This window comes from Hyla sarda, chromosome 12 (assembly GCF_029499605.1).
Source record: "Hyla sarda isolate aHylSar1 chromosome 12, aHylSar1.hap1, whole genome shotgun sequence".
Classification (NCBI taxonomy): domain Eukaryota; kingdom Metazoa; phylum Chordata; class Amphibia; order Anura; family Hylidae; genus Hyla; species Hyla sarda.
Genome location: NC_079200.1, coordinates 58,592,097 through 58,664,185, shown reverse-complemented (window position 1 = coordinate 58,664,185; position 72,089 = coordinate 58,592,097).

Below are 72,089 nucleotides of genomic sequence, written 5' to 3'. Positions count from 1 at the left end.
CCACTTGCCCATTGGATTGGGGATGATAAGAAGACGAGGAGTTTAATTTAATTTTAAGTTGATTACAGAGAGCCCTCCAGAATTTCGACACAAATTGAATGCCTCTATCCGAGACGATATGCGTAGGAAGCCCGTGAAGGCGAAAAATGTGTACAAAAAATTGTTTTGCCAACTGAGGCGCAGAAGGAAGACCTGGAAGAGGGATAAAATGTGCCATCTTGGAGAACCGGTCAACGACCACCCAAATAACTGTGTTTCCATGGGATAAAGGTAAATCAGTAATAAAGTCCATACCAATCTGAGACCATGGTCGCTAAGGAACAGGCAGAGGATGGAGGAGACCGGCAGGCTTCTGGCGAGGGGTCTTGTCCCGGGCACAGACTGTACAAGCCCGAACAAAATCAGCAACATCAGCTTCCAGGGTAGGCCACCAATAAAAACGAGAGATGAGCTGGACGGATTTTTTGATGCCAGCATGGCCTGCGAGGTGTGAGGAGTGTCCCCACCTGAGAATCTTGAGGCGCTGGCGTGGAGAGACGAAGGTCTTCCCTGGAGGAGTTTGTCTGATGGAAGCTGGAGAAGTGGAGATCAGACAGTCCGGAGGAATAATGTGTTGCGGGGAAGCTTCCATTTCAGAGGCATCCGATGAACGAGAGAGAGCGTCAGCCCTAATGTTCTTGTCAGCGGGGCGAAAATTAATTTCAAAGTTAAAACGGGCAAAGAACAAAGACCACCTAGCCTGGCGGAGCTCCTGACGCCGTTTGGAAAAACGCATGTCAATGCGGGTGGCCAGATGAATAAGTTCATGGAGGTTAGCAGGGATTTCTCGTGTGGCCAACACATCTTTGATGTTACTGGATAGGCCTTTTTTGAAGGTCGTGCAGAGGGCCTCGTTATTCCAGGACAATTCGGAGGCGAGAATACGGAATTGGATGGCGTACTCGCTAACAGAAGAATTATCCTGGACCAGGTTTAGCAGGGCAGTCTCGGCAGAAGAGGCTCGGGCTGGTTCCTCAAAGACACTTCCAATTTCCGTGAAGAAAGAGTGTACAGAGGCAGTGACAGGATCATTGCGGTCCCAGAGCGGTGTGGCCCATGACAGGACTTTCCCAGACAGAAGGCTGACCACGAAAGCCACCTTTGACCTTTCAGTAGGAAATTGGTCCGACATCATCTCCAAGTGCAGGGAACATTGTGAGAGAAAACCACGGCAAAATTTAGAGTCCCTATCAAATTTGTCCGGCAATGACAAACGGAAGTTGGATGCGGCCACTCGCTGCGGAAGAGGTGCAGGAGCTGGCGGAGGAGATGGTTGCTGAAGCTGTGGCAGAAGCTGCTGTAGCATCACGGTCAGTTGATACAGCTGGTGGCCTTGTTGCGCTATCTGTTGCGACTGCTGGGCGACCACCGTGGTGAGGTCAGCGATAACTGGCAGCGGGACCTCAGTGGGATCCATGGCCGGATCTACTGTCACGATTTGGCTGGCAGGAGGTGGATCCTCTGTGCCAGAGAGGGATTGGCGTGGACCGTGTCGGTGGACCGGTTCTAAGTTGCTACTGGTATTCACCAGAGCCCACCGCAAAGCGGGATGGTCTTGCAGCGGCGGTAGCAACCAGGTCGTATCCACCGGCAACGGCTCAACCTCTCTGACTGCTGAGATATGCGCGGTACAAGGGAGTAGACAAGAGCAAGGTCGGACGTAGCAGAAGGTCAGGGCAGGCAGCAAGGATCGCAGTCAGGGGCAACGGCAGGAGGTCTGGAACACAGGCTAGAAACGCACAAGGAAACGCTTTCACTGGCACAATGGCAACAAGATCCGGCAAGGAAGTGCAGGGGAAGTGAGGTATAAATAGGGAAGTGCACAGGTGAAGATACTGATAAAAACCCATGCGCCAATCAGTGGCGCACCGGCCCTTTAAATCGCAAAGACCCGGCGCGCGCAAGCCCTAGGGAGCGGGGCCGCGCGCGCCGGGACAGCACAGACGGGGAACGAGTCTGGTAAGCGGGTCGGGATGCGCATCTCAAGCGGGCGCGTCCCGCATCGCGAATCGCATCCCGGCTGGGGACATTATCGCAGCGCATCCGGTCAGCAGGTCTGACTGGGGCGCTGCGAACAGGAGAACGCTGCGAGCGCTCCAGGGAGGAGCGGGGACCCGGAGCGCTCGGCGTAACAGGAACTCTATGGTTTTGCTACAGGACCTTTGGAGGTTCCCGTGACGTGTTCACCCACAATGCACAGTAACGGTGAGTGACAATTGTTACGAACCAATCCAAAACAGCCAGCCCCTGCCCATATAAGGGACCTGCGCCATCTTGATCGTTCTCTTCTCTCTTGGGTTGCTGACTCTGGAAGAGGTAGGACCTCTGCAGCTTACAAGACGATTTACTAGGCCAAAGCCTTGCGGCCTCTAGCATAGCGGATAGGCTAAACAATTCCCCGCTACTCACCGCAAAATCACTGGACCTAAACGCACCCTTAAATCCAGTGGATCTCTACTATACAATCCCTAAGAAGCTAAATTGAGCTATCCTGATCCCAACCGTCAATCACTGCTCAAGCTATATGCATAGAGACTCTGTTATCTGGACTGTTACTATTGCTACATGTACAGAAATTCTTCAGTAAAAGTTCCTGCAAGTTTTCAGTTAACAGTGGTTGTGGACAATCCTTTATTTCTGCATCACCTATTGCTCTTGGGAAGGGTGGCAATAGGCCTATCAAGAATTACAGAATTTAACCCTCACCCTGGCGTCACAAGTGACAAGGGTTAACAGTGCCCTTAACTATCCCGAACAGCAACACCCTAACTACCCTATACCCCCACAAGGCTTGATCCCACTTCCGCCACCACAAGCCTATTTGGCGTTGCACGAACAGGGTTTGTGGTTAGTGCTGTTGCCACTAGTGAAGTTGTACTCTCCCCCCCCCCCCCCCCAGAAAGTAACGGACTTTATTCATGTATTGTGATTTATACTCCGGAGTAAGGGGTTGCGCGCACGGTGCTGTGTGGAGGAAGTGCGCATGTAAAGTAAGGGGGAGGTGAAGAGTACAGCGGAGTTACAAGTTGCAAGAGAAAGATTTGAAGTCAGCATGGGGCCTTCCTGCCTGTGTGATCCAGAGACCTCGCCCACTGAAGCCCTCGGTGCCGCGGCGGCCATTTTGTTGTAGTCTAGGGCAGGAGACCAAAAAAGAGAGATAGTTCAGCGCAGGAAAAGGCGCAGAGTGCGACAGCGGCTTGGAAGTTGTAAGGAGCCGGAACAGTACGGGACTCTGAGACACCAGATTGCCAAATTGAAATCCTGTATAGAGTCACTTCAGCTGCCGATCAACACACTCAAATTTCAGCTGAAGGCAATTGAGTTTCAAGTCACCAAAATCCTGACATGGCCTTCCCAGCTTTTAAGAGACTAGCGGTTAAAGTGATCGAATCAGGGCCCCAGACAGAAGAGGCTAGTGCCCCCGCTACAGAATCCCCGGGGCCCTCGCCCCAGTCACCTGTCCCTTCTCAGCCTGCTCTTACCACACCTACCGCTAGCCCTTGGACAGCTGACTTGCAAGACATTAAGCAGGACATTGAACAGTTATCCAAGGCCTTTAAAGAGATGGCCGTCTGTCCCAATACCCCTAGATCTGCAACACTCCCACCTAAGAAACCTGACCCCCGTCCTGTTGATCCACCTGATACCCCTCCTGTGAGACCACCTGGAAGTCAGAGACCTGTTTGTAGTTATTGTAACAAGACTGGACACTGGAAGAGCCAATGCTGGGCTTTAAATGGGCGTCCCCTGGGGTCGAGGACCGCACCCCAGGAATAGCTGCTGAAGGTCCAGAACCAATCGGCGACAAGAAAGGACTGTTTATGTATGTTGCTCCTTGCCCTTATGTACAGGTGATAGTCAAAGGTATCCGGTTGCAAGCTCTGATAGATACGGGGTCTTAGGTTTCCACTATTCTGCAGGGAGATTTCTATAAGTTTTGGGGTCCAGAAAGGTTGTGTGAGCCTAAGGAAGCGGAGTTTAGAGTAATTGCTGGGAACGGGAAACCAGTACCCAGGCATGGATATTGAGAGCCCAAGGTGAAGGTGGGAGAGCATGTGTTAGAAAGGCAGGGTGTGATTGTCACCAGTGTTAGGGATGAAGGAGCAGCTTACTTCATCTTAGGGATGAACATAATGAGGCACAGTTTTGATGATATTGTCTGTTCACTGCATGCATCTCTCCTTCACTTGTCACCTACAGGCCAGCGAGCTGCGCAACACCACCTCAGAATACTCCAAGCAGAACAGAAGTTTGTGAACCATCAAGGAGAAATCTGTTGAGTCAGGATTCAAGACATATGGGCTGTTACTCTGCAGCCACAAACGGAGACAGTTATTTGGTGTCGTGCCCGACCTGGGGTGAAAAATCAAGATTACCAAGAGCTCTTGGAGAACATCATGCTGGAAGATTGTCCCTTGGTGCGAGCAGCTAGAAGCCTGGTAACAGTAAGTAATGGGAAAGTTCCAGTAAGACTCATTAATCTCTCTGAAGTTGCCGTCCGGCTACCCAAATACACCCCTGTGGCTAAATTGCACCATTTAGATGCCAGAGATGTGGTCTCGAAGTCACAAGTGGCCCAACGAGGACCTGATCAGAATCCAGCGGAACTTTGGTGGGCCCAACTACAAATAGGGGAGGTCAAGCTAAGCAGACTGATTGGGCCAGGCACCAATCACTGGTGCACTGGCCCTTTAAATCTTAGAGAGCTGGCGCGCGCGCGCCCTAACGAGTGGAGCCGCGCGCGCCAGGACGTGACAGCCGGGGACCGGAACAGGCGAGTGACTTGGGATGCGATTCGCGAGCAGGCACGTCCCGCTATGCGAATCGTATCCCCGCCGGCAGTGTCAGTGCAGCGTTGCAGAGAGAGGAACGCCGCAAGCGCTCCGGGGAGGAGCAGGGACCTGGAGCGCTCGGCGTAACATCAAGAAGCTTTCAGCAAGTTCCCCACAGACCTTGGCAGGACCACGATGATCAAACATCGGATTCTCACCGGGGACAGTCCACTCATTGAGGAGAGGCACCACCCCGTGGCTTCTGGAATGTATCAGACCATAGAGAAGATGCTGATCGGCATAACTCACAAGGATGCCTATCCTCTCCCCCGTATTGAAGAATCCTTGACTGCACTGGGGTCCGCCGCCTATTTTTCCACACTGGACCTGACAAGTGGTTACTACCAATGGCGGAGGAGGATAGAGAGAAGACAGCATTTGTGACCCCTATGGGACTCTTCGAGTTCAAAAGCATGCCCTTTGGACTGTGCAATGCACCAGCTACTTTCCAACGCTTGATGGAGCGATGTATAGGACATCTCAACTTCCAGAATGTTCTGTTGTATTTAGATTACATCATTGTCTATTCCCGGACGTATCAAGAACATCTGGACCACCTGAAAGAAGTTTTCCAAGTCCTTATCCAACATGGACTCAAGGTTAAACCCTCCAAGTGTCGTCTGCTGAAACCGCAAGTACACTACCTGGGACATGTCGTCAGTGCTCAAGGAGTCCAGCCTGATCCGGATAAAGTGAGTGCTGTGAGAGAGTGGCCTACACCCAATACAGTGCGAGACGTCTGAAGTTTCCTGGGATTTGCTGGTTATTACCGACGCTTCATCCCCCACTTTGCCCAAATTGCTGGACCCTTGACCGAGTTATTGAGAGGCACTGCTCGGGAGAATTATAATGGGAGGTTACCCATACAGTGGGCCGCAGATCAAGAAAATGCCTTCCGAGCCCTGAAATACCTCCTCACGGAACCCCCTATTCTGGCGTAAACTGAATACAGCCTGCTGTTCCGTTTATATACAGACACTAGCTTCGAAGGTCTGGGAGCAGTCTTATCTCAGGTACAAGATGGCGGGTAATTGCCTACGCCAGCCGACACCTCCGAGGCGCCGAAAGGAATGACGCCAACTACAGCTCCTTTAAACTGGAGCTCCTGGCCTTGGTGTGGGCCATTACCAAGAAGTTTAAAGACTATCTGGCTGCTACTCCCTTCACAGTCTACACTGACAACAACCCCTTGGCCCATTTGAACACTGCTAAATTGGGGGCTCTTGAACAACGCTGAGCTTAGGCTGGGTTCACATCACGTTTTTACCAATACGGGACTGCATACGGCTTGGGGGAGGTAAAACCTTGCACTCCCGTATCCCTGCCGTATGCCGCCCGTATGTAATTAATTTCATTGAGCCGACCGGAGTGAAACGCTGACTCCTGTCGGCTCATTTTTGCCCCGTATGCGGTTTTCCACCGCACCTCAAACCTTGGTCAACTTGTTGAGTGGATTAGGCAATAGCTGAGTTACAGACAACAGAGGGTTGTAGTCATGGGAGAATATTCAGAGCAAGGTCTTTTTACCAGTGGGGTACCTCAGGGATCGTACTGAGACCCATTTTGTTTAATAACTTTATTAGTGATATTGTAGAAGGTCTTAATGGTAAGGTGTGTCTTTTTTTTTACCAAGATTTTCAACAGGGTTGATATTCCTCGAGGGAATAGACCAAAAGTGAAAATTGTCAGAACTTATGGCAACTGACATTTAATGTGAATAAGTACAAGATAATGCACCTCGGACGTAAAAACCCAAGGGCAGAATAGAGAATATGTGATACAGTCCTGACCTCAGTATCTGAGGAAAGGGATTTAGGGGTCATTAATTCAGGAGACTTAACACCTTAAGGATGCTTCTGCTCCCCTTTTACGACGCATGCTCAGAAGCTGAGTGAGTGTCATATTGGGATGGACCCAGCTGCTATCAGCTGCAGGGACCAGTGGCTAATGCCATGCATCAGGGTGATGCCCTATATTAACTCTTTAGACATCTCCATCGAAGTTGATCCAGCGTACAAAAACAAACAAATCCCGGCTGCTCAGTCAGGCTTACCCTATAAGCTGAGAGGATGGCGGAGGGGCCCTTACCTGTCTCCTCGCTGTCCGATCGGTGCTCCAAAGCTCTAGTAAGCTCTAGAAGGCAATGGCGAACAAATAACACTATTCAATGCTTTTCTATGGAGCAGCATTGGTCAGTATATGCAATCTGAAGATTGCAAGTGATAGTCCCCTGTGGAGACTAACAAAATAGTGAAAAAGTTAAAAAAAAAAAGTTACATAGTTACATAGTTAGTACGGTCGAAAAAAGACATATGTCCATCAAGTTCAACCAGGGAATTAAGGGGTAGGGGTGTGGCGCGATATTGGGGAAGGGATGAGATTTTATATTTCTTCATAAGCATTAATCTTATTTTGTTCCAGGAATGTATCTAATCCTGTTTTAAAGCTGTTAATTGTTCCTGCTGTGACCAGTTCCTGAGGTAGACTGTTCCATAAGTTCACAGTTCTCATGGTAAAGAAGGCGTGTCGCCCCTTGAGACTAAACTTTTTCTTCTCCAGACGGAGGGAGTGCCCCCTCGTCCTTTGGGGGGGTTTAACCTGGAACAGTTTTTCTCCATATTTTTTGTATGGGCCATTAATATACTTATATACGTTTATCATATCCCCCCTTAAACGTCTCTTCTCAAGACTAAACAATTGTAACTCCTTTAATCGCTCCTCATAGCTAAGATGTTCCATTCCCCATATTAGTTTAGTCGCGCGTCTCTGCACCCTTTCCAACTCCGCAGTGTCCCTTTTATGGACAGGTGCCTAAAACTGAACAGCATATTCCAGGTAAGGCCGTACCAATGATTTATAAAGGGGGAGTATTATGTCCCTGTCCCTTGAGTCCATGCCTCTTTTGATACATGACAATATCCTGCCGGCTTTGGAAGCAGCAGCCTGACATTGCATGCTATTCTGTAGTCTGTGATCTACAAGTACACCCAGATCCTTCTCTACCAGTGACTCTGCCAGTTTAATCCCCCTAAGACATACGATGCATGCAGGTTATTAGTACCCAGATGCATAACTTTACATTTATCCACATTGAACCTCATTTGCCAAGTGGATGCCCAGACACTTAGTCTATCCAAGTCATCTTGTAACTTATGCACATCCTCTATAGACTGTACCATGCTACAAAGCTTGGTGTCATCTGCAAAGATAGAAACAGAGCTGTTAATACCATCCTCTATATCATTAATAAATAAATTAAACAACAGCGGGCCCAGTACTGAACCTTGGGGTACACCACTAATAACCGGGGACCAATCAGAGTACGAATCATTGACCACCACTCTCTGGGTACGATCCATGAGCCAGTGTTCAATCCAGTAACAAACTAAAATTTCCAAACCCAAAGACCTTAACTTACCTGTCAGACGTCTATGAGGGACAGTATCAAATGCTTTAGCAAAATCCAGAAACACTATATCCACAGCCATTCCTCTGTCAAGGCTTCTACTCACCTCTTCATAAAAGCAAATTAGATTGGTTTGACAACTTCTATCCTTAGTAAACCCATGCTGGCTATCACTTATAATACAATTATCCCCTATGTATTCCTGTATGTAATCCCTTATAAGTCCTTCAAACAATTTACCCACAATGCACGTTAAACTTACCGGTCTATAGTTTCCTGGGGAAGACCTAGAGCCCTTTTTGAAGATTGGCACCACATTCGCCTTGCGCCAGTCCCTTGGCACAATACCAGACACCAGAGAATCTCTAAATATCATGAACAGGGGTACAGATATTACTGAACTTACCTCTCTAAGAACTCTTGGGTGTAGTCCATCCGGTCCTGGGGATTTGCTTACATTTATATCACTTAACTTACCTTGTACCATCTCTACATTAAGCCAGTTTAGTACATTACATGATGTGTTACCAGCACCGACCTGGCCAATGTCAGCTCCTTCTTCCATAGTGTATACAGAACTAAAGAACCCATTCAGTAGCTCCGCCTTCTCTTGATCGCCTGTGACAACCTCCCCATTATCATTATTAAGGGGTCCTACATGCTCTGTCCTTGTTTTTTTTGCATTTATATATCTAAAAAAATATTTAGGATTAGTTTTGCTTTCTTTGGCCACCTGTCTCTCATTTTGAATTTTTGCTGTTTTTATAAAATTTTTACAGATTTTATTAAGCTCCTTGTACTGTTTAAATGTTATAGCTGACCCATCAGATTTGTATTTTTTGAAGGCTATTTTTTTGTTGTTTATTGCTCTTTTAACATCATGTGTCAGCCATGTAGGATTTAGTTTTAATCGTTTATATTTGTTCCCCTTTGGTATATATTTAGCTGTATAGTTATTTAGAGTTGATTTAAAGATGTCCCATTTACCTTCTGTATCAGTTTTTGAGAACACCTCCCCCCAGTCTATGTCCTGTAGTGCAGATCTCAGCCCAGGGAAATTTGCCTTTTTAAAGTTATATGTTTTTGCCTTCCCCGCCTGTCTTTGTTTTCTACATTTTAAGTCAAAAGTAACTATATTGTGGTCGCTATTCCCAAGGTTTTCCCGCACAGTTACATTCCCAACCAGCTCTGCGTTGTTGGAAATGATCAGATCCAACAAGGCATCACTTCTTGTTGGGTCCTCCACAAACTGGCCCATAAAATTATCCTGCAATAAATTTAGGAATTGTCGCCCCTTTGTAGTTTTAGCCAACCCCGGACCCCAATCTATATCTGGATAGTTAAAATCTCCCATTATTACCACTGTACCTGCCCGGGCGGCCCTCTCTATTTGTTTATGAAGCTGAACTTCTATCTCTTCAGTGATATTAGGGGGTCTGTAGATTACACCAAATACTATTTTTTCAGTATTTCCCTCCTTTTGTAATTCTACCCACAATGATTCCACATCCTCAGAATCATCACACACTATGGCATCGTTCACACTGACTTTCATACCACTTCTTACATACAGACAGACTCCACCACCTTTTCTGTTCATTCTATCCTTGCGAAACAATGTAAACCCCTGCAGATTGACAGCCCAGTCATGTGAGGAGTCCAGCCATGTCTCAGTGACCCCAACTATATCAATATGTTCCTCCAGTATCAAGGCCTCAAGCTCCCCCATTTTATTTGCTAGGCTTCTGGCATTTGTGAACATACACTTTACATTTCCATCCTTTATGTTATTGGGGTTAATGGGATTCAAGGGTGTAAGTTTTATTTTCCTATGAAGCTTGTTCCTATTAACTATTCTAACCCCTCCCTCCGCTCCACCCCCAGGTACATTTATAATTCCCACCTCTCTATCTACACTATCTTCCCCCTCTTTGCTGTAGGTTCCCTCCCCCCAAGTCCCTAGTTTAAACACTCCTCCACCCTTCTAGCCATCTTCTCCCCAAGCAAAGCTGCACCCTCCCCATTGAGGTGCAGCCCGTCCCTACGGTAGAGCCGGTAACCGACAGCGAAGTCAGCCCAGTTCTCCATGAACCCAAACCCTTCCTTCCTACACCAGCTTCTGAGCCACTTGTTTACCTCCCTGATCTCCCGCTGCCTCTCTGGTGCGGCTCGTGGTACTGATAGTATTTCAGAAAAGACTACCTTGGAGGTCCTTGCCTTAAGCTTGCGGCCTAAGTCCCTGAAATCATTTTTAAGGACACTCCACCTACCTCTTACTTTGTCATTGGTGCCAATATGTACCATGACTGCTGGGTTCTCCCCAGCCCCGCCCAACAACCTGTCAACCCGATCCACTAGTACCCCACCACTAGTACCTGTCTGGCCTGCCCTGTACTCCTCCCTCCCTCTTTACTGGAGCAGACACCCCCCTGGCGGTCAGAGGTGGTATCCTGCTGCAGTTCTCCTAGCTCTGTTAATAAATATGAATTAACCCCATTCCTAATAAAAGTTTGAATCACCCCCTTTTCCCATAAAAAAAAGACCTCACTTGGAGTAGTGTGCACAGTACTGGAGAATGTATATTTAGAAGACTATATGGGGGCATTTAGCATTGTAGGTGTAAGTGATGCATTTTTGTACACTTTTTTTATGTGCTGGTAATGTGTAGGAGCACCAAATTTATTAAATGGTCACAGAGCATTGGATATATTTTGTGCAGGTCACATTTTCTGAAATTTCACTCTTCACAAACACCAAAAAGCCAAGCTAAGTCTGAGCTGGTGTATTTTTGCGACTTTTAGGTGATTTTTGTGCGACTAGAGGGGCCAAATGGTTCTTATCTGCCAACACATTTTATATTTCTATGTTCCACTGACAATCATGGGAAGCAAGGATTTCTATGATTCTAATTAGAGAAGAGCAAATCGAATCTGACAAATCCGAATTCCATGAAAAATTTGATTTGCAACTAATGCGAATATCGCCAAGATTCTATCGCACAAATCGCTTCATTAAACTCCATTTAGTGTGGTCTGGGCTCCAGGTCATCTAAAATGGCGGATCCACATGTGAGGACATGGGGCAAGGTACTCTGGGAAGGCGGGAACAAGGGTAGGCGGGATGACCCTGAATCACATGCAGGATGCAGCCTATCAGCAGCCAGTTACCCCTGTGATGTCACAGCCCTATATAATCGTCAACCATATTCCGGCTAGTGACTTCATCTTTTCACTGCAGAGAGATAGGACAGCGCTGTGTGTTACACAGACAAGCTTTTTCCAGCATTGTTTCACCTCATAGTCACGTGAGCATTCTGGTGGACAGAGAGCAGTGCATTTTTCACAGAAAATAATTTTTACTGCAGCCATTAACCACCCAGTCACTTTCTACAGCAGTGTATCACAGAAAGGGGCAGAGAGCTGTGTGTTGCCTCATACATTTGAACAAGTTGGCTCAGCTTGAGAAACAGCAGAGGATGGAGGAATAAGTTTTCAGCGCTACTCTGTGTCTTTGATCCACAACAAATGGTCTGCTGGTTATACTAGTCTGTAGAAGGTATAATACCCACCATTCCTAATAGTCTTTGAGAGAGTGAAATTTTGGGTTTAGTACACAACGTCTGTGTGCTGCAACACTGTTGTGTACTGTTGGTATTGTGCAAAATTATGTTTTTTAAGCGTACTGTAGCACATTTTTCTGCCCTAATCTAAGTAGTGTACTATTTTGTACCTGTTAATCTGTCAATGGCCTAGATACTGTGAAAGGCCAGACAAAAGTAATCACCAGCTGGTGTTTTACTCCAATATGTTTTTTAAGCATACTGTAGCACATTTTCTGCCCTCATAAGTGCATACCACATACGTACATCTAAGTAGTGTACTATTTTGTACCTGTTAATCTGTCAGGGCCCTACTGTGAAAGGCTAGGCAAAAGTAATCACTGGCTGGTGGTTTACTTCAATACTTTTTTAAGCGTACTGTAGCTCATTTTTCTGTCCTCTTTGTTCCACATTAAATGGCCTGCTGATTATACTAGTCTGTAGACGGTACAATACACACCCAGTCCATTCCTAATAGTCTGTGGGAGAGTGCAATTTTGGGTTTAGTACACAGTGGCTGTGTACTGCTGGTGTTGTGAAAAAATAAGTTTTTTAAGTGTACTGTAGCACATTTTTCTGCCCTCATAAGTGCATACCACATACGTATATCTAAGTAGTGTACTATTTTGTACTTGTTAATCTGTCAAGGGCCTGGATACTGTGAAACACCAGGCAAAATAAATCACCGGCCAATGTTTTTCTCCAATGCATTTTTTAATCGTACTGTAGTGGATTTTTCTACCCTCATAAGTGCATACCACACACCTACATCTAAATAGTGTACTATTTTGTACCTGTTTAATCTGTCAAGGGTCTAGATACTGTAAAAAGGCCAGGCAAAAGTAATTACAGGCTGGTGTTGTACTCAAATACTTTTTTAAGCGTACTGTAGCGCATTTTTCTGCCCTCATAAGTGCATACCACATACCTACATCTAAATAGTGTACTCTTTTGTACCTGCTAATCTGTCAAGGGCCTAGATACTGTGAAAATCCAGGCAGAAGTAATCACCGGCTGGTGTTTTACTCCAATACGTTTTTTAAGCGTACTGTAGCGCATTATTGTGCCCACATAAGTGCATACCATATACCTACATCTAAATAGTGTACTATTTTGTACCTGCTAATCTGTCAAGGACCTAGATACTGTGAAAGTCCAGGCAGAAGTAATCACCGGCTGGTGTTTTACTCCAATAAGTTTTTTAAGCGTACTGTAGCGCATTTTTGTGCCCTCATAAGTGCATACCATATACCTACATCTAAATATTTTATTATTTTGTACCTGTTAAACTGTCAAGGGCCTAGATACTGTGAAAGTCCAGGCAAAAGTACTCACCAGCTGGTGTTGTACTCAAATACTCTTTTAAGTGTACTGTAGCACATTTTTCTGCCCTCATAAGTGCATACCACATACGTGCATCTAAGTAGTGTACTATTTTGTACCTGTTAATCTGTCAGGGCCCTAGGTACTGTGAAAGGCTAGGCAAAAGTAATCACTGGCTGGTGTTTTACTTCAATACTTTTTTAAGCGTACTGTAGCTAATTTTTCTGTCCTCTTTGTTCCACAACAAATGGCCTGCTGATTATACTAGTCTGTAGACGGTACAATACACACCCAGTCAAGGGCCTAGATACTGTGAAAGTCCAGGCAAAAGTACTCACCAGCTGGTGTTGTACTCAAATACTCTTTTAAGTGTACTGTAGCACATTTTTCTGCCCTCATAAGTGCATACCACATACCTACATCTAAGTAGCGTACTATTTTGTACCTGTCAAGGGCCTAGATACTGTTATAGGACAGCGACTCCGCCTCCTCATCCTCCACCGTGTCCTCAGCCTCCACTGCACAGACAAGTTGTTACATCTTGCGCTCCGGCCACTTCCCCTCTCCGTGAGCACACTGTCCCCCTCTCTCCTGCTGCCGGCGGGGCTGGCTGGAATTCACATCGCGGGACGTGCCCGCATGCAAATCCCAGCCTGTCACTTACCCCGCTCCTCTGCTGCTTCTGCCTCGCAGCTCCAGCACGCAATTCCCCGTATCCTAGGGCGAGCGCGAGCACCGGAGCTCTAAAATTTAAAGGGCCAGTACGCCCATAATTATGTGAAACACCTGACACTATTCTATAAGTCCCTGCACCTCCCACTCATCCCTGCCGGATCTTCAGTGCCATTTGCTTGAGAGAAAGCGTTCCCATTGCCTGTTTCACCATTCCTGTGTATCCAGACCTTCCTGCTACATTTTTGACTACGAACCTTTGCCGCCTGCCTAGACCATCTGCTACGTTGAATACACTACAGCCTTATCCTTCGGTACCTTGCCTTGCCCAGTTACCTGTGTGGTTGAGTCGTGTAGGGGGTAGCGACCTGGTTGTCACCTACAGCAGCAAGCCCATCCTGCCTTGCGGGGGGCTCTGGTGAAGACCAGCGGCACCTTAGACTCTGCTCCCCCATACGGTCCGAGTCATCTGCCACACAAGCGGAGGATCCACTTCCAGCTTCATGACAGCCTACATCCAGGTGTGTGACACAAGTCTCAGTGCCTCTTCTGCATACCATGTGAGCAGGGCACGGGGGTGTCACGCTGTTCTTCACATGGTTGGCCTTGGTGAACGGAGTCACACAGGGGATAAACTGCTAAAAGTAATTCATAAAGAAATCGGAGCATGGCCTACTCCGCGAAAAATGGAAATGGGAGCAATGGTGACTGACAACAGGAAGAACATCTTGTCTGTGCTGCGACAAGAAAGCCTGAGCCATGGAGGCAGGGAGTTCCTCCAAGTCACTTGCACAAATGGCATGATGCATGCTCACTTGCTTGCGTAGAGACGGCCGAATTGTCACCATTCGGCAGCTGGATGACTTCTGGCTCTCAACCTTATTGGACCCTTGCTACTGCCACAAAATGGGGTCCTTTTTTTACACACACTGATAGGGAGGACAAACTCACCTACTACAGAGACATCCTACGTAGTCAGTTGGCCGATGCCTATCGGTGCCATCGTCCATCCTTTTGCAGGTCCGACTTGGGGGGGGCACTCTGCGCTCACCTTCCACTGCCATGGCTGCTGGGGAGGGGTGGGGTGGCAGTAGCAGTACCAGCTCCATCAGCAGCAGCCTGAGTCTACAGTCACTCATCAGCAGCAGGTAGACCTGGAGCAGAACCTGAACCAGCGGGTGGTGGAATACCTTGACATGCCCATGCCAACACACCTTGAGAAGATCCGCTGGAGTTCAAAGCAGCCAAACTTGATTTGTGGCCCCAACTAGAAGAGTTTGCCGTGGAAAAACTGTCCTGCCCGGCCAGTAGTGTGCCATCAGAACGGGTGTTTATTGTGGCTGGGGCCATAGTCACCCCAAGAAGAACTCGTCTGTCCACAAAAAATGTGGACAGACCGACCTTTTGTGAAGATGAATCAGGCATGGATCTGCCAGGATTTCAACCCATCAATGCCTGATGCATCAGAGTAGATTGACCATGGTGCCACACCAACACTTCACAAATAAGTAGAGTGTCAAACAGATTTAAGGCGCTACTCCCCAGTTACAAACATTCCTCCACATCAGACCTTTTTTCACCCACCTTTGTCACTGGGTACTGGTATTGCCACCCACCGCACCACTCTGTCACCGGATCTCTTTCAGGACTCCTGATGCTGCTGTTGCTGCCACCTCCAGGCTGTCTCATTCTGCCACCATGTGGTCTCCACATCCTTCCGCCAACTCCAGCCTGTGCCATTCAGCCACTATATTGTCTCCTCATCTGCTGCTAACTCCAGGCTGTGCCATTCAGCCAATATAGGTTCTACTCATGCTGCCGCCAACTCCAGGCTGTGCCGTTCAGCCAATGTATGTTCTACTCATGCTGCCGCCAACTCCAGGCTGTGCCATTCAGCCACTATATGTTCTACTCATGCTGCCACCAACTCCAGGCTGTGCCATTCAGCCACTATATGTTCTACTCATGCTGCCGCCAACTCCAGGCTGTGCCATTCAGTCACTATATGTTCTACTCATGCTGCCACCAACTCCAGGCTGTGCCATTCAGCCACTACAATGTTCTACTCATGCTACTGCCCAGTGGCGTTGCTAGGGTTGGTGTCACCCGGTGCGGTAGAAAATGGTGTCACCCCCATACCTCCCCCCTCCCCCTCCCCCCAGTAAGTTTTTAGCCTGTTGTGACAGACACCACTGTTGTAGCGCATTGTGAGAAATTCCAGTATAATAATCAGATATACCAGTTGCCACAGAATGGGAAAGTGTTAAAGAAGTTTTCACCATTTAAATATACAGCTCCCAGAATTACTTAAAGGGGTACTCCACTGGAAAACATTTACTTTTATATCAACTGGTGCCAGAAAGTTAAACAGATTTTTAAATTACTTCTATTTAAAATCTTAATACTTACAGTACTTATAAGCTGGTGTATGCTCCACAGGAAGTTGCGTAGTTCTTTCCAATCTGACCACAGTGCTATTTGCTGACACCTCTGTCCATGTCAGGAACTGTCCAGAGCAGGATAGGTTTGCTATGGGGATTTGCTCCTACTATGGACAGTTCTTGACATGGACAGAGGTGTCAGCACAGAGCACTGTGGTCAGACAGAAAAGAAATTAAAAAAGAAAATAACTTCCTGTGAATCGCTTATACAGCAGCTAATAAGTACTGGAAGGATTAAGATTTTTAAATAGAAGTAATTTACAAATCTGTTTAACTTTGTAGCACCAGTTGATTTAAAAAAAATGTTTTCCAGTAGAGTACCCCTTTATGCAGTGGTGAGGTTATGCTGGGAGTTGTAGTTTCCCTGACCATAACTGTAGAACTGACAAGCGACTACAGCTCTGATAGGACATAGAGAGGAGAATGTACAATGGTATCAGTGACGTCTTCTCTATAGTCTTCCCTTATCTAATTCAGATGGTACATACCGCCTGGTCCAGCTAAAACTTCTGTCTGTAGAATGTGACGCCCAGACGTCTCCTCACTATGTCAGCGCATTCTCATCCTCTATATGAAAACAATTATTATTATATACCTGCCAGACACTGTATCCTCTAAATATAATACTACTATACACTATACTCTTTGATTATAAACCTTCCATACACCATATACACAGAATATAATACTACCACACACTGTACATTCTGAATATAATACCATCACATACTGTACCCTCTGAATATAAATCTGCCACATACTGTACCCCTGAATATAATACTATCACATACTGTACCCTCTGAATATAATACTACCATATACTGTACCCTCTGAATATAAATCTGCCACATACTGTACCCCTGAATATAATACTATCACATACTGTACCCCTGAATATAATACTATCACATACTGTACCCTCTGAATATAATACCAACACATACTGTACACTCTAAATATATTACTACCACCCACTGCGCCCTCTGAATATAATACTTAGAGATGAGCAAACTACAGTAAATTCAACTCGTCACAAACTTCTCGGCTCAGCAGTTGATGAATTTTCCTGCATAAATTAGTTCAGCTTTCAGGTGCTCCCGTGGGCTGGAAAAGGTGGATATTGTCCTAGGAGAATCTTTCCTATGAATGTATCCACCTTTTCCAGCCCACCGGAGCACCTGAAGGCTGAACTAATTTACGCAGGATAAGTCATCAACTGCTGAGCTGACAAGTTCGTGACAAATCGAATTTACTGTAAGTTCGCTCATCTCTAATAATACTACCACAAACTGCGCCCTCTGAATATAATACTACCACCCACTGTGCCCTCTGAATATAATACTACCACAAACTGCGCCCTCTGAATATAACGTTGCCATACAGTGCACCCTCTGAATATAATACCACAAACGCAGATACACCCCTCAACATCCGTTAGCTGATGCTATTACCACGGGAGGGGGGTATTGGTGGTGTTGCTAGTGGATGATCGGGGTGCTACTACTGGGGGGGGTGTTGCTGAAGGATGATGAGGGTGCTACTGGCCATCCCCCCTGGCAGTATCACCCCCATCATCCATCGGCAGGATCATCCTCCTGGCAGGAGCACCGCCATCATCCACCATCAGGATCTGCTGATGGAGGTGCTGCTGGGGGGGGGGTGTAGTTGCTGGCGGATGATGAGGGTGCTACTGCCAGGGGGGGTGCGCATAAGGTAGGCAGCAGTTCCCCCACATTAGGTAGGTAGCAGTTTCCCCACATTAGGTAGCATCTTTTCCCCACATTAGGTAGCATCTTTTCCCCACATTAGGCAGCATAGATTCCCCACATTTGGTACCAGTTTCCCCACATTAGGTAGGTACCAGTTACCCCACATTAGGTAGCAATTTCCCCATATTAGGTAGCACAGATTCCCCACATTAGGTAGCAGTTTCCCCACATTCGGTAGCACAGATTCCCCACATTAGCTAGCATAGACTCCCCACATTAGCTAGCATAGACTCCCCACATTAGGTAGCATAGACTCCGCACATTAGGTATCATAGACTCCGCACATTAGGTAGCATATACTCCGCACATTAGGTAGCATAGACTCCGCACATTAGGTAGCATATACTCCCCACATTAGGTAGCATAGACTCCCCACATTAGGTAGCATAGACTCCCCACATTAGGCCGCAGGTTCCCTTGCAGGTTCCCCACAATGCGTCAAAGTCTCCCCACACACACACACACACACATGCACACACACAAAAAAAAAAACACATACAACACAGAGTGACACACACACAAACACACACAGTCAGAGAGACACACTCACAGACAGACACACAGAGTCACACAGTCACACACACACAGAGTCACACACACACACAGAGTCACACAAACACACAGTCACACAGAGTCACACAAATACACAGAGTCACACACACACACAGTCACACACACACACACACAGAGTCACACACACAAACATAGATAGAGACAGACATACACACTCACCCATCCAGCGCAGCGATCCTTCTCACCGGGAGCAATGCGAGTGACGTAACTGACGTCTCCCTGCGCGGCCATGCGGTGTGACGTCAGGCCGGCGCAGACGTGGGAGCGGAGGCCGGGCACAGTACTGGTGAAGGTGAGAGGGGGGGGGGGGGTGTGATGACAGACGGGCGCACTGAAAGGGGGGGGGGGTCGCTAACGGACGGGCGCACCGCACACACAGCACAGGGGGGTGTGCTGACGGATGGGAGGCCGGTCGGGCACATAGGGGGGTGTCAGTGTAGCTGGGGACGGGGTGTGGGTGCTGCGGAGCGTCTTGGTGTCACCCCATTAGGTTGGTGTCACCCGGTGCGGGCCGCACCCCCCGCACCCGGGTCGCAACGCCACTGCTACTGCCAACTCCAGGCTGTGCCATTCAGACACTATATGTTCTACTCATGCTGCCGCCAACTCCAGGCTGTGCCATTTAGCCACTATATGTTCTACTCATGCTGCCGCCAACTCCAGGCTGTGCCATTCAGCCACTACAATGTTCTACTCATGCTGCTGCCAACTCCAGGCTGTGCCATTCAGCCACTATATGTTCTACTCATGCTGCCGCCAACTCCAGGCTGTGCCATTCAGCCACTATATGTTCTACTCTTGCTGGCGCCAACTCCAGGCTGTGCAATTCAGCCATTATATGGTTTACTGATGCTGCTGGGCCTGGGGCATTACCTACAAATTTTTATGGGAGCACTAGCTACCATAAATCTTCAATTTAAAAGTTAAAATTCATCTTTTAGTCTAAGGGATTGTGGGGCCCCATGGTCTCCTCATGCTGCTGCGGGCTGCAGGCTGTGTCATTCAGCCACTATATGGTCTCCTCTTGCTGCTGCCAATTCCAGGCTGTGTCATTTTGCCAGATTATGGTCTCCTCATGCTGCTGCCACATCTAGGCTCTGTCAATGTGCCACCCTGTGACTCCTTGTTAGTTTGGGTTTTGTGTTCATACAGTATTAGTTCAAAGTAAACACCGGGACATTAAAGTTTGGAATCTGATATAAATCTTAAATTTACATTTAAAAAATTGATGTAATCTTTTCAAGAATGAGGCCATATGGCCGACATCATGTTACCTGTAGAATTATCACAAGAATCCAATGAAACAGCTTGGAGTGATAACAATGAACCACAACTGATTAAATGAAACATTTGCACTTTCACAGTAAGAGGGGGCTGGAACGGCTGGGATCTCGCCTGGCTGAGGACCACCAGCTCGATTTTAAGATACAAGTACAAGCTTTTTCACTGCAGCCACTTCTAGCTTTATGTGCCTTCTTATCCAATGGCACAAAAGCTGAATGTGCTCCTGTCCAAGTTGCTGGTACTGCAGTCCCTCCCTTTTCAATGGGGGTTTACTGACAGGCAGGGACTGGAACAGGTAGTAGCTCTCCTCACGGCCACCGCCAGTTCGATGCTCACCAGAATGAGCAATCAAAAAATCAAAATAAATTAAGTAAAAATTACATAAAAAATCTGCCACATCCAGAAGCTCTGCGGCAGTGTTTCCAATAGCGATGCTTGTAATCTGCATGTCATACTGAATAACAGTATTATTTCACTAACACAACACACCCTTTAACAAGGCTAAAGTGTTCTACACCCCTATTGAGCCTTTCTGTAGTCCAGAAATAGCAGTTTTTAATAGTGATTCGCCGCAAGTAAATTCGGACAGAACCAAATTTTTCCAGAAAAAAAATCAGCCGAATGGAATTTTTCAAAAATTCGCTCATCTCTAATTCTAATGACTGCTGTTTCGTTTGTGATCAAATAGGACAATTGATCAGTATGAATTTACTTAAAGCCTATGAAAGAAAAATCCTGCACCTTTAAAGGGTACTGCACTGCCCCAGTGTTCTGAACATTTTGTTCCTAACATTGGGTGAGGGCTGCAGGATTCGTAACGTCACGGACACGACCCTTGTGATGTCACTTCCCCCTCAATGCAAGTCTATGGGATTGGGAGTGACATCACACCCCCTCCCATTGACTTGCATTAAGGGTGCTTGGCATGATGTCACAAGGGGTGTGACCGTGAGATCACGACCCCTGCAGCCTGCACCCAGCATTCGGAACAAAATGTTCCAAATGCTGGGGTAGCAGAGTACCCCTTTACTGTATAGAAGCTAGTATTGTACAATTTAACTCTACAGAATCACAGAAATGCTATAGCATAAGCCACATAACCCCACCTATATCCAAACAGCACCAGTCTATCTGGCTTCATTATTTATGATTTCTTGCCGTGGCATCCCTTGCAGACTCCCTACCAATGTTTTAGCTATTATGTATATTCATCTTCTTTTATTTCATTCATAAAATGATATGTGTTGATTTGTCTTATTATTCCCCATGCTGTAATGTATGATGTTATTTTTTTAAGTGGCATTACATTTGTGAAAAATATGGTCCTGTATTATAAAATAACAGCAATTACCTGCCAGTGCTGGTCATTGTTCACACTGATATTTTGTTCGATTGCATGCTTGTCCTGTAATTGCTCTATATTTTCTCTGGCAGCATAATACAGACTGGAAGATTTTTTTTCAATAAGAGAAATTGCAGGTAAACTGTTTGTTTTGGCCATGGTTTCTATAGTAATATGAATAATTTTTAACAAATTGCGCACTTTGTTCTGCTAATTGTCTGTAATAGTGAGGCAGGTCAAAATACAATATTGAGCAAAACAGTAACAAGGAACGAAAAGAGAGGAAACTGTCATTTTTTTCTCCCATCTGTTGTACATGAGGTCGGGCAGTGATAAACAGCAGGAGACATCACATTTAGAAGGAATATGTGAACTTATTATAAAATTATAGGATTGATCGATTCCTATTATATTATCTCTTTATTTAGATTTCCCTCCCCTTCTCCCAACCCACACACACATTATAGGAATGGGGAATTTAGTTTATTTGTATGAAGTGCTTAAAGCATACCTGTCAACGTAGGTTACATTTCAGGATAAGCTCTATTTATGATGTTTACCTTACTCTGCACACACACAGAAGTGAGATCCTGCTTCCCTAGATCACTAGTACACCCTTAGAAGTAGCAGGAACATGGAAAACACTATAGAGCAGTACTGAGCAGTGTAAGCTGTGAATCCAGCACTTTAGTAAGATATAAAAATTTTTTAGCTTCCTTGCAACTTTCTCTGTCTCTGCCTCACTCTCACCTGTTGGGGGATAGTTCGAAGGCCTCATATACTTTAGACAGTTGCCCAGTTTAGCCAACATCATTAGGTTTGACTAACTTTTCTGTAATGTGTATAAGGGGCTTTAGACCTGGCACAGAGTATATAAACAGTCCTTAGAAACAGCCATTAAAAGGGTATAACTGACATCAGAGTAGACAGGTTAGAGCTTTGGAGATATTTGGACAGTCCCATGGATTTTGTGGGAATTCTGTGGTGTACTACTGGGGTGATGCACAGTTTGTGATGCCAGGGTAGCGTTAACTACCACTCTCCAAGGTTTAGACAGTTCTCCTGGGACCAAGTGCTGGGGACAATAATGATCACAGATGCAGGGTTATGGAAAACTATCTTTAACTGAGGCAGGAATTATTGAAATTTTCTTTACAGTACAGATCAGAGCAGAGGAAGTGCATAGTAACCCTGGGGAGCCTGTTGCCTTGCTTGGACTTGTAGCTTTCATTTGTGACTGATATTACCCCATGCTGACCATGCAGACCGATTACTGTATATTCTACTGGAGTTTCTAGCTTATCACCAGGCTTGGAATTGTACCTGTGCAATGGGGTGCTTGTAAATGGAGTAGCTGTAGACTTTTTAGTTATCCTCAGGTCTTCTTCAGATTACCACAGACTTCTCCAAACTATTCTCCACACTGTACTAAGCTTACACTAGACTAAAACTGAACTACTCCTCCCCCTACACTACATAAGGATTAGGCCATTGGGGGATCATGGTTTACTCTGCTTGACTTGACTGTTTACACTGATGAACAATTTCATAAACTTGAATCACAAAATAACATAAAACAATAAACCCTGGAGTAGTGGGTCCAGAACAGTGACACAAGTGCCTGAGGCAATGTTTACCTGACTGGACAACATCCTGTACTGGGTCAACACAATTCCTTGATGGACCAGAGTGGTTATAGGTGTGAGGCTTAAATGGCCCAGGATTAAATTGGTGGGATGGCAAAAAAAAAGCACTTTCCGCCTGTCTGTGGACAACACATTGCCAGCCTAGGTGTGAGATTGTAAAGGTGTGTAGCTTGCTTTCTGGACAAATGTTGTTATACATAGTGTTCTGGTATGTTGAATCATTTGTTCTTTGGTTGGTCTGTGTCACCTTGGAGTGTGTGCTCCTGAGCTGTATCTACTATTCCCTGTTTTGAAGTAGTGGTGTAAGCACTGCTTTCTTGGCCACTGCTATATAGTGTACCTTTCCTAGGACTGGAAATCCTGTCTTTATCCTGAGTCATCATCATGACCTTGGAAAAGAAATATGCAAAGCATCTCAATTGCACCACCTTCCCGGGTAGCATTTAGGGAACATTGCATATTCCATTTCCCAGAATGCCCAATGGAGGGATAATGGCCTTTGAATCTCTACACACCAGAAACGGTTCCTCCTCAAGGAGGATACTTACCCCTTTTATCATTACCATGTACAGTCATGGAGCGATGACCAACTTGGTGGGATAGGAGAGACCTATTTATGTTGAAGTTTTCAAGAGCTGGTTTTATTTCTTGAAAAAAAAAATAACACATGTGCAAGTGAATTGGACCTTACTTCTAGAAGTGGACAATCTACTTGAGGGAACTTTAAAATGTTTGACTATCAAACATCTGTAACATAGTAATATAGTATCATAGTTCATAAGGTTGAAAAGAGACCAGAGTCCATCAAGTTTAACCCATATCCCTAATGAGTCCCTATTGAGTTAATCCAGAGGAAGGCAAAAAACCCCCATCTTTGAGGTAAAAATTCCTTCCCGACTCCAAATATGGCATCAGAATAAATCCCTGGATCAATGTTCTGTCCCTATAAATCTAGAATCCATAACCAGCAATGCTATTAACCCCTTAAGGACCAAGGACGTACCGGTACGTCCTTGGTCCTGCTCTCCTGATATAACGCAGGGTTACACAGTAACCCCGCGTCATATCACGGCGGGCCCGGCGTCATAGTGAAGCCGAGACCCGCCTCTAATAGCGCGCGGCGCCGCGCGCTATTAACCCTTTAGCCGCGCGCTCAGAGCTGAGCCGCGTGGCTAAAAGTGAAAGTGAAAGTTGCCGGCTAGCTCAGTCGGGCTGTTCGGCATAGCCGCGGCTAATCGCAGCATCCCGAACAGCTGACAGGAGAGCGGGAGGGCCCCTTCCTGCCTCCTCGCTGTCCGATCGCCGAATGACTGCTCAGTGCCTGAGATCCAGGCTTGAGCAGTCATGCGGCAGAATCGTTGATCACTGGTTTCTTATGAGAAACCAGTGATCAATGATGAAGATCAGTGTGTGCAGTGTTATAGGTCCCTATGGGACCTATAACACTGCAAAAAAAAGTGAAAAAAAAAAAGTGAATAAAGATCATTTAACTCCTCCCCTATTAAAAGTTTGAATCACCCCCCTTTTCCAATAAAAAAAAAAAAACACAGTGCAAATAAAAATAAAAATAAACATATATGGTATAACCGCGTGCAGAAATGTCCGAATTGTAAAAATATATCATTAATTAAACCGCTCGGTCAATGGTGGGCGCACAAAAAAAAATTCCAAAGTCCAAAATAGTGCATTTTTGGTCACTATCAATGCAAAATGGTACCGTTAAAAACTTCAGATCACGACGCAAAAAATGTGCCCTCATATCGCCTCATACACGGAAAAATATAGGGGTCAGAAGATGACAATTTTAAACGTATTAATTTTCCTGCATGTAGTTATGATTTTTACAGAAGTCCAACAAAATCAAACCTATATAAGTAGGGTATCATTTTAATCGTATGGACCTACAGAATAAAGATAAGGTGTCATTTTTACCGAAAAATGTACTATGTAGAAACGGAAGCCCCCAAAAGTTACAAAACAGCGTTTTTTTTTTTCAATTTTGTCGCACAATGATTTTTTTTTCCGTTTCACCGTAGATTTTTGGGCAAAATGACTGATGTCATCACAAAGTAGAATTGGTGGCACAAAAAATAAGCCCTCATATGGATTTTTAGGTGCAAAGTTGAAAGAGTTACGATTTTTTAAAGGCAAGGAGCAAAAAAATGAAAAAACGGAAAACCCCCCGGTCCTTAAGGGGTTAATCTCCAAAAATGCATCCAGGTCCCTTTTGAACTCTTTTACAGAGTTCACCATGACCACCTCCTCCGGGAGAGAATTCCACAGTCTCACTGCTCTTACAGTAAAGAACCCCCGTCTGTGCTGGTGGAGAAACCTTCTTTCCTCTAGATGTAGAGAATGCCCCCTTGTTATACAGTCCTGGGTATAAATAGATCATGGGAGAGATCTCTGTACTGTCCCCTGATATATTTATACATAGTTATTAGGTCGCCCCTAAGCCTTCTTTTTTTCTAAACTAAATAACCCTAATACTGATAATCTTTCTGGGTACTGTAGTCCTCCCATTCCCCGTATTACTCTGGTTGCCCGTCTTTGAACCCTCTCCAGCTCCACTATATCTTTCTTGTACACTGGTGCCCAGTACTGTACACAGTATTCTATGTGTGGTCTGACTAGTGATTTGTACAGCAGTAGAATTATTTCCTGTATCTCTCTTCAAGAGATGCAATAATAATCAAGTTGTTTGAGCTTAAATGAGTTATCCAGAAATAAAAAATAAAGCTTCATTTTTCCAACCTGTCCTCAGATTTTGCAGGGTATTAATGTGGCTCCATCCACTTTAATAGGACTGAGCTGTAATCCCACACACAACCTGAGAACAGGTGTGGGGATGCTTTTTAACCCCTTAAGGACCAAGGACGTACCGGTACGTCCTTGGTCCTGCTCTCCTGATATAACGCGGGGTTACACAGTAACCCCGCGTCATATCACGGCGGGCCCGGCGTCATAGTGAAGCCGGGACCCGCCTCTAATAGCGCGCAGCGCCGATTGCGGCGCTGCACGCTATTAACCCTTTAGCTGCGCGCTCAGAGCTGGGCCGCGCGGCTAAAAGCGAAACAGAAAGTTGCCGGCTAGCTCAGTGGGCTGTTCGGGATAGCCGCGGCGAAATTGCGGCATCCCGAACAGCTTACAGGACAGCGGGAGGGCCCCTACCTACCTCCTCGCTGTCCGATTGCCGAATGACTGCTCAGTGCCTGAGATCCAGGCATGAGCAGTCATGCGGCAGAATCGTCGAACACTGGTTTCCTATGAGAAACCAGTGATCAATGATGAAGATCAGTGTGTGCAGTGTTAAGGGTCCCTATGGGAAAAAAAATAAGTGAATAAAGATCATTTAACTCCTCCCCTATTAAAAGTTTGAATCACCCCCCTTTTCCAATAAAAAAAAACACAATGTAAATAAAAATAAACATATATGGTATCACCGCGTGCGGAAATGTCCGAATTATAAAAATATATAATTAATTAAACCGCTCGATCAATGGCGTGCGCACAAAAAAATTCCAAAGTCCAAAATAGTGCATTTTTGGTCACTTTTTATATAATTTAAAAATGAATAAAAAGCGATCAATAAGTCCTATCATTACAAAAATGGTACGATTAAAAACTTCAGATCACGGCACAAAAAATGAGCCCTCATACCACCCCATACACGGAAAAATAAAAAAGTTATAGGGGTCAGAAGATGACAATTTTAAACGTATTAATTTTCCTGCATGTAGTTATGATTTTTTCCAGAAGTCCGACAAAATCAAACCTATATATGTAGGGTATCATTTTAATCGTATGGACCTACAGAATAAAGATAAGGTGTCATTTTTACCGAAAAATCTACTACGTAGAAACGGAAGCCCCCAAAATTTACAAAACAGCATTTTTTTTTCAATTTTGTCGCACAATGATTTTTTTTCCGTTTCACCGTAGATTTTTGGGCAAAATGACTGACGTCATTACAAATTAGAATTAGTGGCGCAAAAAATAAGCCATCATATGGATTTTTAGGTGCAACATTGAAAGAGTTATGATTTTTTAAAGGCAAGGAGCAAAAAACGAAAATGCAAAAACGGAAAAACCCACGGTCCTTAAGGGGTTAAAGAAATTAGTTTAGTTTTTTTAATCCTGGATTACCCCTTTAAATCGGGTCAGCAACATCTCTTTGAGAGCAGAGAAAACCCTATTCTTGTTTCCACCATGGTTTGGGATTAGGAGTTGGATGAGCGCCTCGCCAATGATTGCCCCACAAGCTACATGTTAAAATCCCATTGGATGCATTGTTTGGTATGGTAGGCACTGCTCCTCTGTACTATCAGGCCATATAGAGGCACTAAATAGGTGTATAGATGCTTCAAGCTTATGTGACATTCACAATACTCAAAGATTGCACTGTTGCTTTTTTATTGTACATTTATTTGTGAATGGAAGTTTCTATAATCCCCCATCCCTTCTAACATCATTAATCAATAATATAATATATACAATACCAAATTAGGATGGCACACTTTATCTAGTAATACTGTGCCAAATGTTCCCAGCAGTCACAGAGTTAATGCTTTGAAAGTATTAACAAAGGAAAAATGGGCAAACTTCAACAAAGACAAAGGTTTTGTGTCTCTATAACACAGTGAACGGTCTCCTGGAAACTGTACACAGTAAATGGAGAGGACTTTGACATTTCCAGCAAATTGTTGGTCAGACGAGTAATCAGACAACAGTTTATATCCCTTGGAAAATATTATCGTCCAGACAGCAGATGCTGATCTATTAAATGTAGTTTTGTAGCAGCAGACGACCCAAAGCCAAATAAATATAAACATGGCACCTCTCTCTCTCTCTCTCTCTCGCTCTCATTATATATATATATATATATATATATATATATATATACAGATGTATATGAATATGTCACTTGCAGGCAGGGCCGTTTGAAGGAATTTGGGGGCCCCAAGCAAAATAGAAATGGAGGCCCCCTCCCCACCTTACGCACGCAAAAAAGATTATATATACGGGACCATATAGAGATTATATACCAGCTGTACACAGGATGTATACCCCATATAAGTGTTTACAGCTACATGAAGGAACTCACAGGTCACGTCTTTTCTGATCAGCGTCGTCCTTTTTCCTTTTCTTCCCCATCTGACTCAGACCGCCATGATGTCTTCTTCCAGCCGAAACTTCATCTCTCTTCATCTGCAGAACAAACATCTTAGACTCTGCATTTTTCTAGTGCTCTCCTTAACCCCTTAAGGACGCAGGACGTAAATGTACGTCCTGGTGAGGTGGTACTTAACGCACCAGGACGTACATTTATGTCCTAAGCATAACCGCCGATGCCCGTGTCATGCGCGGCTGATCCCGGCTGCTGATCGCAGCCAGGGACCCGCCGGCAATGGCCGACGCCCGCGATCTCGCGGGCGTCCGCCATTAACCCCTCAGGTGCCGGGATCAATACAGATCCCGGCATCTGCGGGAGTTCGCGATTTAAATGAACGATCGTTCATAACGCCGCACGGAGGTCCCCTTTCCTTCCTCCGTGCGGCTCCCGGCGTCTCCTGCTCTGGTCTGAGATCGAGCAGACCAGAGCAGGAGATGACCGATAATACTGATCTGTTCTATGTCCTATACATAGAACAGATCAGTATTAGCAATCATGGTATTGCTATGAATAGTCCCCTATGGGGACTATTCAAGTGTAAAAAAAAAATGTAAAAAAATGTAAAAGTAAAAGTAAAAAAAAAGTGAAAAATCCCCTCCCCCAATAAAAAAGTAAAACGTCCGTTTTTTCCTATTTTACCCCCAAAAAGCGTAAAAAACATTTTTTATAGACATATTTGGTATCACGCGTGCGTAAATGTCCGAACTATTAAAATAAAATGTTAATGATCCCGTACTGTGAACGGCGTGAACGAAAAAAAATAAAAAAAGTCAAAAATTCCTACTTTTTTAATACATTTTATTAAAAAAAAAATTATAAAAAGTGTATTTAAAGTTTTTTATATGCAAATGTGGTATCAAAAAAAAGTACAGATCATGGCGCAAAAAATGAGCCCCCATACCGCCACTTATACAGAAAAATAAAAAAGTTAGAGGTCATCAAAATAAAGGGATTATAAACGTACTAATTTGGTTAAAAAGTTTGTGATTTTTTTTAAGCGCAACAATAATATAAAAGTATATAATAATGGGTATCAATTTAATCGTATTGACCCTAAGAATAAAGAACACACGTCATTTTTACCATAAATTGTACGGCGTGAAAACAAAACCTTCCAAAATTAGCAAAATTGCGTTTTTCGTTTTAATTTCCCCACAAAAATAGTGTTTTTTGGTTGCGCCATACATTTTATGATATAATGAGTGATGTCATTACAAAGGACAACTGGTCACGCAAAAAATAAGCCCTCATACTAGTCTGTGGATGAAAATATAAAAGAGTTATGATTTTTAGAAGGTGAGGAGGAAAAAACGAAAACGTAAAAATTAAATTGTCCTTAAGGGGTTAAAGGGGTACTCCGGTGAAAAACTTATTTTTTTTTAAATCAACCGGTGCCAGAAAGTTAAACAGATTTGTAAATTACTTCTATTAAAAAATCTTAATCCTTCCTGTACTTATTAGCTGCTGAATACTACAGTGGAAATAATTTTATTTTTGAAACACAGAGCTCTCTGCTGACATCTCTGTCCATTTTAGGAACTGTCCAGAACAGCCTATGTTTGCTATGGGGATTTCCTTTTACTCTGGCAGTTCCTAAAATGGACAGAGATGTTAGCAGACAGCTCTGTGTTTCAAACGGAAAAGAATTTCCACTGTAGTATTCAGCAGCTAATAAGTACAGGAAGGATTAAGATTTTTTTAATAGAAGTAATTTACAAATCTGTTTAACTTTCTGACACCAGTTGTTAAATGGAGTACCCCTTTAACACTACACAATCTCCTCATCTATAGGCCTGTAATAATGTCCCCTTGGTGTCCCACTCAGTAACAGAGCATGATGCCCAACAGTCCCCAACCATGGTGCCTCCAGCTGTAGCAAAACTACAGCGCCCAGACGACCTCTGGCTTTCCAGGCATGCTGGGAGTCATAGCTTTGCACCCTGGTTGGGAAACACTGATGTAGGTAGTTAGGTAGCCAGGTACATAGCTAGTAGGGCTGCAAGATAAGGGGAAACTGTGCGATTACGATTATGGACCTAAATATTGCAATTTCAATATTATAAACAAATAGTGAAATCCTCCCATTTCATGTCCAATTTCCCCCCATTTTACATCTATTCCCCTATTTTATATGCACCACTCATTTCACATCTTCCCTGTTTAATTTCTATCCCCCCTAATCACATTCTCCCCATTTCATTTCTATCCCCCCATGTCACGTTCTCCCCCTACCCCTTCTCATCTTCCCCCATGTCACATTCTCCCCCCATGTTAACACCCCCCCCCAACCCAGTAGACAGGAAGTACCCCCAAATTAGATCCCCAGTAGGCAGGTAGTACCCCCAGATTGACCCCCTCCCCCCAGTAGGCAGATAGTACCCCCAGATTGACCCCCTCCCCCCAGTAGACAGGTAGTAGCCCCATATTAGACCCCACCCCCATGGTAGGCAGGTAGTACCCCAGATTAACCCCCTCCCCCCCAGTAGGCATGACGTACCCCCAGATAAACCCCTTCACCCCCCCAGTAGGAAGGTAGTGCCCCCAGATTAACCCCCTCTCCCCCCCCCAGTAGGAAGGTAGTACCCACAGATTAACCCCCTCCCCCTAGTAGGCAGTACCCCCAGAAGAGGGGGTTAATCTGGGGGTACTACCTTCCTACAGGGGGGGAAGAGGGGGTTAATCTGGGGGTACTACCTGCCTACTGGGGGGGGGCAGATTAACCCCCTCTCCCCCCTCTATAGGAAGGTAGTACCCCCAGATTAACCCCCTCCCCCCAGACCCAGTAGGCAGGTAGATAGTAGTACTAGCACCCCTAGGAATTGAGTGCAAAACCTTCACTTTCACTCACTGTCAGAGAAGTTGCACTTACTTGCACACCTAACGCCGCGCGCAGTAATGTCGGCAGTTCGTGCACCGCCCACTGTCACGCTCTAGGGCTGGAGTCAGGACGCCGGCCCCTGAATTCTGGGACTCAGTGTGATGTCAGGTGACATTAGGAGGCCCGGGCCGATGGACGGTAAGCCGGAGGGGGCACAAAAAGTAGCTGGATGCAGCGACTTCCAGTCTCTACCTCCCTCTCCAGGCAGGCTCTCGCACTGCTGGCCCGGCAGGCCCGGCAGGCCGAACGGGATAGCACAAGAGGACAGGCAAACACCGGCTCTGCTCGGGGGCCCCTGGGCCAGCTCGGGGCCCCAAGCAATTGCTTGGTTTGCCTGTCCTGTTGCAACGGGCCTGCTTGCAGGAGAAGAGATTGAGTTACCCAGTGATGCTATACTACCTAAATGTACTCAGGGACAGATTAAAGGGCACACGCCTTAGATGCTTGCTTTTCACCACCTGGTACTATATACTGGCCTCCACAGGTTGTAAACTTCCATCTGCAACTACAACTGTCCCTCAGGCCTGGCCTGCACCAACACAGTGTCAAGCTCCTACCCCTCTTCCATGTTATGTCATGTCACTATAATGACTCGTCCGTGTTTGACCCGAAGGGTTAAACTTCCCTAAACTTTTGTTTAATTTGTTTGCTGTGGCTACGCCTAGCTGTCTTGGTTGGTCAGCTGACCTTGCTGGGATCACCTGTGTAGCTGACTATTTAGGAGTACTCCCTTGGAATTTTTTTTTTTTTTTTTTTATCAACTGGTGCCAGAAAGTTAAACAGATCTGTAAATTACTTCTATTAAAAAATCTTAACCCTTCCTGTACTTATCAGCTGTTGCATGCTCTACAGGAAGTTCTTTTCTTTTTGAATTTCCTTTCTGTCTGACTACAGTGCTCTCTGCTGACACCTCTGTCCATTTTAGAAACTGTCCAGAGTAGGAGCAAATCCCCATGGCACCTATCCTGCTCCGGACAGTTCCTAAAATGGACAGAGGTGTCAGCAGAGAGCACTGTGATGAGACAGAATGGAAATTCAAAAAGAAAAGAACTTCCTGTGGAGCACACAACAGCTGATAAGTACAGGAAGGATTAAGATTTTTTTAATAGAAGTCATTTACAAACCTGTTTAACTTTCTGGCACCAGTTGATTTAAAAATAATATTTTTCCAGGGGAGTACCCCTTTAAACCTGCAGTGTGCCTTCAGTACTGGCCAGTGAAAGACTTTGTCTAGTAACCAGCATTTTTATAGTGTTTTCTGTCTTCAGGTTATTGATTCTTGGCTTGGATTTCTGACTTTTCTTCTGTATTTGCGTCTTGGTTCTATAATGTCCGTTTATTTGCTTTTGTATTTTTCTGTTTAGGTGTGTATTCACACTAGTTTGTTCTGAGCAGTTTGCTATTCATCCCTGGTTAGGGAATAGTTAATTCTCAGAACCAATGAGTACTCGGGTGTGTCTACTTATTCCAGAGTTCTCCTGCATTCTCTGTTTGTTGTCTGTTTGTGCAATAATGCTACTATGATGTCTGTCTGTGCAATACTCTGACTATGTCTGCTTGAGCATTTACCTTGTATTTATCTTGTGATTTTATCTGAGTTTTTAGCCATGGTTAAATAGTCTTGTTCATTGTAGTTTTTAGTCTGTTACATTTGTCGGTTTTAGCATGTATATCTGTTCTGCTTTGTCGGTTCTGCGTTCCTCCTCTTAGTGGACTTTGGTTTTGAAATATATCCTGTTTTGTATCTATGTCTTGAGCAATATCCTGTTTGGTATCCTGACCTGAGTTTGGTTTTCTTGTATCCGTGTTTCATGTATTATATTTCTGTTTCTTACTGGGTCAGCATCTTGATCACACGGTGGAGTGTGCCTGCTGGCCAGTAGTCTATTTGGCTTTATTATAATGGCTACTCCTTTTGTGGAGTGGAGTGTCCAGTTTGTTTGTTCGCAGTGTGAACAGTGTTCTATGTTGCCTGATCAGTTTTGTGTTTTAGCTCTCAGTTCTTCCGTCCATTCCCTGCATTTCCTGGATTCTGCTGTATTCCTGTTCCATTCATAGTCTTGTTCATTTTATCATGTCTGCTGTTTATCTGATATCTGGTTTATGAACTATTTGTTAATACACTATAGTCTGTCCTGTCAGTATTTGTATCCTGTCTGGTATATCTGGTTGTCTGGTAGTTTTTCGTTTCTGGCCTGTTACCGACTATGTTTATTATTTGTTTTTACACCACTGCACTGTAGCGCAGGGAGGGACCGGCTCCAAGTTGTCAAATCAGCGTTTAGGGTGTTTGGGCAAGTAGGAAAGGAGAGTGTCACTAGGGACAGCTTAGGGCTCACTCTCCCTGTCCCTCCAGTCAGTCATGACAGGTACCTCGACAAATCCTGTTGCTGACCCAGCTAGCTTTGATCCTGACTTCTGTGTGTTTGTTTAGTTTTTATTTATGTTAGTTTTGTGTGCATCCAGCTGTTTCCCGACCCCGTCAGTTTTTGTAGTTTATTATTTTGACTTTCTGTCAGTCTCTGCACATATATAAATGTGAAAAAGACAAAAAACAACAAGGTGCGCTCCTAGTGTGGACGGTATAGCAGAGTGGCTTCAATGTGCACAAAAATTGAAGGCTTACCACATCGTGTTGTGCTAAGAGCACAACACCTCAGCAGGCATATAGACTTGCAGGAAGAAATGGAGGTCAGCAGCCACGGTTTCCTTTCCAGGTTCCTCTCGGTCGCTGCATGGGCAATGAAAAGTGGTGGATAAAATCCAGGAAAACAGGAATTACCATACGGCGCTTTTACTCCTTGGACAGATGCAGGCAACAGTCCATATGACAGGTTAGTTCTTTATTGTGCACAATAAAGAACTAACCTGTCATATGGACTGTTGCCTGCATCTGTCCAAGGAGTAAAAGCGCCGTATGGTAATTCCTGTTTTCCTGGATTTTATCCACCACTTTTCTGCACATATATAGGGAGGGACTGTCACCGTGGTTGTGGACCCATCGTTTAGGGCGGGTACGGAAGTAGGCAGGGACAGAGGGTTTGGTCTAGAATAGGGCTGCACTCTATTCCTGTCCGACCTTACAGTTTCTGTGGTAAATGCCTCCTCCTCCCTGTTGTCTCCTTCCCTGGCTCCTCCTGTGTCTCACGCACACAGCAGAAACTTAGAGTATTTCCATTCAGGACCCGAGATGCAGGATGTAGCTCACATTTTGGCACCAAGCTCCAGTCACCAGCAGAAACACAGGCTGACAGTAGGAGAGAAGGCAGGAAAAGCTGGCTTTTAGGTTCAGCCTCAGTGGGCTCATAAAGAAAAACAATTCTACCCAGGTCCCACTGCCAACCCAGAGATAGCACACCCCCACCCAATAAATGGCATCCCTGCAGAGGTTCCACTGCCACCCAAGAGATGGTGCGCCTGTAACCCAGATCTCTCTGCCACTTAAGAGATGACACCCCTGCAACTCAGGTCCTACTGTCACCCAAGAGACAGCACCCCTGCCACCCAAAAGACAGCACTCCAACCACCCACATAGTACTGACACCCAAGAGATGTCACCATTGCCACCAAAGTGCTACTGCTAGTTTGCCACTACAAAGTTGATACCCCTGTCACCCATGTGCTACTATTAGTCTGCCACCCTAGAGTTAGTACCCTTGCCACCCAGATGCTACTGCAAGTCTTCCAACCAAGTGCTACTGCAACCCCAGAGACAGCACCCCTGCCAAGACTGTTAGTCAAACTCTTGTCTCTGTAAGTAATTGGTCTGCTCTGAATACTCCAGGACTGCACTTCCATTATCATCCATATTGCATGTAGTTTGTGAGCTACACTTTTGAATAGTTCACTATTACGCTCATGAGTACAAGTTATCCATAGGTTATTATTACAGGCACACACCAGTCCACATGTGATGTCCTAAAATGAATGCAGTTTATTTGCCCTGTACCTTGTTTTGAAGGTTGGTGGTGGTAGCCTTGAAAGTTTATGGACTGTGTTTATCCCTCTTCCACTTTTATCCTCTGTATGGTTATGTGAGGCTGGTCCTAGGACTAATGTACAGTGAGTAGGGGCTGTAGAGGTAGAAGCAGATGCCAGGGCCCACATGGCCGACACTTCTCCAGCTGGATGGTGGGACACTATCTGAAGGCCTGTGCTAGCTCAGAGAAAACTTGCCCTGGCATAGAAGAAGTCATAGTATGGGTGGCACAGTAGCACAGATTAGGGGCCATGGAGGTTACCCAACCTCCAGTTTGGAAAGTCTTTTGGAGCTGTAGTGGCTAAGAGTTGTTACGGAACTGGATCTGGATCCTCTTACCTGTGTGGCTGATGACTCGGACTGTATCGGGGAGTGGAGTCTAAGATGTCGCTGGTCTTCACCAGAGACAGGATGGGCTTGCTGTGGCAAGGGACACCCAGGTCGCTACCCCCGACACGGCTCGACCACACAGCTAGCTGGGCAAGGCGAGGTGCCAAAGGATAAGGCAGTGACGTAGTCAGACAGGGCAGAAGGTCAAGGCAGGCGGCAAAGGTGCAAAGTCTATAACGTATCGGGAAGATCTGGATACACGGATAAGGCAAAAAGGCAATATGGAACGCTTAATCTCAGGCTAGGGGCACTGAAGATCCGGCAGGGAAGTGGAGGAGGTGCAGGAACTTTATAATGTAGTGACAGGTGCAACAGTAATTATGTCTGCACTGGCCTTTAAATTTCAGAGGTTCGGCGCGCACGCGCCCTAGTAGACGGGGACGCTCACGCTGGAGCTGAGACACAGGGGAGGAGGCGGCAGCAGAGCATGGTGTGTGACAGGCTGGGATTCCCACTATGTGAATCCCAGCCCCGCCGGCAGACGGGGACACAGGGACTCTGCGCCCATAGCCGGTGCTTGCGGCTGGAGCGCAGAGTGTAACAAGAGTAAAATAGAGTGTAATAAGAGTAAAACAGATAGTTTGGGAACTCATCCACACAGACTTGTGTTTTATTGGAACTGTTCAAGATTCTGCATATGAAAACTTCACTAAAACATTATTAAAATATTCTTGTAAAAAGAAAAACTGTGAGACCGTAGTAATATTTACCCTAAGGGAGTCAGGAGGTCATGAGGCCTGGTTCAGACTACTAACCTTTACAAGTGTTTTTCATATAAAGCCATTTGCATTGACCATTGTGTGGACGATAATGAAAGATGAGAGAGAATGAGTGCAGATTGACTTGTGTAGGTATAAGAAAATATTCTATCATAGGTGATAAAGTCAGATACACAAATAGGTATCATGAAGATAATAATAGCCTTGTCACGATGCCGGCTGGCAGGTAGTGGACCCTCTGTGCCAGAGAGGGATTGGCGTGGACCGTGCTAGTGGACCGGTTCTAAGCCACTACTGGTTTTCACCAGAGCCCGCCGCAAAGCGGGATGGTCTTGCTGCGGCGGTAGTGACCAGGTCGTATCCACTAGCAACGGCTCACCTCTCTGGCTGCTGAAGATAGGCGCGGTACAAGGGAGTAGGCAGAAGCAAGGTCGGACGTAGCAGAAGGTCGGGGCAGGCAGCAAGGATCGTAGTCAGGGGCAACGGCAGAAGGTCTGGAAACACAGGCAAGGAACACACAAGGAACGCTTTCACTGGCACTAAGGCAACAAGATCCGGCAAGGGAGTGCAAGGGAAGTGAGGTAATATAGGGAAGTGCACAGGTGAAAACCCTAATTGGAACCACTGCGCCAATCAGCGGCGCAGTGGCCCTTTAAATCGCAGAGACCCGGCGCGCGCGCGCCCTAGGGAGCGGGGCCGCGCGCGCCGGGACAGAACAGACGGGGAGCGAGTCAGGTAGGGGAGCCGGGGTGCGCATCGCGAGCGGGCGCTACCCGCATCGCGAATCGCATCCCGGCTGGCAGCGGGATCGCAGCGCCCCGGGTCAGAGGACGTGACCGGAGCGCTGCAGCGGAGGGAGTGAAGCGAGCGCTCCGGGGAGGAGCGGGGACCCGGAGCGCTCGGCGTAACAGTACCCCCCCCCTTGGGTCTCCCCCTCTTCTTGGAGCCTGAGAACCTGAGGAGCAGACTTTTGTCAAGGATGTTGTCCTCAGGTTCCCAGGATCTCTCTTCAGGACCACAACCCTCCCAGTCTACTAAAAAAAAATTTTTCCCTCTGACCTTTTTGGCAGCCAAAATTTCCTTGACCGAGAAGACGTCCGAGGAGCCGGAAACAGGAGTGGGAGGAACAGATTTGGGAGAAAAACGGTTGAGGATGAGTGGTTTGAGAAGAGAGACGTGAAAGGCATTAGGGATACGAAGAGAAGGAGGAAGAAGAAGTTTATAAGAGACAGGATTAATTTGACACAAAATTTTGAAAGGACCAAGATAGCGTGGTCCCAACTTGTAGCTAGGGACACGGAAGCGGACATATTTAGCGGAGAGCCATACCTTGTCTCCAGGGGAAAAAACGGGGGGAGCTCTTCTTTTCTTATCCGCGAACCTCTTCATGCGTGAAGAAGCCTGTAAGAGAGAATTTTGGGTCTCTCTCCATATAATGGAAAGGTCACGAGAAATTTCATCCACAGCGGGCAGACCAGAGGGCAAGGGGGTAGGGAGGGGGGGAAGAGGGTGACGGCCGTACACCACGAAAAATGGGGATTTGGAGGAAGATTCAGAGACCCTGAAGTTATACGAGAATTCGGCCCATGGAAGGAGATCTGCCCAGTCATCCTGGCGGGAGGAAACAAAATGTCGCAAATAATCACCCAGGATCTGGTTAATTCTTTCTACTTGTCCATTGGACTGGGGATGATATGCAGAGGAAAAATTTAATTTAATCTTGAGTTGTTTACAGAGAGCCCTCCAGAATTTAGACACGAATTGGACCCCTCTATCCGAGACAATCTGCGTAGGCAACCCGTGAAGACGAAAAATGTGTACAAAAAATTGTTTAGCCAACTGAGGCGCAGAAGGAAGACCAGGAAGAGGGATGAAATGTGCCATTTTGGAGAATCGATCAACGACCACCCAAATAACGGTGTTGCCACGGGAAGGGGGTAAATCAGTAATAAAATCCATACCAATCAGAGACCAAGGCTGTTCGGGGACAGGCAGAGGATGAAGAAAACCAGCGGGCTTCTGGCGAGGAGTCTTATCCCGGGCACAGATAGTGCAGGCTCGCACAAAGTCCCCAACATCCGTCTCCAGAGTCGGCCACCAATAGAAGCGGGAGATGAGTTGCACAGATTTCTTGATGCCCGCATGACCTGCGAGATGGGAGGAGTGACCCCATTTGAGGATTCCGAGGCGTTGGCGTGGAGAAACAAAGGTCTTTCCTGGAGGAGTCTGCCTGATGGAGGCAGGAGAAGTGGAGATCAGGCAGTCAGGTGGAATGATGTGTTGCGGAGGGAGATCAACTTCTGAGGCATCCGAGGAACGAGAGAGAGCATCGGCCCTAATGTTCTTATCGGCAGGACGAAAGTGAATCTCAAAATTAAATCGGGCAAAGAACAGAGACCACCGGGCCTGGCGAGGATTCAGCCGTTGGGCAGACTGGAGGTAGGAGAGGTTCTTGTGGTCGGTGTAGATAATAACAGGAAATCTTGATCCCTCCAGCAGATGCCTCCATTCCTCAAGTGCTAATTTAATGGCTAGAAGCTCTCGATCCCCGATGGAGTAGTTCCTCTCCGCTGGAGAGAAGGTCCTAGAGAAAAAACCACAAGTGACAGCATGCCCGGAAGAATTTTTTTGTAGAAGAACAGCTCCAGCTCCCACTGAGGAGGCATCAACCTCCAATAGGAAGGGTTTGGAAGGGTCAGGTCTGGAGAGCACGGGAGCCGAAGAAAAGGCAGACTTGAGTCGTTTAAAGGAGTCTTCTGCTTGAGGAGGCCAGGACTTGGGATCAGCATTCTTTTTGGTTAAAGCCACGATAGGAGCCACAATGGTAGAAAAATGTGGAATAAATTGCCTGTAATAATTGGCGAACCCCAAAAAGCGTTGGATAGCACGGAGTCCGGAGGGGCGTGGCCAATCTAAGACGGCAGAGAGTTTGTCTGGATCCATCTGTAGTCCCTGGCCAGAGACCAAATATCCTAGAAAAGGAAGAGATTGGCATTCAAACAGACATTTCTCAATTTTGGCATAGAGTTGGTTGTCACGAAGTCTCTGAAGAACCATACGGACATGCTGGCGGTGTTCTTCTAGATTGGCAGAAAAAATTAGGATATCGTCCAGATATACAACAACACAGGAGTATAACAGATCACGAAAAATTTCATTGACAAAGTCTTGGAAGACGGCAGGGGCATTGCACAGTCCAAAGGGCATGACCAGATACTCAAAGTGTCCATCTCTGGTGTTAAATGCCGTTTTCCACTCGTCCCCCTCTCTGATGCGGATGAGGTTATAGGCGCCTCTTAAGTCCAATTTAGTGAAGATGTGGGCACCTTGGAGGCGATCAAAGAGTTCAGAGATGAGGGGTAAGGGGTAGCGGTTCTTAACCGTGATTTTATTAAGACCGCGGTAGTCAATGCAAGGACGTAGGGAGCCATCTTTTTTGGACACAAAGAAAAATCCGGCTCCGGCAGGAGAGGAGGATTTACGGATAAAGCCCTTTTTTAGATTCTCCTGGACGTATTCGGACATGGCAAGAGTCTCTGGGGCAGAGAGAGGATAAATTCTGCCCCGGGGTGGAGTAGTACCCGGGAGGAGGTCGATAGGGCAATCATAAGGCCTGTGAGGAGGTAGAGTCTCAGCTTGTTTTTTGCAGAAAACATCCGCGAAGTCCATATAGGCCTTAGGGAGACCGGTTACTGGAGGAACCACAGAGTTACGGCAAGGGTTACTGGGAACCGGTTTTAGACAGTTCTTGGAACAAGAGGACCCCCAACTCTTGATCTCCCCAGTGGACCAATCCAGGGTTGGGGAATGAAGTTGAAGCCAGGGAAGTCCAAGGAGAATCTCCGAGGTGCAATTAGGGAGGACCAAAAGTTCAATCCTCTCATGATGAGATCCGATGCTCATAAGAAGGGGCTCCGTGCGGAAACGTATGGTACAGTCCAATCTTTCATTATTTACACAATTGATGTAGAGGGGTCTGGCGAGACTGGTCACCGGGATGTTGAACCTGTTGACGAGAGAGGCCAAAATAAAATTTCCTGCAGATCCAGAGTCCAAGAAGGCCACTGTAGAGAAGGAGAAGGCAGAGGCAGACATCCGCACAGGCACAGTAAGACGTGGAGAAGCAGAGTAGACATCAAGGACTGTCTCACCTTTGTGCGGAGTCAGCGTACGTCTTTCCAGGCGGGGAGGACGGATAGGACAATCCCTCAGGAAGTGTTCGGTACTAGCACAGTACAGGCAGAGGTTCTCCATACGGCGTCGTGTCCTCTCTTGAGGTGTCAGGCGAGACCGGTCGACCTGCATAGCCTCCACGGCGGGAGGCACAGGAACAGATTGCAGGGGACCAGAGGAGAGAGGAGCCGAGGAGACGAAACGCCTCGTGCGAACAGAGTCCATATCTTGGCGGAGTTCCTGACGCCTTTCAGAAAAACGCATGTCAATGCGAGTGGCTAGGTGAATAAGTTCATGTAGATTAGCAGGAATTTCTCGTGCGGCCAGAACATCTTTAATGTTGCTGGATAGGCCTTTTTTGAAGGTCGCGCAGAGGGCCTCATTATTCCAGGACAATTCTGAAGCAAGTGTACGGAATTGTACGGCATACTCGCCAACGGAAGAATTACCCTGGACCAGGTTCAACAGGGCAGTCTCAGCAGAAGAGGCTCGGGCAGGTTTCTCAAAGACACTTCGGATTTCCGAGAAGAAGGAGTGTACAGAGGCAGTGACGGGGTCATTGCGGTCCCAGAGCGGTGTGGCCCATGACAGGGCTTTTCCGGACAGAAGACTGACTACGAAAGCCACCTTAGACCTTTCAGTGGGAAACAGGTCCGACATCATCTCCAGATGCAGGGAACATTGGGAAAGAAAGCCACGGCAAAACTTAGAGTCCCCATCAAATTTATCCGGCAAGGATAAGCGTATCCCAGGAGCGGCCACTCGCTGCGGAGGAGGTGCAGGAGCTGGCGGAGGAGATGACTGCTGAAGCTGTGGTAGCAACTGTTGTAGCATAACGGTCAGTTGAGACAGCTGTTGGCCTTGTTGCGCTATCTGTTGTGACTGCTGGGCGACCACCGTGGTGAGGTCAGCGACAACTGGCAGAGGAACTTCAGCGGGATCCATGGCCGGATCTACTGTCACGATGCCGGCTGGCAGGTAGTGGACCCTCTGTGCCAGAGAGGGATTGGCGTGGACCGTGCTAGTGGACCGGTTCTAAGCCACTACTGGTTTTCACCAGAGCCCGCCGCAAAGCGGGATGGTCTTGCTGCGGCGGTAGTGACCAGGTCGTATCCACTAGCAACGGCTCACCTCTCTGGCTGCTGAAGATAGGCGCGGTACAAGGGAGTAGGCAGAAGCAAGGTCGGACGTAGCAGAAGGTCGGGGCAGGCAGCAAGGATCGTAGTCAGGGGCAACGGCAGAAGGTCTGGAAACACAGGCAAGGAACACACAAGGAACGCTTTCACTGGCACTAAGGCAACAAGATCCGGCAAGGGAGTGCAAGGGAAGTGAGGTAATATAGGGAAGTGCACAGGTGAAAACCCTAATTGGAACCACTGCGCCAATCAGCGGCGCAGTGGCCCTTTAAATCGCAGAGACCCGGCGCGCGCGCGCCCTAGGGAGCGGGGCCGCGCGCGCCGGGACAGAACAGACGGGGAGCGAGTCAGGTAGGGGAGCCGGGGTGCGCATCGCGAGCGGGCGCTACCCGCATCGCGAATCGCATCCCGGCTGGCAGCGGGATCGCAGCGCCCCGGGTCAGAGGACGTGACCGGAGCGCTGCAGCGGAGGGAGTGAAGCGAGCGCTCCGGGGAGGAGCGGGGACCCGGAGCGCTCGGCGTAACAAGCCTCAGACTGCAATAATGCAGAAACAATACTGTAACATGCAGAGTTCACAAAGTAAGATAATGATGCATATGAGCACTATAGGGGGAGATTTATCATAACCTGGGCGAAGGAAAAGTTGACCAGTTGCCCATAGCAACCAATCAGATCGCTTCTTTCATTTTTAAACTAGGTATTTGAAAAATAAAAGAAGCAATCTGATTGGTTGCTATGGGCATCTAGTCAACTTTTCCTCTGCCCAGGTTTTGATAAATCTCCCCCTATAAGGTATTTCTTTTCCTCTTGTGTGGTGTCAGTTTGCAGCTCATTCTTCAGTAAATCAGATTGCACGGCAACACCCTACAGAAACCCTGGACAAGTGTGGTGCTGTTTATCAAAGAGAACAAACTTTTTTTTTTTACTTTTATTCAACCCCTTACCTAGCCCACTCGTTCCCACAATACTGTTCAGTACCTATTCAGGTCTGTAGTCTATGAGACTCTACAGCAGATCTCCTGGGTAAGCACAATGGGGGAGATTTATTAAAACCTGTCCAGAGGAAAGGTTGCTGAGTTGCCCATAGCAACCAATCAACCAATCAGATCGCTTCTTTCATTTTTAAACTAGGTATTTGAAAAATAAAAGAAGCAATCTGATTGGTTGCTATGGGCATCTAGTCAACTTTTCCTCTGCCCAGGTTTTGATAAATCTCCCTCTATAAGGTAGTTCTTTTCATCTTGTGTGGTGTCAGTTTGCAGCTCATTCTTCAGTAAATCAGATTGCACGGCAACACCCTACAGAAACCCGGTGCTGTTTATCAAAGAGAACAAACTTTTTTTTTTTTTTACTTTTATTCAACCCCTTACCTAGCCCACTTGTTCCCACAATACTGTTCAGTACCTATTCAGGTCTGTAATCTTTGAGACTCTACAGCAGATCTCCTGGGTAAGCACAATGGGGGAGATTTATTAAAACCTGTCCGGAGGAAAGGTTGCTGAGTTGCCCATAGCAACCAATCAGATTGCTCCTTTAATTTTTTCACAGGCCTTTTCAGAAATGAAAGAAGCGATCTGATTGGTTGCTATGGGCAACTCAGTAACTTTTCCTCTGGTCAGATTTTGATAAATCTCCCCAAATGACTTCATACCATTGCGTTACTGTAGAAGGAAAAAGATGTTCTGCAGCGGCGCTGCCCTTCTGAGATCAAATTTCAGATCGAGTCCGGTATGGTAAAAGTATTCACAGTTATTTGTGCATACAAATAAGAACAGACAAGCAAGATGCGTTTCGGGGTTATGTTACCCCTTTCTCAATTGCAGGTTAAAAAGCTGTCAGTTTTTGTAACAGCTTTTTTTTTTTTACGCCGGGCATACCCAGCGGGCAAATAAAGTCAGTTACACCAAGATTCCCATATCACAGTTATAACATGTAATTCAACATAACAACTAAAGGAAAAGAACACAACAGTACAGTGATCTATAAGATTCTCTTTTCTACTTAGATTATGGTACATGTCTGCTATTTCCATATACTCTATGCAAAAACCATCAGTGTAGTGACATACTTCTGCTTTTAGCCCTTGATGTTATTATGAAATATGACGTGTAGTTCCCTATGCTGTGCGGTGTGCCCTTGTGTGCACTCTCTTAGATGTTAAAGATCGTGCAGAACGGAGATTGCAACCAAGGCTCCCATAAATTCCTAAATCTGTCATATGTACCATTCCCCAATGCTATTATACGTTCATAGGAGCATGTGGTATTAATAGAGGTAAGTATCTCAGTCTTGAGCGGGATTATTGGGGATTTCCAGTGTCTGAGTAGCAGATTTTTTTTGCTGTGATGCAGGGAATACATGTCAAATTACGCTCTTTCTGGAGTAAGGAAGACATGTCCGGGAACAACAATGCAAACTGAGGAGACCAAGGGGTCCGTCTCCGCAACACACTGTCAAGTAAATCATGACCTTCTTTCCAGTACGACTGTATCAGAGGGCATGTCCACAATATATGCATCATAATTCCCCTGCATCCGCACCCCCTCCAGCAATTGGCCGACATGGTAGGGTAAAATACGGCCAGTCTATCCGGCGTGTAATACCATCTTAATAACGATTTCACAGCTGACTCTATGTGAGATATACAGTGCAGATGTTTGTGTATAGATTTGATCGCTCCTAGCCATTCCTCCTCCGAGAAGGACAACCCCAGTTCTCTCTCCCAGCTTTTCAAGGGGTGTGGTTTTTTAAATTGTCTCGATTCAGTGGAAATATCACATAGCAGTTTTAGTCCCTTTCTATTAGATCTAATGTGTACGAAAATCAGTTCATCAATGCAAACATCTGAAGGTGTCAGCTGTTGTAAGAGGTGGCGCAACTGCAGGTATAAGTAAAAGTCAGTGTGTGGTAAGGAAAACTTGTTTTGTAGAGTGGCAAATGTCACCAGCTGATTGGAGTCATAAAGATCTGAGACTCTAGTTATTCCTTTTGTCATCCATGACCCAAGATGAGCATGTGGCAACTGTGCTTGTAGAAAGGACAATGGTAGTTGTTGTATACGTGTGGTCTGATCGCTCTGTCTCCCCTTATGAATATACTGCCATGCTTCTAAGGAGGCCTTAATTGTCGGGCTCATATTAATGGGAGTCAGGCCTTTCCAAAAGGGCACATACAATAGGTCTCTCAGCGTATATGGATTGACTATAGCTTGTTCTATTTGTATCCATGGGGTGTCTCTCGGCATCTGCCACCAGTCTTTTAGTATAGCCACTAATGTTGAGATATAGTATTTCTGAATGTCTGGTAGCCCCAAGCCACCCATGTATTTATGTTTGATCAGTAATGAATGTGCTATTCTTGGTTGTTTGTTTTCCCACAAGAATCTAGACAACATCGACTGTGCTTTTACAAAATAGCTGTTAGGTACCGGAATAGGTAGAGACCTGAATAGATATAAGTACTTAGGCAGGAGAAGCATTTTAAATGTGGCTATCTTTCCCATCCAAGAAATATCATAAGTCGCTAGTCTTTTCAGTTCCTTTTCCATTTCCCCCAACATAGCTACGTAATGTAAATTGTACATGGCCGAGGTATTAGTATGCAGTACGTTGCCGAGGTATGTAATGCCTTCCGAGACCCAATCGAATGGATATAGTACCTTGTATTTAGAGTTAGCGGTCGGGGACAGATTGAGGGGGAGTGCCTGTGTCTTTGCTGAGTTCAAATGATAATAAGACAAATGTCCAAATTCTTCAATTCGGGACATAATCAGTGGAAGGGAGGTGTTAGGGTTGGTTATTGATAAAAGGACATTGTCCGCATATAGTGATATGATATAGTCATGACCCCCTATTGTTACTCCAGTTATATGTGAATCCTGTCTAACAGATTGGGCCAAAGGTTCCATGGAAAGTATAAATATTAACGGGGAGAGTGGGCAGCCCTGCCTGGTCCAGTTAGTAAGCGCAAAGCCATCCGACAGGGCCCCATTTACATAGGTCTTAGCTGTTGGGTTAACATATAAAGCACAACTGGCTGTTAAAATAGAACCTGTAAAGCCCATTTTCTGAAGGGTTGCAAAGGCGAATGACCACCTCAGGCGGTCAAACGCCTTTTCCGCGTCTAATGCCAAAGCTAAGGCTGGTATTTTGTGTGTAGATAAGTGATACAGTATCCCCAATGTTCTTCTGGTATTATAATATGTCTGCCTTCCGGGTACAAAACCAGTTTGGTCAGCATGTATAATGGACGGAAGAATTTTGGCCATGCGTGTTGCCAGCAAATTTGCATACATTTTTACATCCTGATTTAACAGGGAGATGGGCCTAAAGTTTTGGGGTCTATCTGGGGATTTTCCGGGTTTGGGTAGAGTGATAATGAATGCCTGGGTGTTTTCCTCTGGGAAACCCTCCCTTTCCATTGCTGTTGTGCATAATTTCTGTAGGTATGTGGATAAAATACTACTAAACTTTTTATAATAGTGACCTGCAAAGCCATCAGGTCCTGGGGCCTTATCATTAGGTAAGGATTTTATTACTGCCAATATTTCTGCAAATGGGGCATTCAGGGCCTGAAAATCCAATGCAGTTAGCGAGGGTAGTTTTAGGTTAGATAACATTTTTTGGGTTTCTTCCTCTATGGAATCAGGTGTTGGTATGGATTCCCTAAGATTATATAGGCGGGAGTAATATGTTTTAAACTCGTTGGCTATATCTTTTGGGGAGTATAGTTTATGATCGGTGTTCGGAAGGTGCAAGTAGGGGATTTTACTTCTCATCTGTCTAGCTTTAAGTCTAGAGGCCAAGAGTCTTCCCGTTCTATTATTTTGACTATAATATGTAGCTATAAGTTTCCGAAATGCTTTTTCAAAAGAGTCCAACAGGAGGCCCCTCAGGTTCTGCCGGAGAGTTTTAAGCTCTGCTGCGAAAGCTAAAGAGGGGTTAGCCTTGTTCAGGGCTTCCACCCGTCGTGTCTCCTCCAAGAGCTCAGCAAGTCGTTTTTGCTTATCTTTTTTTAAAGATAGATCCCTGCTGAATAAAGGAGCCCCTGAAACATGCCTTATGTGCATTCCATAACATTATTGGGTCTATATCAGGTGTTGCATTTACATCAAAGAATTCCTTAAGATCCCCTTCTATTTTTTTCCCATATACAGTATGTGATAAGAGGAAAGCACTACTTCTCCACAAATATTTCGGAGATTAATTGATTTGTTCTGATATTGAGAGTGTGATTATGGCGTGGCCTGACCATTTTATCGTGTCTATAGTAACTCCCGTAACATGTGGTAGTGCCTCTCTGTCTGTGATGAACATATCTATACGAGAATACATATTGTGTACCTCTGAGTGGAACGTATAGTCGCGTGATGAGGGGTTATGTATTCGCCACACATTGTATAGGTCGTATTTCCACAGAGACGGTGCTAAGGACGCTGGCGATTTCCTATAGGAGACTGTTGTGTCTACTGATGGATCAGATGTGATATTGAAATCCCCACACAAAATCAGCTTTCCCTGTTTTATCTTATTTACCCTGGACATAACTCTACTAAAAAAGGATAGTTGGGTTTTATTCGGTGCGTATAGCGCCACTAGAGTAAAAGGAGCATTATTAATTGTGCACACCACTATAATATACCTTCCATGTGGGTCTATTAATTGTTGTATAGGGTTATATGCAATCGTATTACGGAACGCTAGCAGTACTCCTCTGGATTTAGCGTGGTAATGTGAGTGAAGTATTATTGGAAAATTTGTGTGTTTAACCCTGTTAGCATCTCTCTCTATAAGATGTGTTTCTTCAACTGCCAGGATATCACACTTAAGTAACATTGCATCTTTCCACAAATGTGAGTGTTTCATCGGGCTATTCATTCCGTTAGCATTTACACTAGCTACATTAATTACCATTATATAGTAATAGTAAAATAATGTATAAAAATTCAAAAAAATATTCATTTATGAGGCGTGGAACACCTCCCAGTGAGGGCGTCCACCACCAGTATGCACAGATGGTATAGCTATACACAACATGTATTAGATCACCATAACTTGAGAAGAGGTAAAATAAAAAACATAAAAGCAAAACGTAAAGTTCAGATAGAAGTGTTTTCATAACCATTAAAGTAGGCAACAATAAGGTAAAATATACCTTGCAGAACTATTAGGGGAAAAGTTCAGCTTGTAGCCTCAGGCCGAGGCAAGCACAGACCAAGTCACGGACAACTGTCACACCTAGTTGTCTGAAAGGAAAAACACATAGTCACCAGCCTGTCAAGTAGCCTGTCGCCAGGAGTCATGCACTTTGCATGGTGAGGAAGCCGGGGGTCCCCCTTTTTCTTGTGCAGGGAGAGGGATATTCCAGAGTTTGAGCAGCTCTTTTCCTTCTTCCAGTGTTTTAATCACATGAAGTTCGTTTTTATGGTGGAGCAATAAGCGGACTGGGAATCCCCATCTATACGGCATCTTAGCTTGTCTCAGTGCCATGGTAATAGGGGAGAGTGAAGGTCTGAGTTGCAGGGTCATGGCAGATAAATCTGCAAACAGGAGTACCTTTTGAAAAGGTGAAGGAAGGCCCCCATTTTTCCTTGAGTAAGTCATCAATTGGTCTTTCACTGAATAAAAGTGGACCCATGCAAGGACATCTCTGGGTACTGTGTCGGATAAATGCTTAGGTGTGGGCACTCTGTGCGCACTTTCTATTTCAATGTCTCTAGGTGAACAATTAGGAAGAGCCACTTTTATTAGGGTTTTTACATAGTTCGGAATATCCCCTGGTGGTACTGATTCAGGGATACCTCTCAGTTTGATATTGTTGCGCCGACCTCTGTCCTCGAGGTCGGACATTTTAGCTTTCAGCGCATTAAGTTCCTCCTCCACCTCAGTGTGCGCATCTATAAGGGTATTGTGGGACTGGGCAAATTCCCCGAACTTCCCCTCCAAATGATCAATCCTAGTCCCCAGCCCATTTACTGTGGAGTTCAGAGGGTTAATCAAGGCTTGAATGTCTAATAGCATAGATTTACGTTGGAGCAGGAGTATATCTCTCATCACTGTATTTGTCAACGTTATGTTAGCTACCGGCAGGGACAGGAGTGCAGCCTCCCCAGGCAGCTCTGCTACATCCAACTCCTCTCCACTTCTCTGGGGAGGTGACTTAGCAGGAGAATCCATTCTGGGCCTTTGCTTTTGTGGGCTGTGATATGGTGATGGCGCATCGCAGAGAGAGCGAGCGCGCGTCTCCGCGCTGGTTGCAGGACTCACCAGACTCTCCTCCACGCCGCCCGCCGAAAGCTGCCGCCCACAGACTCTGTCCGTGGAGCCCCCATGGTCGGAAAGTCGAGCCAATGATGCTGGATCCGATGTGGACCTCCGTAGTGCCCGCACAGGTGAGTGGCTCGGTGATGAAGGCCCAGCTGACTGTGACCGGGAGCGCTGTCCTCTCCGCCCTTCGCCATCTTGGGAGCTTCTGCGTCTCTTGTAAAGTAGAATTTTGCCAGAGTGGCTTGTCCTGCGGGCTTTCTTCTTCTGCCAGGCATGACAGTGAGTGTTCCCCCAGGTTTGGGTAAAGTTTGGTGCTGCTGGTTGCAGTATATTTGTAGCTTTCTAGGCACAGGGTCCGGAGCTCAAAGTCTATGTGTGCATACAGCCAGGCAGCAAAGCCACGCCCCTTGTGACAGCTTTTTAACCTGCAATTGAGAAAGGGGTAACATAACCCCGAAACGCGTCTTGCTTGTCTGTTCTTATTTGTATGCACAAATAAATGTGAATACTTTTACCACACCGGACTCGATCTGAAATTTGATCTCAGAAAGGCAGCGTGGCTGCAGAACATCTTTTTCCTTCTTCAGCAATGTTATCTCCTTCCGATCGCCACCCGAGGTGTTCAGCCAAGTTCCTGCAGGCTGCAGCCCGAGATCACCCGTCTGACCCCACACAGAAGGGGTGATACGCTTTTTCCAAAAGTCCCCCAGGTGAGCGCACATAACACGGGGGTAAAGTGGGAAATTATACCCACGGAATCACACAAGGCACTGTCCTCTCCTTGTCTTCTCTCTCCATTTTTTATTCATACCATTGCAATAGCCAAAGCAGGGAGCCTGTCTGACCATCTTAGACTGCAGGTCCTTCTGGAGGTCTGTACTGAATTCTCAGGGCTATGGAATCCAGCCCCAGTAGCCCATCCTTGTGTGCATTGTGTGCATCACCCCTTACTTTAGATTCTTAAAGGGCTAACTAAGAGACTGCAAGGCCCCCTTGAACCTTAGATGGCCACCTTACTCCCCTAATGGTAGAACCACCTTTTCCTTAACATGTCATAAAATGTGTCACTAACTTTAGGTAGCCACAGCGGGCCCAACAGAATTTAACAGGGTTTGACAACAATTTCACGTAACAAACCATGCACCCCACCAATTCACCCACCCCTTTTCTGTTGGTGAAACAACATGTTGACATTTTAAGATGTCTATCCTAATGCAAACTGGTAAAACATAATTCTATCTATATACAGTAACTGTGCTCTTAGCTCCTTGGAGAATGGAACAGAGGAGTAGCTTGAAGCTTTTGAGCCCCAGTGTAAAATCTGTAACTGACCGCCACCCAACATGGGCCATTATAGCATCTTCTTATGTGACAGAGCCACTTCAAAAAAATGCCCCTAAAGGGACGCGGGTATGTTATAGACTGCAAACCACCAATGACACAAATTACTGCAGACACTAATGACAAGATCACTAATATCAAGACAAAAAACCCTCCCTAAAATGTAACTTTTATTTTTTTAAAGATAGGTATAATCGAAAAGTTTAAAAACACTAGTGTCACCCATTAGAAAGTGACTGAGGTACCCTTACTGTAACCGTCCAACAGCGTATTCCCCTAAGGATATTACATCTTGTATAACTGTTGATGGCTGCAGTCCTAACAACAGATATAAAATGTAACTGGTGACACAAGCTTATTAACAACTCAAACACATAGCCCCCCTTACATGTTTCCATCCACAGAGCTTCATTATGGGCTAATGGCTAGGTTAACTCCAAATGGAGACCAGATGGTGGGGGATCCACCATATCCAAAGATGTTTGATAAGCTAGGTATGTGAGCTAGGTATGTCAGTTTATTCACATTCCTATTTTATCGAACAACAGTGGATCCCCCCACTATTTGGTAATGTCACCAACAGAGAATATTTAAAGGGGTACTCTGGCCCTAAGACATCTTATCCCCTATCCAAAGGATAGGGGATATGATGTCTGATCATGGGGGGTCCCGCCACTGGGGACCCCCACAATCTCTCATGCAGCACCCACCTGTCTCAGCTGCACAGAGCAATCATCGCTCCATGTTTGAACGACTCACGACCACAGGGCTGGAGTATAGTGATGTATGACTCCGCTCCCTTGTGATGTCACACCCCGCCCCCTGAATGCAAGCCTATAGGAGGGGGCATGACAGCATCGCAGCGTGCAGCTGAGACAGGTGGGTGCTGCATGAGAGCCTACGGGGGTCCCCAGCGGCAGGACCCCTGCGGTCAGACATCTTATCCCCTATACTTTGGAATACCCTTTTAAGGCCAAACAGTCTCCATTAGCCTAGATCTCTGATGAAGCTTTAAGAAGTGAAACATGTCAGGGGGGCTACGTGTTTGAGTTTATAATAAGCTTGTGTAACCAGTTACATTTTATATCTGTTGTTAGGGCTGCTGCCATCAACAGTTATACATTATGTAATATCCCTAGTGGTATACACTGGTGGGCAAATATCCCACAATAAATCATTTACAGTGAAGCACCTTAGCCACTTTCTAACTATTGACACTGGTGTTTTCAACCTTAGGGTTATACCTATCTTTTAACAAATACACTAATAAAAGTGTCATTTTAGGGTGGGGTGAGGAAGGTTATCAGTGATCCTGTCTTTAGGATTTATGCCTGGTTTGAGTGCTACTTTAGCACTAGAAAGATCTAGGTGAAGAATTCTGGCAGATGCTTGTGGGCATTTTCCCCTTCTGCAATCTCTATAATAAAGCCATTCATGTCTTTCTACAGAAAAGTTTTTTCCATACTTTGGTTGCATCATTTTTTCAAGACCCAAACAGATGCAGGAAAAAGTAAAAAATAGCCCAATGCCAATGTCAACTATACTGACAAAGTGAAATTTGGACTTGGATTGGTGTCTATGATAAACTAGGTCCATTTTTTCTCAGTTTTAATACATCCTCATACACAACCTGTTGGTGACTAAATTCTAAAGCATCTTAATGAATCATATCAGTAAGAAGGATAAAATGTTTTACTTTTGCCGAGTGTCATAATGAGGGAGGTAAAGGGACGGTGGATTAAATTAGCTATGCATTCATCAAATCTTATCACACAACTAATTTTCCTTCGAGAAATACAATGTAATGAACAGAAAAAAAAGCTACATTTCTGGAACAGGCAGGGAGCAATAACGTGTTATTTTTAATTTTGTGGGGTAAGTCATTTGGGAGCGATCTGCAGAAGCTGCATTTAATTTAGTGCTCTGGTGGTTTGCAAGGTTTGCAAACTAAAGAAAGGTAATATTGTGTAATTACTCAACTGAGATTGTTTTTCATTAAAACTTTAAATTCAGTTGTCACAGGGAATGTAATGTGTTTACCCAGGCTGGAAGCGCTGCGCTTTACATTGTAGAAGTTAGGCACGCTTGTCCTCTTAAAAGTAAGATGTATGATGGCTGGAGTGGTTGGTGTTATTGGCGAAATGGTCTCGGTTTGGATCATTACTCGGCTGTGAAACACTAGTACTTATTATGGAGCTCAACAGTATCTCTCTAGGACTTTCAATATACAGTTGTAGCAGGGCCAATTTTCGAACTATGGCCTTAGCTGTGACTGCTATTCTGAACAGATATCCCACAAAATAAGTTGGATGGCACACCAGACTTACATTTTACCTATAGGCATATAGAGGGTGCAATGATAACTGTCTTACCAAGGCACAAAAAAAGGCTTCATTATACCTTCTTTCCCTCCAAAACCCATCATTCACTATGACAAACTGATGAAATCTGTATCCACACAGCTCAGCTTGCTGAGGGATCAGGCTAAATCCTGCCTTTAGAAGTCTACAGAAAGGGGAGGAGGAGTTAACTGCAGAGTGACACACAGGAAAGTGGCTGAAATATCTAAAGAACTGTATTTCCAGTGCTGGATTCACAGTTTACGCTGCTCAGTACTGCTCTATAATGTCCTCCATGCTGCTCTTGCTTCTGAATGTGTGCTAAAGACATAAAGGAGGCAAGATTATTTCCTCTGTGTGTGCAAATTTAAGGAGGCAGGATTTTCTTTTCTGTGTGTGTAGTGTATTGAAGACATCATTGTAGCTAGTCTCTACCAAATAGTTCAGGGATAACTGAACAAAAGGGATGGAGAATGGAGAAAAGTGAAATGGTGGCAGAGGTACTCTAGCAATAGCAATCTACTGCTGCCAGATCATCACTCCAATGATGCAGCCTGGCTCTTTCAGAAGAGAGATAATCCCACATTAAAATGCTATACAATTACATAGCAGTGTGAATGCAATCAAATGATTGCTTAAGAAAGGAGAAAAAAGATGGAAGGGGGTCAGGGAAACCCAGAATACCTTGCAAGTAAAGGGCTCATGTGACCTCAGCAGGGCTGTTCTTACAGCTCGTGTTACTCTAGTCCAGTGTTTCCCAGCCCAGTCATCAAGGCACACCAACAGTCCAGGGTTTAAATTTTTCCCTGTTCTATTCCAATGGAGTAACTGAAAAAACCCGGAATGTTGGTGTGCCTTGAGGACTGGGTTGGGAAACACTGCTCTAGTCACTCGGACAGACTAGACCCCATTAGGGTGATTCCACATATGTAATATATATATATTTTTTTTCATGTAGATCAGTCTAAATATGCAGCAAAAACCACACGTTATATGTGGATTTTGTTGCAGATTTACAGTGAACAACACAAGATCCCTAACTAGGAATCATTAAAGGGGTACTTCTTTGGAAAACTATTTTTTAAATCAACTGGTGCCACAAAGTTCAAAAGATTTGCAAATTACTTATATTAAAAAATCTTAATCCTTCCAGTACTTATCAGCTGCTGTATACGGCAGAGGAAGTATTCCTTCCAGCACTACGGTTTTTATAAGAAACTGCAAATTTGCTAAATTTGTGGGGTTTGTTTTTTACGCCATGCACTTTATGGTAAAATTATACATTGGCCCTGATTTACTAAGAGGGGAGTGTTTATTCTGGAGTGATTTCAATATCACTTTTTTTTTCAGGCTTATTTACTATTCTGTCGCACATTTTAGGTTTTTTCTGTTGCACGTTTTTTTGAGTTGCACTAGTCAATTGTGTTGCACAAACTCCAAATTGGGCGCCAAAATGGTTTAGACTTTGTTTAAAAATGTTTTCATTAATCAGAAGTATTCATCTGTTATAATTTTCAAGCATTACAACAATTATCTTTGTTTATCAGCTTGGTGTTAAATTGATTTAAACCGAATATTGCAAATGTGTTAAAGTGAAAAAAAAATAAAATTATACATTAACTATCACAAATGCATTCAATATTTTATTCATAAAAGTGTTGAACTGTACAAAATGTGTTCAGGTTAGAAAACAAGTTACTTTCACACACCACAATGGTAAACAGTCCCTTGTTAGAAATCACTCCATTTTTTGATTTTCACTCGTCCTCTTGGCTTTCGGTTATTCTGTGAGCCAAACTCATGCTTTTTCTGGAGTGATTTTTGAAGTACTCCGAGTATTTTTGGCTTTTTGTCGGGAACACGCCCATTTTTGATTTAACCACGCCCATTTCCGAGTAAAAAAAACAAAAACACTCTGAGTGTTTTCAAAAGTGTAGGTTGTGCGGCTTAAAATTTGGTGGCAGAAATAGTCGCACGGCTGGTGCGACAAAAATTTAGGCGCATAAACCGAGAAAGAAAGTCATTTGGACTTTAGTAAATCAGGGCCATTATCTTTATTCTGTAGATCAATGCGATTAAAAGGATACCCCATTTATATAGTTTTTCTATGTACTATTATATACCGTATATACTCGAATAAGCAATTTTTTGTGCTGAAAACGACCCCCTAGGCTTATACTCGAGTGAACTCTCCGCCTGTCAATCCCTTCTCAGTGGTCTTCAACCTGCAGACATCCAGATGTTGCAAAACTACAACTCCCAGCATGCCCGGACAGCCATAGGAGACTATAACATGCATTACATTGATTGCAGGCACTGATCAATGCTATGCCATAGCATTGCATTGATCAGTGTTATCAGTGGTCAATTGCTCAAGCCTGGATCTCAGGCTTAGAGCAATCAATCGCCGATCGGACGCAGAGGAGGTATGTAAGGAACCCTCCTTGTGCTTCCTAGCTGATCGGGACACAACGGTTTCTCTGCGGTGGTCCCGATCAGCTCAGTTGAGCAGCCAGGAATGCTTATTTTTTTTACTTTAGACAGGAAGATCGACTTCGACCGCTATCGGTGATGTCCGGTATTAGCCCCAGGTCCCGGCTACCATTAGTTGCCAGGACATTAGGCATGTATAATTGAAAAGATTAAATAGAGATAGAGATGTGATACAGTAGATAGATTATTTATTTATTTAGGCGATCTAGTCTAGGATCTGTATTCGCGTAGTTCGTCTGCATTAGTTTTGGATGTTTGAGCTCTATATTTATCTAGGTGGTCTAGTAAGAGGGTCTGTTTTTATGTGGTGGTCACTGGGATGATGTAGTGGGTGATGATGAAGGTATCAGTCCCTGATGTAAGTGTCACATGGCTAAATTGTGCTAAATTCGAATGTCTCTGTGTGAACCTCAAAATGTCCTTTTCACTGTTGTTCTTCTATGCAAAACCAAGAAATAAGACTTCTGACAGCTAGGATTTCAGAGAACTACTTTAAAGGGTACCTCTCATCAAAAAAACTTTTGATATATTATAGATTAATGTATGCAGAATAACTTTACAATTGTATGTTATTAAAAAATATGCTTCTTTCTATTTAATTTTCCACTTTGAATAAATTACCACTAGGGGTCTCCCTACCAGTGCTGGCAGCAAGCATTTCAGACTCATGCTGGAGTCCTAAACACTACGAGCTGCCAGTCTGCTTTGTTCACAAAGGAGAACACTCAGAGCTGCCAGCCTGCTTTGTTCACAGCCTGTTTGGCTGTGAACAAAGCAGGCTGGCAGCTTTGAGTGTTTAGGACTCCAGCATGAGTCAGAAATGCTTGCTGACAGGACTGATTGGGAAAATACAATAGAAAGAAGCATATTTGTCATTAACATGCTATTGGAAAGTTATTCAACATTCATGAATCTAAAATATATCAAAAGTTTATTTGATGAGAGGTACCCTTTAACTTTACTCGACTCCTGATGCAGTTAACTACAGTACATAAACTTGAATAAGCTTGGAGAAGTACAGCTTTAAAATACAACTTGAGACTCGGGAGTACCAGAATCAAGTCTATTTCCATTTAGAATGATGCAACCTTCACAGACTATACTATTTATCAGGAATATAATTTTGAAACTTCATAATTACTTATGGGGGGGTCAGGGTTTTTATGAGATGGGTTGGGGAACCATGGCAAAAGAGACTGTAGAACCTCACTTCCCTTACTTCTGTGGCAAACTGACATGACACTCTGATAAGCATATAAAGGAGGTTTCCCTGACTTAACAAGTGGGCACTATAAGAAGAACTGCGGCGAAACATTTTTCATTTCGCCTGTGCCCGGGCTGCAAAAACTAAAAAAAAACAAAACTTTAACTCACCTTGCTATGTTCCCCTGTTGCGTCGATATCACCATCCCGGTCCTCCGATTCTGGTCTTTTTCCTGATTCATGGGCTCGGTGACTCATACTGCACTCAGCATATCGCCGGCCTCAGCGATGTCCCGCCTCAGCCGGTGATAGGCTGAGCGCACTGTCATGTAAGGAGCATGGGCACCGTCTTCTCCCTGCTGCCCGGGCTCCTTACATGAGCCTATCACAGGCCGAGGCAGGACATCGATCTGGCCGGCCATATGCTGAGCATAGTATGAGTCACCGAGCCCCGAAACCAGGAAGAAGACCAGCACCGGAGGACCTGGATGACAATATCAGAGCAATGGCGGAACATAGGAAGGTGAGTTAAAGTTTTTTTTGTTTTTGTTTTTGCAGCTCGGGCACAGGAATGAAAAATGTTTCGCCGCAGTTCTACTTTAATCTTGTAAAACCCCTTGAAGAAGGATTCTGAAGATACTTGCAGTGGGACTTTGGGCTAGGCACTGGATAAACTTGCTTAAAGATAGGACTAGTGACAATATGACCTACTTGTTGGAGGCATGCCTGACATTAGCTATGCCTAGGCTTGGTCTTGGTCTCCGAAGTGTGACAGCAGAAAAACTAACATATGAACTTTGCTAGGCCATGGCTCTCACTAAACTAGAAAAAACAAGATCTACCTCTTTTCCCAGACTAGGGGGATGGAGTTGGGACAACTTCTGCAATTAATGGCTAGGAGTCTTAAGTGACTGGTCTGGGATTTGAATCAGTTTTGTTAGTCTGAGGTCTGTATTAGTTTAGGGTGTTTGGTGTCTATATTTTTAGAGGGTCTAGTCTAGTCTTGGGTCTGTATTTTCTTAGACGTGCCCAGAGTAGAGTCTATATTTTTTAAAGGATGAAGGGGGTCATCTACACTGTGATTTAAAAACCTTTGGTTAGGCCATGTCTTAAATAAATGGGCTGGACATATGATACTAAATGTAATGCTATGCCTCTTCTCAAAAGCTAGCAAATATGGTCTTGACGTTGGTCCCCTAACCATTGTTCTGCCCCAAAGCTTTTTCTGCACTTTTATCTTTATAAAGCTTTATCTTTATAAAGAAAATTTCATAACACAAAGTCAAACTGACAAAAAAAAAAAAAAAATGAAAACCCTACCTGCCGTCTTGTTATTCTTTTTTTCCTTATTGCAGATACCAAACTTCAGAACACTGCTGTGAGCTGTTCAGGGATTTTGTTGAGCCGGTAACACGGTTGGCTACGTTTCAGTTATCTCGATCTGTGCTAAGCTCTGTTAATGCAAACCCTGCAAAATACAGTTCCCAGTATCGGAACTAGCAGCCGGCAGAGCTGGGATTCTACGCCCAGGAACAGTTCAGCCCTGACATAAGGACGGGCCCATTACACTTTGCCTCGGGTGTTTTGAAAGTAGCATGAGAAGTGTTTTAAATGAATACCAAAACCTATTCCCCGGGGAGACCTGGCTATTCAAATATGCCTAAAAGTGGTCAATCTATCCGCTCGGATCCAGCATGTAAAATTGATGCAAAGCTGACTTAGGAAATGACTGATTGAAATATAAATGCTTTAGTATAGAAGCTAAATGTGGCTTATGTTACCTTAATACAGCCCATAGAAGAGTAAGTTAAAGGTAGGTGTCACCTTCTTAAACCTTCGTCTAATTTTGCAAGTAGAAATAAATTGCTGTATAGTAAAAAGCCCTTTCACTTCCCATATGGTTTGAGTCAACTTGTCATTATTTCAAGATATCTGTTTGTTCTTAGTGAATAGAAACAGTCAAGAGGCTGGAATATCATTCTGCTCATGTATTGCTCACCCAGCTGTATCTAGGTACAAAAGGGAGTTCAGATGAGAAGTTATGCATCTGTAGGAGTAACAAGTTTAGGACAGGTTTGCAAACTCTTGATGTAAGCTATAATATGCCATTTCACTGAAAGCAGAACAGATCTGAAAACTATAAGGAACACACAAAGTAAATGATAAAGCTGTTTAAAGTTTAGTCACATTAGACTATCCTATCACCCTGCGTCTAGTACTGCCACTTTACCTGCATGATTTGCTGCTTTGTCCTCCTTTAACATTCTAGTTTAAATACTTTGCCTCCCCTTCTAAGATTCTCTCCACTACAACAGTGGACTTGCAAAATACAGTTATTACCCCAATCACAAATCAGTGCTTTAAACCCCCAAACCCTTCTCCCTTACATGTATGGATAAATCAAAGCCAAGGAATATGTAACAAGTACTGGAGATTGTGTGTACATGGCCCACAACTACCCAAGCAACCATTTTTGTGGTCTGTCTAAAACATTTATAAACTGTAGAATTTTAGGGAGATTGCAAACACTTCTAATGGTGAGAAGCTCCTGATACCCACTATTGAAAATTTATGACCAACTCCAGTTGTGTCTATTATGTTCATTTACAATGGTGAGAAGCTCCTAAAAGCCACAATTGACAATATATGACCACCCTAGGGGTGTCCACTATTTCCCATTCCAATAGTGATCAGCTACTGATACTCAAAATTATCAATACATGAGCATTGTAGTCTATAATGTTCACTTCTAGTGATAAGAAGCTCCTGATAATGGAACAGGTAACAATGTGTGAGCACCCCAATAGCAGCATACATTATGTCTACTTTAAATAGTGAGAAGCCTCTGATACACTAATACTCACAATTGCCAATGCATGTATACCCCAGTAGTATCCACTATGTCCACTTCCAATGATGACAGGCTCCTAAAACCTTGATATCCACAATTGATAGAATATGACTACCCATGTGGTATCTACTTTGTCCACTTCCAATCATGAGAAGCTCCTGACACCTACAATTGACAATAGTGAAGTTCACTATGTCCACTTCTAATGGTGAGACTCTCCTAATACCCCAGTAGTCAAAACTGACAAAATATGACCACCCCAGTGGTGTCCACTATGTCAATTGACAGTGGTGAAGAGCGACTGCTAGCCCCCACAACAAATGATCATTTGTGACTACCCCAGTGGTTTCCACAAAGTCTACTTCAAAAGGTTCAGAGATTCTGACACTCTTAAATACACAAGTGAGGAGCGATTAAAGGAGTTACAATTGTTTAGTCTTGAGAAGAGACGTTTAAGGGGGGATATGATAAACGTATATAAGTATATAAATGGCCCATACAAAAAATATGGAGAAAAAGTGTTCCAGGTTAAACCCCCCCCCCCCCCCCCAAAGGACGAGGGGGCACTCCCTCCATCTGGAGAAGAAAAGGTTTAGTCTAAAGGGGTGACAGGTTTAGTCTAAAGGGGCGACACGTCAAATAACATTAATGCTTATGCAGAATTATAAAACTACATCCCTTCCCCTTATCCCCTTACACCCTTCCCTTCAATTCCCTGGTTGGACGTATGTCTTTTTTCAACCATACTAACTATGTAACTATGTAGCATCACCCATGTTGTATTCACTGTCTACAGTGATACACATAATTGACAATGTATGACCACCTAGTTGTATCCCCCATGTTACCTTCCAATAAGGAGAAGTTCCTAATCCCCTGAAACCAACAACTGACAATATATGACCATCGCAGTGGTATCCACTTTCAGTGATAGCAGCTGCTATGACCTGTGCAGGTATAAGGCAGCACACCAAGTAGTGTTCAAATAAAGTGCAGTTTATTAATGTCCCCAGTTTTTTTTTTCTACCTTAGTAATATCCACAATGCTCATTTCCAAGGAGAGCAAAGCATTTGATGTCACTCATAATAACCTTGCGAGTTCTCTGATACCCTCTACATTCATTCCTGCACATGTTTATAGTCCTGCATCAAATAGTTTTCTTGTGTTCTGCTCCTTTAAATATATTTTACAGGTGTTGACCCCAATAATTGACCACCTCAGGCCTCCCTCCACAGTTGAATTACTCACGTTTCCCCAATAAAGTAAACCAGCTTCCCAAATGACAAGTCTCAGTAATTTAAGCCTCCCAGGGCTGTGCTTCAATAGTATTTTATAGCTGAACACAAAGACTGACCCAATCTCTGTTTTAAGGTTCCCACAGCGGTGCTAGCTCCTGGTTTATGTAGGCACCACTCAGCTCGGCCTCTTTCATTCTATTGTAGTGTTTACTGTCCATTCAGACTTGGGATAAATAATAACTTTTCTGTTATGCTGGAGACGTTGAAAATGGCTTTTAGAGGATCCCAGCAAGATGTCTCCAGACGTAGCAGGGCCAGAGCCATTACTTGCCTGCTGCTCTATTGACTGATCTCTCATCAAGCAGAATTATTCTATTTTAAGACCTATTTTACAACATGGTAAACTGCTTGGTTAGGAAATCAAAATGAATGATATGTTCTTGTATTGAGCCCCCAGTGGAAATTTGTGTACTATTAATTTATCTGAGCAATATGTACAAGACTGGGAGGGGCAGAGACCAAAGAGCTCGGTAATACAAAATGGGAATGTTAAAGTGAAGGTGAAACGGCCTGTAAATTAAGGAATTGCTTTATGATATTACCTGAAAAGAACCCTTTAGAAGCAGAAGACATGGAGGTTATAGTGGAGAGGTACTGCAGGGAAACTTAACTATATGCAGCTGCCGACACCAGCATCGGTAGAATCTAGGAAAATCTGATTGCCATAAGGGTTCATGCACACAGTGACATCACAGCCTCTGTATGCCTCTGATTTCATAAGGAAGCATTCTTGGGGTGAATATTTCCGTAGACCTAGAGTCGGATGGAGCTGTAGTGTCCCAGTGTATAGCTGTTCCACCTGCTTCCCACTAAAGAGTTGTCAGGTGGGTAAATGTATATAGGTTTGCTGGATATACAGTATAATGTTATACGGACATTCCGTTCCAGCAGGGAGACTTCATTGATGCAGGGTGCTCAGAGGCAAACAGCCGTTTTCGCACAGTAGGTGTGTGCTTCTTCCTTCCTCGAGAGGCCGGAAGAAGCACACACCTACTGTGCGAAAACGGCTGTTTGCCTCTGAGCACCCCGCATCAATGAAGTCTCCCTGCTGGAACGGAATGTCCGTATAAACTTACGCTACAGGAACGGTGAGCGCAAAGCTTCTATCTGTCTATAGATTTATTGCATAAGTGTCTGCTCTTTGTTAGCATTGCACCCCGTTCACAGTATTATCCGGCTGCTGTCCTTGTTCATGCTCCAGTTGTTCCGGACCATTGATGTTATAAGGACTAGCTTTGATAGTATCCTCTGTTTCTTTTTCTATAATTGCTGAATTATACAGTATAATGTGTTTATCTGGTATCAGCATCTTCTTTCTCCTCCACTCCTTGCCTGATTACCAGGAACAGTGCAGGACTTCTATTTCAGGCTGCATGCAATAATATGACATCATTCTGTGGGACCCATATCAGAAACCCTGCACTGCTGTTACAGGACATGAGTAGGGGGTCCAGACAGGACAGAGTCCCTGCTCCTCTATGTACATTTCATAGGGTGCTACACTTTTGGCATGGGGCACTGCCAAAATTTATGGGGCACAAAAATCTGATGATCACACGATCAACAAATGTTTAGCCCTTAAGGATTTTGCACCTTCCTGCACACCACACTCTATGCCACTGCCTGTATCATTTAGAGAGAGTCACTACCTCTAACATCAGGAAGGTAAAATTCTAAGCATCAGTAAACTACAGGTGAAGGAACATGTGATGCCTTGGGGGGGGGGTGTATGGCAGTTGGGGGTGTTGCTGTGAGGTATATCACGGTTATAATTAACTCTTGTCAGTCGTGACGCCAGGGTGAGGGTTAAATGCTGTATGGCTTGGCCTATCGCCACCCTTCCCAAAAGCGATAGGTAGATGCAGATTAAAGTATTGTCCACAACCAGAGCTTTGCTGAAAACTTGGATAAACTTTACTGAAGATTTTCTGTAAGATGCGAATACAGGAACAGTCTTTATAACAGAGTCTATATACAGCTTAGCTGAGATTGACGTATGGTTGGGACTTTTGAAAGTTCTTTAGCTTAGTAGAATTTAGTATGCGCAGATCCGCTGGATTTAGGGTTATGTTTAGGTCCAGAGGTCTCACTAGCATAAGCGGGGAAGTTGTAAGAACTCACTATTTCGTTTCAGGTCAAGGCCGGCAGGCTTTGGCCCAGTAGTTGTCTTTGCAAGTTGCGGAGGTCTGTCCTCATGAAGTGTCAGCAGAGAAGAGAGAAGAGCTGATGCTGCTTGCTTTGCAGCTCAGGAACAAGAGAAGAGAGCGATTATTGGCTGCAGCTCCCTTATATGGGCAGGGGCTGGTCGTTTTAGGATTGGTATACACCATCTGTCAATCAGCTTTACAAGGCATTGAGGGTATTACATCACCCAGAACCTCCAAAGGTCCTTTTACCTACCATAGAGACTAAACTACAGTCACATGACCCGCAGGTCCTGTGACGCTATGCAAGGTAGGTATACACTTTCTATACAGTATTTACATTTATTTTAGAAATATATTAACTATTTGAGGGGGGACTAGGGGATTACTATAGAAGCGGAACCCCACAGTTACTAGGAACTCTGACTTTGGGGACCCCTAACCAAGGTACAGTATGCAACACAGTACCGGGACACCACAATCTCATCAGGAAAATATTGCTGTTTAACAAAAATAAGCTGCACCAAAAGTCATGCATAAGACCTGCGCATTTATAAAAAGCCTAGGTGACTGTGTGACAAATATATTTATAGTTGATTAAAAAAAAAAAAGCCGCTATAACCTTACCTCATCCTAGAGCCAGAACCAAGAAGAAGAACAAAAAGTTGGCTTAAAGTCTCAACACAATTGCGTTAATGTTATGAAACTACATCTATAGGAAGTTTGCTATGAGACGCTACAGTTAGTTGTGCCAAATGTACAGCTACAGTGTTAATATTTCCCTGGACTGTAAACCTGAGAGCTCTGATGTATGTTTTTCTTCTTCTAAGTTTCCAGCTTCACAGGGATAAGCATCTATCAACCAGAACTTTTTACTTGTATCGCTGGAAGTTAAATGATCTTTTATTTCATACCTGTAATTTAAAGAACTGTAGCCAAGATGCTGGAAGTGTATATTGAATATTATTTCACAGCAAAACAGATTTTCCGGCATAGTCTTCATCTTCAAGAGCTGAACAGGATTTCTAAAATCAAAATTGTGTCTGATTACATATTGTGAGCTTCTGGGGTAGAAATAAGACATTTAGGTTTCTTTAATATAACATTGCACTGAAATCTCAATAACTTTTTCTGTGTTTGTGGAAGATCAATGCAGAGGTTTATAGGGGGACATGACCTATCTGTAGGCATATGGGTGTCATAGGGGTGTTATGATTCGGCAGGCTGGAGGTGGATCCTCTGTGTCAGAGAGGGATTGGCGTGGACTGTACTGGTGGACCGGTTCTAAGTTGCTACTGGTATTCACCAGAGTCCGCTGCAAAGCGGGATGGTCTTGCTGCGGCGGTAGCAACCAGGTCGTATCCACCGGTAACAGCTCAACCTATCTGACTGCTGAGACAGGCGCGGTACAAAAGGACAAGGCAAGAGCAAGGTCGGACGTAGCAGATGGTCAGGGCAGGCAGCAAGGGTCGTAGTCAGGGGCAACAGCAGAAGGTCTGGAACACAGGCTTGGGACATACACAAAAACGCTTTCTCTGGCACAAAGCAACAAGATCCGGCAAAGCAGTGAAGGGGAAGTGAGGTTATATGAGCAGGGAGCAGGTGGAGGCTAATTAGACTGATTGGGCCAGGCAAAAATCATTGGTGCACTGGCCCTTTAAATCTTAGAGAGCTGGCACGCGCGCCCTAGAGAGCGGAGCCGCGTGCGCCAGAACGTGACAGCCGGGGACCGGGACGGGTAAGGGGCTTGGGATGCGATTCGCAAGCGAGTGCGTCCCGCTATGCGAATCGCATCCCCGTCGTGAATGTCAGTGCAGCGCTCCCGGTCAGCGGGTCTGACCGGGGCGCTGCAGAGAGGAGAACGCCGCGAGCGCTCCGGGGAGGAGCAGGGACCCAGAGCGCTCGGCCTAACAAGGGGATCCCTTGTTCATGACTACTTTATGGGCCACATGTGTTTCATTCTGGCAGATCCACTTGAGATCAGCAGGAGGCATCAATTTCTGGTTGTTAGAAATGTCAGGCCAGTTGATCGTCATGGCCAATTATTCTAGTTGTTTAGATGGGACAATCCCATTACCAATGTATCTATCCTTGTGGTGAGCTGACCATACAAATTGATTGGACCAGCTGACATCTAGCATGTACAGTATGGCGACCTCCCAACTCTCCCACAATGGCAGAAGGGTCAGACACATTTGCTCAATCCTTTTCTCAGAAAGACAAGCCAACACCCTAATCCATGGACACAGTATAAAAAGTCAGATGAGACTTGAATATACTGAGAACCCACTTCACTGTTGTCACGGTATCTAGATCGGTCTACCGTTCCTGGGGGTACCTTCCCAGCACATGTGGCAGTGATAATAGAAAGGGCTGCACCAATGTTTGTCCCTTAAAATGAAACTGTCACCAAGAATATGCTTGTGAAGCTACATACACTAGGGCTTCACAAGCATATTCTAGGTATATCTGTATAGATAAATTAGGCTTTGGTTTTCTTACAAATAGCAACTTTATAATCCCTCCGGTAGTCAGGCCAACAATCGGAGAGGCAGTGCCCGGGGTCCGCTCTGCTTAGGGCTGCACCACCTCTCTCAAGCGTTGCACCTAGATTGCAATAAAGTAACTTACACCAAGTGCTGTGACTCCTGCTCTCTCTATCCTGGTCAGCGCCATTTTTATTCCTGTTTTCTCTTGAAGCTCCATCTTATTGCAATCTACTACATCAGGAAGGCTGCAGACAGGACATCGTGCAATACCACATGCTTTCCAATGTTGTGTATGCAGGTACACAACCTGTAGCGGTAAGTGGCTGCTCACTCCTCCCCCTCTCCAGGTTCATTATTGTATTAGTGATACTCCAGTATGGAGCGCCTTTGCTTTTCTCTCTACAGGACATTAAAGGGGTATTCCGATGAAAAACAATTTTTTTCAAATCAACTGGCTCCAGAAAGTTAAACAGTTAAAAGTTAAACAGATTACTTCTATTACAAAAATCTTAATCCTTTCAGTACTTATGAGTTGCTTAAGTTGAGTTGTTCTTTTCTGTCTGACCACAGTGCTCTTTGCTGACACCTCTGTCTATCTCAGGAACTGTCCACAGTAGGATAGGTTTGCTCTGGGTATTTGCTCCGGCTCTGGACAGTTCCTGACATCGACAGAGGTGTCAGCAGAGAGCACAGTTGTCAGACAGAAAAGAACAACTCAACTTCAGCAGTTGATAAGTACTGGAAGGATTAAGATTTTTTCATAGAAGTAATTTACAAATCTATTTAATTTTCTGGAGCCAGGCATGAGCATCTTAGCCATACTGTTTTCCCATAACCTAAACTACCTCTGTTCAGATTAAATGGCTGCTACTACTTGACAGGTTTAACTGCAGTTGAGAATTGACACTTGTCTAAGAATGGATTCTGTCAGGCAGCAATTCACCATGATCATTGCCTTACACTCATATACTTCTGATTGTCTCTTAGGAACATAAAAAAAAAAAAAAAGAAAAAAAGAAAATAGATCTAATTATAATTATACCCTGTCTGCCCTGAAATAATGAGACGGTAATGAAAACAGTTAAGAGAAAGAAATCGGCACAATAGGAAGGATCTTCATTCAAAATACAATGTATTCAGAAGATGAGCGTTATTAAAGGAATATCCGCAGTAGTAATGTACTGTGCCTACCGTTCTGCATTGTACAGAGGCTTCACTTTTTTGCCATATCTCTGTATGATAAGTACTTAACCACAATGCGGGACGAGGAGGGCCAGAGATTGTGGTCAACCTGGGCCCCAGTGGCTTAGGGGGGCACAGACTAACTCACAGGGATATCAATGGGCAATATTGGATCATATTACCAGCCCTATATTGGATTTTGCCCTTTGCACTATGTTCTGTTGGTACTCCCATATTGGAAAACAGTCTTAAAGTGTTGAATTGATCATACTGGGTCTATTTATAGGCTCCATGCCATATGGCCCAAATAATAGTCGCCAGGGCTGGACTTTGGGGTGTGCAACCTGTAAGAACAACCCCTTTAACAATGTATCTATCACTGAGATAGGCTATTTAAATTAGAACACAGTACAGAGTTCTTATTAAGGGCCATTTCTGTGCAGTTGCAACCAGGCAGTTGCCTCGGTTCCCCACTCCCTCTCTGCCCCGCCACGCGATGACGCCATTATCATGCACCTGCAGAGTGGGGAAGGAGAGAAGAGTTGCTGCACCATGGAAGCAAGAAAAGGGGGGACACCCTATCAACAGGGGGAACTACTTTTAGTCAGGGGGGATGGGGAACTACCTATAGGACCTATGTACAGGGAGGAAATACTTATGGGACCTAAATACCAGGGGGGCTTCCTATAGAAGCTATATACTGTATCTACCTAATTATGCATCTCTTTTCCATAGTACCTCTCTAAAAGTTGTCTGATGTGCTATTCAGGAGTTTTGGAAAGTTTAGCGACAACCATTATGGTCGACATAAATGTCCCTGATTCCTAAATAGTACATCTATCTAGTTATGCATCCCATTTTTTGCAATATTTCTGATTGATGTGCCATTTGGAAATCTTAAAAAGAAACATATGAATTTAGAATATGTCAGCAGGTAAGTATGATTTGGCCCATCTTGTCTGCCCAATGTTCTGAATACTATGAATAGTCCCTGGCTGTATCTTATATGAAAGATGCCTATCCCATGCATACTTAAAGAGTTTTCCAGGAATGTTTTTAATTTGATTATGCTACAGGGGCTGTAAAGTTAGTGTAGGTCATGATATAGTTTCTGTACCTGTGTGAGACGGTTTTCTCACAATTCTCATGTGATTTTCACCCCAATATTTATTTTTAACAGCATGCAAAATGACTGTTGTCTCAGATTTTTCCCAGGTTGCAAAGCGGCCGAAACCTGACTCACTAGTCAGCTGATGACAGGAAGCCTGTCTGCTTCAATGTGTGGAGCAATCGCTTGGTGGGAGAGAGATCAATCTGTAACTAATGCAACAGCTGTAGGCACCCTGATTGAAAACCACAGGTCTTTTGAATGGATGCAGCTCATTTATCTTTCAATGGGTGGGGTGGCTGATGTGTGGGAGGGAGGAAAATGGAATTATGGGATTTGTAGGCAAAAAAGAAAACAAAAAGGAAATGCCAGCTCAAAAAAAGTTAGCCACAGTATTGTGGTAATCTCTCAACATTGCCCTTTAGCCCTAAGACAAGCGCATATCCTTCCTAAGCATGTCCATTACTGTCTGCCAGGTACATACTAAAATCACCTTGTGGTGGAAAATCCCTATAAAATCTCTTATTGTATTTGCAGCGTCCACTTCTTCAGGAAGGCTATATTTGCCCCTCTATTATACACACTAGATAACTTTTGAAGCCTAGAAATTTGGGGGCAATTCAAGTCAAAGTCAAAATATAATGGTTGTCACTTAGCCTTATTTTGACACTTGATGATAGATCAACCTAGTTATGCACCTCTTTTCTTCCAAGACTAGCACTATAGGTCATTTAAGAGTGCACACACACATGGCGGCACCCTTAGCACCAGCCTGGTTGGGGATGGCAGTGCAGGGCACTCTGCTCTTCCCACATCCTGATGATGGCCTCCCTCTCCCACATTTTAATACAGGATGGAAGGGCGCACAGACTGGAGACCAGGGCACACCCTCCACTACTGCTCTGGCTCCTCTCTAGCCATCGTAAGTGTTGGCAGCACAGAGACCTTGGACTGAGAGAAAGTGCCAGAGTTGCTTGAGCAGCACTGTGCAGCGTCACTTTCAACACAGGCGGTTTAGTGCTGGATGCAAGGGGGATTATTATCGCTATAAGCAGCCACGGCTGCGGCGGCTCAGGCTTCCAAATCGTAGACTCCATGACAAAATTCTTAATTGTCATGGCGACCTTGTGTCTGGAATTTGTTAAGCCCTGACATATAAAGTCTGTAGGGATAATGATAGATAACTGTTATGGTGTATTGAGGCAACACTGGATATAAATGCACTATAATCACATATGGTCTGTCATGGTAATGATAGCGGTTGTTGTTTGTATAGGAGGTCCTTCTAGTCTCAGGTGACAGGGTGACAATATCTTTGTAGTTAAAGAGGTATTCACAGGATAGGAGATAATTAGGTGATCGGTGAAGGTCTGACCGCTGGGACCCCCACCAATCACCAGAATGGTGGAGAAATGTCCCCTGGAATGAAGGGAGTGGACCAGTGTGCCATTCATTCCCTATGGATAGAGACATCTCTAAAAACAATAAATGGAGAGTTAATTAAGTTAATGAAGTGCTTAGTGAATATTGAATACATGAAGGAGGGTGGGTGTGGTTAGGTGACATGACCAAGGGAGTGGTTAGGGGTGTGGCTAAGGGCATGGTCAGGGGTGTGGCTTTTTGGTGTTCACCATTATGCAATAGGCTGCACACATCAAGACACCAGTAACTGGTGTAAACCTTAGTGAAAATTTACGCTAGCTCAGAGCTAGTATTGATTTTTAAATGTAGGGCACCAGGCAGCAACTGCAGAGCGTTTCAGAGTAAATCATAGTGCCCCGATACCTGCTGCCTGTATCTGTTTGATGTTACCCATGGATTTGACAGCATTAAACAGCTGATTATCTTCCTCTCTTTAAACATGTACAATTACAGTATATAAGCAATACATACAAAAAACTTTACAAAAACAGTACTATATGTTAAAAAGGTCTGAAACATTTGCAAAACAAGGCACAAAGCAACTCACACCTAACCAAGAGGCTGGATTTAAAAACTGCATAAAAATTTGGCATTGCTTCGCTCTGCTCTGACAGCTGTGCATACGGTGCATATCCAAATGAAGTGAATAGAGTGATGCTCATTCACTTATCAATCGGTGACCTGAGGAAGAGGGGAGCAGGTCCCCTCGAAACGCGTTGTCATACTTTTTATGCAATAAAACACTGCTGTTTTCAACTACCTTGAAGTTTGGCATCTGTACAATTTCACCCCACATTCAGCAAGCGCCAGGCAAGTGTTGTTTTTCTTCTACCTCACCGAGTGTGTGGATATCTACATTGCTACACACCGCCCCAGGACCCTGGGTACGGATAGACATGGGCTGCTGCTGATTTTCCTACAGGTTGTTGTCGGTGTTGTGCTCGGTGAGCAGTTTTTTGTTACCTGCTCACTCTTGCTACCACGAGGAAAAGGCACAGGGTACGCCGGTGCATGTCCCATTTTCTTTTTGTATAAAGTTAAAGAGACAAGTACCCTTTAAGGATTCCATTAAAAAAGCTGGACACTTTATTTGCCTATTATTGCCTCATTTCAACCCTGAAGGTGGCAATGCAATATTGATCCCCACATACACACTTGGGTAAGCTTATCTCCCCAAGAACAAAAAGAATGGGCAGTTCAAATTCAAAATCCTTCTCTACCCCAACATGATGCTGGGGAGAGTAACCCCCCCCCCCCATACACATTAGATAGCTGACCGATCTAATGTGTAGTACAGTCAGCTTACTTCATGGGGTCTTTTTCAATAGAACTGGAGCCAAGGATCTAGCACTGCATGGAATGGCCATTTGGGAGTCTGGAAATAAGTTATAACCACATAGGAAATTTATTTTTGCCTATATTTGTTGACACCCAGCTTTCCCAGAACCAGAAGTAGCTTAACATGATAGACAGAGGTGTTCCATTTGCCATATATGCCCAATCACCTGATTTCTTTCCACTGAATCCCCCACTGCATGCTGCTCTCTTCATTACAATCTATGGGAGTTGCAAAAAGAGCTACTATAAATGCTACCAGTACATGGTCACTTACCCTTTGAATTCGCAGGAAAAAAACATGGATTTTATCACTTCATATTTGTTGCGCAAATCCTATCCTGTTACAGTGTATCAGCGCATGTGTTAAAATTGTTCATCTCTATACTAATCATAGAATGGCAAGTCCTGCATTAGCTGGAATATACCTTTAAGGATTACAAGCATCATATTTTATCATATTTTCATTTGTCTCGTGAAAAGTAAGGAAATCCTATTTTAGCGCATATGTGCTTTGATCTCTCGAAGATTTGCACATCAAATGTTGGATGGATTCTCATCACTTTTTAATCACGAGACAACAAATCATCACAATATCTGCGAGCAATTAACACCGTGCCAGTTATGAAAATGTCATATTGAGCTGGTAAATTGGGTCACTTAAAGCTGTTATCCCACAGCGCCATCACTCTAATTGGCTAAAACATGGCAGACGACCGACGCTAAACCTACATGTATTTTCTCTTTAATTAAATCATCTTCCGCTTATTGACATTTCAGAAACTTGACACATTATTAGGTAGCATAATATCACAAACAAAAGCCGTCCTTACAGCCAGCCGCCGCTAATGGCCCGCCATGAAGTATTTCACAATACGGTCACATAGGACAACATTCCCAGATAGAGGATTAAGTGATTACAACAGTCCATAAAATGATAAAGTTATAATTGATGTCCCAGCATGCACTGCAGTCACAAGCTTTTGCATTGTCATACTGGGATCTGCAAAAAGAACATTTAAAGAGATTGTCCAGGTTTATAAAAACATTGCAACTTTTTTTTTACCAGCATCACTCTTCCCGAGAAAGTCAAGGTTCCGTTCCCGAGATCGTGGAGCATCCCAGCAGTCAGACCCCCCTGTGATCAGTTACTCATTACCTATACTATAGATGGGGAATAAATTAATTTTGTCTGGAGTTCCCCTTTGAAGGATTATATCAGTTTCAAGTGGTTGTTTAGCCCTAGAAAAATAAGTCATACACATCTTGGTCAGTGATTGGCTGGGGGGACAGTTCCTGTGGGGTCAACATAGGAACCAATGGTGAATGATGTTACAGCAACCAATGATAAGTGGTGGGTACCAGGAGACATTGGATCAGCAGCTGCAAGTTTCAGGGAAGGTGAATATGACATCTTTTTTTGTTAGGGTGCTTTCACACTACGTTTGTAGTGTACATTTGCTGGATCCGGTTGGGACGGGCGAAAACTGGCCGCTCCTGTATCCCAGCCGGCTCCGGCCCAAGCCCCATTCATTTCAATGAGCCGGCCGGAGTCAAACGCTGACTCCGGTTGTCTCATTTTTTCCCGTATACGGTTTTCTGACCGGACCTAGAACCGAGGTATATAATCCCTATCCTTATAATAACATATATGAGATGCAGGTCACATGACCCACATTCCCCACAGCCTGCTAGAAGCCTCTAGAACATTCTGTGGGAGGAGTCCTCAAGTCCAACCCTCTGTTCTAAGAGGACTGGAACCAACCAGTGTAGTCAGTTGTAACATGGTTCAGGCCAGTATTGGAGCATCTGTAAGCTTCTCCATGCAAGTGTGCTGCTCAAAAGCTTAGTTTACTCTGGCTCTGACAGAGAACCCTGTTCTGGTTGGAGCTCATGCACCATGGCATTGTGTGAAGTTAAAGGGTTACTCCGCTACCCAGCGTCCGGAACATTGAATTCCGAATGCTGTGTGCGGGCTTCCGTGTTCACACCCGCCTCCTCGTGACATCACGCCCCATCATGTGACGTCATGCCCCGCCCCTCAACGCAAGTCTATGGGAGGGGGGCGTGACGTCCGTTGCGCCCCCTTCCATAGACTTTCATTGAGGTGGCAGGCATGAACATGGAAGTCCGCACACAGCGTTTGGAACTCAATGTTCCGAACGCTGGGGAGTGGAGTAACCCTTTAATATACACTTACAAGCTACTTCCAATCCACACTGAAGGCTTTCCTACCAAAAACAT